Here is a 72089-nt window from a genome sequence, read left to right as displayed (position 1 = left end):
AGCAGTCTATTTGCACGCCCGCTCCCCCTGCAGCAGGTAAGCCTTTTCACCAGCTTTGAAGATAACACGTGCAGCGAGGACGCTGCACCAATGCAAGACTCGCTGTTATCTGGGGCGCAGGTGGCACGATTTGTGTGGTGGATGTATGTGGGGCTGTCCAAGCCCCGGGCAGCAGGTCACGGTCGGAGCTGCTGATCGCACAAAGCAGACAGATGCAACTTGCGGGTCTGAAGCTTCGGGGTTTCTGCAGAGAAGGATGACTGGAGGAGCGATATACAAATAAGGAGTTCCGGTGAGTGCCTACAGACCCACCCGAGCGAAGCGCTATTTGATGGAATAAGGCAAGGGACCGGACGTGCATCCATTGATGAAGACCAGGCTAAGTCTGTTGCAGGAATTAGCGTCACGGTACCGCGAGGGGGGCGCTGCCAGCACTAAGTACACACCCGATTGTGTCGGGACAGCTAGAGGAAGGGCCCAAGCAACGTGGCTAAGCATGGCAGCCATCTTGGGTGAGCCGGCAGAATTTGGCCAAAGCACAGGCAGTGCATGGGGGAACTGAAATAAAGAAAGGACACTGCAACGAGAGGGCTGCGTGGCAGCCATTTTGGTTGCAGACAAAGATGGATGCCCAAAAAACTTGTGTGCCTCAGCTTCAAGCTTCAATACTTGTAAATCATACCTGTCCCCTATTAGTTGTACCATGCTAGCCAGAGACCTAGTGCTATCAAAGATCGACTATTGCAGCACGCTATTCCTACGATCTTCAGAAAAGAACCTTAACAGGCTGCAGGTCCTACAGAACAACTCCTTGAGATCAGCACTAAACATTCCAAGATCCAGCCACATCTCGAATGCCAGACGGGAGGACCACTGGATCCTGGTGCGTGACAGAATAACACTACGTACTCTAGCTATCACCCACAAATGCCTGTCTAACTCCGCCCCTAAGTATTTGTCAGACAAATTCTCCAAACACCAATCAACCCGACCCACCAGATCGTTCCACTCACACTGCCTCACAGTACCTAAGTTCAACCTAAAAACAGCTGGAGGAGCTAGCTTCCCAGTCCAAGCTGGTCAAGTGGCACAGCGAGTACAGCGCTCGCTTTGACATCCGTGCAGAGCTTGCTAACGCAGGGTCGAATCCCGGCAGGGCCAAACTCAGCCTTTCATCCTTCTGCGGTCGATAAATGAGCACCACACACTGTGGGTAATAATAAGCAGCGCTTAGATACCTGAGGGTTCGTAGCGCTATATAAATGCGAAATTACTATTATTATTAAGCAGCCAAATGTTGGAACTCCCTGCCTCCTGCCATTAGAATGGAACCTTCCTTCTACTCTTTCAGAACCAAGTTGGCTCACTGATGAGCCCTAGTCTACATTACAACTATAGCTGCTATCAACTTACCTTTAGCCACACATTCTATCACTCAGGTACATGTGCTCTTATTGTATTGTACTGTATTGTCACTCATCTGTTACCCATGCTCTTATCTGTATTTATTGGCTACTAGACCTACCTGTAACCTTTGGTCGACCCGCTTGTTGCCATCCAATGTATGCCTGTAACGTTCTTAAGTCTATTGCATGCCTGTAACGTCCTTAAGTCTCCAGCGCCCAGTTACATCAGGGTTAGGTGCACGATACAAATAATAAACAAATACAAATACAAAAATACAGAGGGCACTCTGCTTCCTCAGTGCAGTACTTTCAAAAGAGGATACATTTAAAGTAACAAAGCAAATAAAAGGAATACTTCCTTCCTCGTCACCCATCTTCCTCGTCACAGTACTCTAAAAAAAGTTTTTTAAAAACACTTGAACAGATAAACACACACCTGCTGGCCTGGGAAGCCTGCAGGCTGATGCCATAGCAAGGAGAAGGGCGAATAGAATGTCCAGAAGAACAGGCCAATCTACTGAAGAGAATCTGAATAGCCACAAGAGTCATAGCACAGGAAACAGAAAAGAAAGAGAAAGAGCAAGAGTGAGTGGTAATGCTGGAAGATATCGAGGGTGAGGAATATGTGCCCGACACTCCCCCGGAGAGTGGGCAGGCAGGGCCCAGGAAGAAGGAGAGTGAGACATTGGGGGAATACTCCAAAGCGCGAGAGAGAATGGACGCATCTCTAAAAAGGAAAAGCATGGAAGAGGAGAGTGTGCCACCATCAGTCAAGAGATCGCAAAGAACCATGAAGGCGTTGTAGAAAGCGGCAGAGGCTAATATTTATTTATTTACTTATTTATTTATATTTATATAGCGCGCAAGCAGCCCAAGGGCATTGAGGCACTGTTACTTGCATGAGCTTAGTTACAGAGGTACAGACATGGTAGCAGTAAATGGCAAATTGCATACAAACACAGACATAGGTATCATTACAGCTTATTTGATTGGTCAATACAGATTAAGCAGTGGGTCCTATGGTTGGTATTCATGCCGGACGAAGGACCTTAAATAGGGATTACGGAGTCGTAGAAGCAGCAGGCGAGCGCCAGGGTGAAGAAGCTGCTAGGGCCCTTAACAACGGCGGCAGACCAGGACGCATTGGGTAAGAGGAGTGCAAAGATGGTAGAGCTGCATGTACAAAGAGCGCTGAAAGATTTATAGGGGGAAATTACATAGCCATTGTGGGCGGGGGAGCGCAGGCAAGGGGTGCAGCGACACCCAGTCAGATACCGCAGGGGAGGGGCGTAACTCTAGAACCAAGCAGGATAGATCAAGGAGGAAAGGAGGGAGCCGGTCCCCTACCAGAGGGCTTTCGAGGTGAAGCATGGAGGATCAAAAAGAGGGGCATCCAAGGGGCTGAAAGGACAGTAGACATGCTCGCTTCAGCGTTGGGGGTCAGGAGGGGCCCAGGATGCACACCCTTCATCACAAGGACTGCAGGCCTAGTGTGGCACGTGCCCTTGGAAATCATGGAGAAAATATGCATCAAGGTGTCCATCAACATTTTTACTTTACTTGAGCTGGAGCAGGTGGGGTTGGACATATTAAAGTAGGCCAAGAAGGAGGACAACAGGAGGGATAGCAGGAACAGAGTGAGGAAGGAAAGGAACATCATGAATCGGCTATATGCCTTCAGGAGGTACACCTCCATCATGCTGAAGAGGTACCCGGGTGACGCAGCTGCACTCAATACGAGCAGCACATCCACGAGGCCCATGAGGAGTATGGGGGCGGGGGGTGGTTGGCTCAGATACGATGAGAGTTTCAGGTTGAAGATGCAAATGTTTCCCAGCATGAACTGTGACGACGAGGATGTGTCAGGATACATCCATAAGATGATATCTAGCAAGGGGCACAAGAGCATGCCGGTGGGGGAGCAGCAGCCAGGAGGAGTTAATATCCGGATTGGGGGGACAGGAGTTATCAGAATGGCGAGAGGGGAAGGTGCCCCCTCCAGGGCCGGGGTGGTGCCTGCCCTAGGGACAACCAATCAGGGAGCGACACCTCCTGCTGGAAATTCGAAAATAGGGAACTGCATGTGGTGAGCCAAGTGCAACTTCAGGCACGCGTGCGGCATATGCAGCGGAGACCACATGGCTGCCCAGTGTAGAGGTAAGGAGCAACACATCCCCAAGCAGTGGGAGCAAGCGAAAGAGAAGGGAGGTGGCTCTTAGGGCGAGGGAATCAGCCTCAACTGTCGTCATGCTCGGGACATGGCGCCCTCTACTGAACTCTTGGCACACAGGGGAGCATTTGAGATAGTCTTGAGGGGCGGCCTTAGGGAGGATGACTTAGAGCGGCAGGGGAAGGTGGAGACCATCTTGCTAAGGGGCAAAGACAGATCAGGGAGAAAAGGGGCAAGGGGTCAGGGGGAGTGGGTGGAAGAGGGCCTTGGCTAAGACCAACACCCTTTTGTTTGGTAAGGAAGGAATGAGATGGGAGGAACTGAAGAAAACAGGGCTGAATTGATCAAAGAAGAGGCCCCCCCGAAATAGTAAGAATTCGACTAGGGGGTTGTCCCGGCCCGACTGGGCAGAAGGCAACTGCTGCGTGATATGTGCGTCACGAAGTGGGTGGGCATTGAGCAAGGCATTTGGGGGCTTGCGAGTTGATGTGGTCAGAAATTATTCTTAGGGTCACAGGGCAGGAGGCCAATTCTGGCTAAGGTCCCTAGGAGTGCCTGGGTAGTACGAGAAGGAGGGGTTCCCTGTCTGGCATGGGTTGGTACCTTTGCTTGATGAAGTTGGAGGACGACCTGACAGGGCGAGGGTGTGAATAGTGGGCTCATTTTCTGCAGGATTGGGAGCGGCAAAGGGGCGGAAACCCCTTTTTGCTGTGACGGTAACTCAGGCCATCCAGCAGTGCCTAAACTCACCTCTTCCCCGGTAGCCTAGCATGGCGGGGGGACGCACGGTATAAAGAGGAGGGGCACCCCCTGTGGCTGTCAACTTCCAGCATGGACTGGTGGAAAAGAAAAACATAGCGGCACTCCATGCAGCCCATCAGCGGCGGCCGCCAATGCGTTTTGCCCAGACCGAGAGGCTCTGGGAGGCTCTGGGAGTGGTGGCCTAAGTATGCTGGAAATGAATGGATAAGTCAAAGAGAGCTGACTGTAAGTAAGTAAATAAGTAAGATGAAAGGGGGATGCCTAGGAATGTGTAAACAGAAAGGTACTGCCGATCGTCTGGGGTTGTGATAATGGATTAAAGATGGTAATATCTGGTTTGCAGTGACGGTGTGAAATGTGCGATAATAAAACTGCGGCCTTGTTATGCCACAAATGGGAGAAGTTGGTCTGGCCTCAGTAATGTGGACTACAACGGGATGGTGTGTACCTTACCGGTTGGGCGGGGGGTAGTACCCGGCGACTGGCTATGTTTATGCTTTTGGTGATATTGGCGTTAATGCGTTTGGCAACAGTCCAACTGATCAATTGGACCATAGCATTACAAACAAAATTATGCGACCTATTGACCATATTAACGGCCTGAGGTGGGAGAGGCCACAGGGTTCTAGAGGGGCTCTCACCATAGTAGGGAAATGGTATAACTAGTGAAGGAAGCTAAGATATATTTAAGTCTAAAGAGCAGGCGTATCACATACGTTCCAGAGGAGCGTTACGATTTTGGGGATATGTGCAATTTAACTCACTACCACCAGGTGGCAGAACAGGATTAGCATTGTGGACTGTGGCAGAGGTATGTGAAGTCGTCGGAGTAAGTTTGGTTGTGTTATGGTGACCAGACGTTGGCCCTCTGGCCCTCCACCCCGAGAGTTAATTTTTTTCAAAAACCACATCCGTGTCGCCAACAATTATGAACTAAATATACATCATAATATGTTCACAGTTTTGCCATGTGACGATGGGCTTAAACCGCCAACTTTCCAGGTACTGTATCCACATGCGTTCTTTTACTGCCTGTGTCGCAGAAACTAGAAACGAGTGCGTATAGAAAGAAACGGGGCAACAGCTCCTTCTGCTAATAACGTTCTTGCATCCACAGACAAAACCTCCCAATTTATATGCCGATACTTTGGAAGGTGGGGTTGGGGGTGACAAGTTAAAGGGAGGGGTGAGGAGGGACTCGGAGTGGGGTAGTCCCTCTTTTACGCTGTTGGCTGCCCTGGTTTTTTTTATCTTGAAAACTGGTCACCCTAGTTGTGTCCAACAGATGCCATGTCCTGGTGGCTGTTACTCCCACTGCCCCTTCCTACATTAAGGTTTATGTTGTGGTTGTTTGTATTAAAAGATCTAAGGTAACATAGGATAGGCTGCCATCGCTGGGCATGTGACTTATCAGACTGACTATTGCAATCAACCAACCCTTCCTAAACGTGCGCATGCCACGTGACTGATTGCCACACAGCCCTTCTGGCCTCAGGGAAGGCCGCCTGAAACGTGAATGACTCTGACGCAGCTCTTTGACTGTCCCAGCTTTAGTGGTGTGTCAGGGGCCCTGGTCTGGAATACACTGATTATTTACAAGTAATCTTCATTACTCCCAGCAGTAGTTTTCTTTTTTTTTATTAAGTGTGACTGCGTTCAAACAATAACTTTCCACACATTTATAAAATCATACAACATGCAAGACAACAATAAAATCATACTAGCAAATGAAAAATACAGCAAGTCAAGTAGAATTGATACGACCGTCCAAAGTCGCATAAGTACTAATGTCAACGACAGCAGCCTACCGGATGTGTCACGTGACCAGAACGGATCAGTTCAGAGCATCATCTGGCCTCAATCCTAAGCATTGCGTTGAAAGATTCCGAGTACTCGCTAGGATAGATGGGCAACACCATGTTTTGCCTGGGGATACTTTATCTTGCCAAGTATCTGTGGGATTAGCTTGTGCAGCAAATGAAAACATTCCGGACAACCAGGGGGCGCGGACGGCAATGGCCGCCTGATCCACAGCTCCCGACCCGACGGGATTAAGAGAGATGAAAGAGAGCATTTTCAGATTCCACACCGTGGAGAAAATGGCACGATTGGTGTGTTGAATGGCTGAAGCAAACGATTAACCATCAAGAAGCAGCCCAGGGGGGAGCTTTAAGGTGAAACGCACGGCAAGTCGGAAAGTGCGCCCCTCCCCCAACCAGCCCGAAAAGTAGAGGCCTGGAGCGGAGGATCGCCTGTGGGTCAGCAACGAGAGAACAGCGGACACAGCCGGTGGGGGTGAAGACATGGTGAGTAGAGTGATCGCCCCCCCGTAGCAAAAGAACTTGCCACAAAGCCAGTGGCGCGACCCGCGACAAGGGATCCAAAGTATCAGCGACCGCCCCGCAAATGACCGCAGCAGTGGGGCAACCCGCGAGTGCAGTGGGAAGCTGAATAAAGCAGATCAGCCAAAGACGGCATAATGGGGGTCTGTGACCCAAAGCGGATCCCAGGGACTGTCCGCCCCACTAGACCCCCGGGTCAAACCCCCACCATCGCAGCAAGTGCTCCCAATGCCAACCATCAAGGGCGGAAAGGGCGGAGGGCCCCAACCCAGCCCGCCCCCCCCCACCGTAGCAAAAGGATGGCCGAGAAGAACACAGCAAACGGGACAGCACCGAACACATCCCCATGCCCAGGCCCTGTACCCTTGCCTGTCAGGGTCAGCGTAACAGGCGGGGAGCGAGAGGGAGACCTGCGCAGCCATCGCGCGACACAGATTGAGGGCTACGAAGGTACCTCCAATCATCCCGCCAAGGAGGAGGAAGAGGAGAAAAGAGCACCGCCACTGCATGCATGGGTAATGAGGCACGAGCCCTGTCTAGGACTATCACCAGAGACGCAACACGATCGGGCTACCCCACACAGCAACGGACCTCCAGTTAAAGCCGGGGGAGTGGCAGCATCACACGGCCCTGGATGTGCCATAGTGAGTCAGAGCACGAATAGGCCCTATCACTGCGCCACCAACAAAGTGAGTGAAGGTAAGGTGATGCATTCGCGCGCTGGTCCCACACCCCAGACTGTAATAGTACCTGCACAGCCCCGGAGGAGAACAAAGTGCATACGTCCCCCCAGGCCGGACCAGATTTGGTGGTAGAGTGCCCCCACCCATAGCGGAAGGGCTCCCCCACCGAGGAAAAGCGCCTCCCAATGCAGCGCAGGACCCGAGGGGGGCACACCGATTCAGGGTACAACTAGCAGCAAAGTAAGGAAGTGGCACCTGTCCCCAGATACAAAAGACTGAAAAGCTCAAGAATCGAGGTGCCAATCCCAAAATAGACCACTAGCAATCCCCCTCAAAAAGTAAAACAGACACCAGAAGAGTAAAAACAGAATAGACACCCACGCCGGAACTGAGGAGGCCCAGTCAGATGGGGGCACCGACACACAAGCCCACCTCAGTAGAAGGAAGAGCACAAACATATTAGGTGCGCCGCAAAGGCCCAATAGAGCTCACTTCTCGTGAAAAAAACCCAGACCTAGCAAGAGAGCGGCTAAAGAAGCTACCAGATAATGAAGCCAAGAGCCCTACAAAGGCGGAGGGGGGTAAAATAAAAATAAAGAGGGCGGGAAGCTTAAACAAGCTCCAACAATACAGAAGAGTCGAACCCCCGGGGCCCGCTGTCAACAAAATGAGTACAGCCGCCACCAAAGATGTAATTGCAGGCATAATGGCACAAATTTGTGCCTTGAGATCGGACATACAGACCTCTATCTCAGAAATTAGGGGAAAAGTGGATTGAGAACAAGGTAGAAAACTTAGAGCACAACCAAGTCAACATGAACTTAATGGAGATAAAACTCAATGCCAGAATAAAGGAGATAGAAATGAAAGAGGAAGAAATAACTCAAGGTTGAATATATGGAAAACAGGGAACGCATAATGGGCCTCCCAGAGACAGAAAGTGGAACGAGAGCCATGGTCGAGAGGAAAGTTCAGGAAATAATAAATCAGCTATTCGCAACAGATGGGGGCAAGCCGGTACACATTTAAAGGGCCCACAGAGGAGGGCGGGCATTCGCGGGGGGCCCACGATCAATAGTAGTGAAGTTCTTCAGCTACAAAGAAAAAACGGACATCCTCCTGAAAGCAAAACAGATACAAGACATGCAGTTCCAAGGCTCGAAACTATGAGTGTTCTAAGACCTATCGAAACCTCACCCTGAGCAGAAGGAGAGCTTGCAAGCCACTTACGACATGGTTGACTGAGAAGGGTGTGCGATATTGGTGGTGATACCCCTTGACCTTACCTTCGAAATTAAGGGAGAGGAATACTGAATGGTGAACCGGGAGGAAGCGAAGCAGGTGATGAAACACCAAACAGAAAAGGACGACAGAGCCCCAGCTGGGCCAAGTGAAGACTGCGTGCCAAAAACCCAAGTGGCAGACAAACTCCAACAATGGCGTCAACGCCCTAAGACAGGAAGAAAATATGCCAGACTAAGGCCAGAATCACCAAAAAAAACACCATGAAGACACAGACAAGGAATGGCGCGCCAACGACGTCAAACACCCAACCAAAGTAACGAAAGGAAAAGGTTTCACAAAATAAGTTTTCCGTATGGGTTGCGTCCTACCCCTTAGAACCAAGGTCAATTCCCATGACCGCGGCTCACTTACTGGGGAAGTTTCTGTTCACAGTTCAGTTTAGGGGGTTAACGATGTTGAAAGTTCAGGGAGAAGTGGAAAGGGATGGAGACATACAGATAGGCGGGGGAATCACACGAGGCTAGATGGGCGCAGCTGAGGTCTGAAAGCAATGCCGGGCAAGGAAGAAGGGGGAGAGAAGAATATGACCAGATGTAATGATGACCCAACAACCCAAACCTAGACAAGATATAGGGACCCTGAAAATAGGCACACTCAATGTCAAAGGGCTTAATTCACCTGCCAAGAGGTCACTGGTGAGTAGAGAACTCGGTAGGGCAGACCTGGATCTGAAAAAAGGTAGCAGGCGCTCCTCTCCAGAAAGAACATGGCATGATAACCTGTTCTGAGATGAGAGTTTGCAGGACAGGCTTTTTTCTCACTGTACCTTTCACAGATGGGAAATATCCATTTGCATATCAGTCTTTGTCCCGCCCACATGGGCAGTCCAGCACCAAAATGCTATGGCAATTCCTGTCTGAACAAGAGTACCAACAGCAACCCCATATGCATGTTTCAGCCTTGTTGGGCCTCATCAGTGAGGTGAAGCTGTGCCTCTCTGAGCACAGTGAGCAGGGAGTCCACGTCTGGTTGCCCCCAGGTTACTCAGGGTGACCAACCCCAAGTTCCTTGCAAATATTTCAAAAAAGGTAGCAGGCGCTCCTCTCCAGAAAGAACATGGCATGATAACCTGTTCTGAGATGAGAGTTTGCAGCACACGCTTTTTGCTCACTGTACCTTTCACAGATGGGAAATATCCATTTGCATATCAGTCTTTGTCCCGCCCACATGGCCAGTCCAGCACCAAAATGCTATGGCAATTCCTCTCTGAACAAGAGTACCAACAGCAACCCCATATACGTGTGTCAGCCTTGTTGGGCCTCATCAGTGAGGTGAAGCTGTGCCTCTCTGAGCACAGTGAGCAGGGAATCCACGTCTGGTTGCCTCTAGGTAACTCAGGGTGACCAACCCCAAGTTCCTTGCAAATATTTCAAAAAAGGTAGCAGGCGCTCATCTCCAGAAAGAAGATGGCATGGTAACATTTTCTGAGATGAGAGTTTGCAGCACACGCTTTTTGCTCACTGTACCCTTCACAGATGGGAAATAACCATTTGCATATCAGACCTGGATCTGCTCTTTATCCACGAAACCAGACTAAAAAAGGGAGAAGAAAAACCATTGAGAGGTAGAGGAGTGGGGTAAACATACTGCGCTTCAGCGGACTACAAGAGAGGTGGGGTGGGCCTGATAATGAATAGGAGGTTTAAAATAGAAAAACCTGAAACACAATCCCTGATGGGACAGAGACTTCTAATAGTGCAGGGAGAATGGGGGAACTCACCTATAACCCTAGCGGGAGTCTACACCCCAAACCAAGAACAAGCGGAATTCAACGAAGAAGCCCTTGCAGTGATCATGGGCACAGCCAGAGGCCCCGTAGTGGTAGGGGGAGACTTTAACTCATGGGCAGACCCCCAGTTAGATAGACAAACAACACAAACGATAAGCAAAACCCTCCAGAGGGAGGAAGACAGCAGATTTCAAAATTACATTAGTGAGACTGGCTTGGTAGACGTCTGGAGAATGATAAACCTGAATAAAAAGGGGTGCGCGTTCACGTCCACGATATATTCACCTGAATAGATGACTTGATGGTGAGCACGGAAATGAGCCATGCAGTCAGAAATAACAAAATCCGCCCAATAGGCTGGTCGGACCAGGACATGGTCACAGCAACAATAGAAATGACAGGACGAACCAGACGAGAGACCAAATGGAGGTGCAACAAATTCCTCTTAAAAAATAATATATACTCCCAAGAACTAAACGAGGCCATACAAGAATATTTCCAAATCAACGACAATGGGGAGGTCGGGATCACCACAGTGTGGGAAGCAGGAAAAGCGGTCTGCAGGGGGCACCTAATGAAACAAGGTGCCCTTCGAAAAAGAGAAAGAAAGATGCAAGAGGAGAAGCTGGGAAAAGACATAAAACACTTAGAAGAGAAATTGCACACCGTAGGTTCCTACAGTAAAGCTCAGATGGATCTGATAAAACAGAAAAGGGAAGAACTAAAAGCTCTAGCGAAGACCGATGTTATGAGGAAGCTGCTGCTCTTGAAGCAGAAATTCTATGAAAAAGGGGACAAGGCCGATAGAACGCTGGCCATCAGACTACGAGCCCATAGAGCTGAGAGATGGATGGACAGGATTAGAACACAGGAAGGGGACTGGATACACTCCGCATGGAAGGTATAGCCGTCCAATTTGCCAGCTACTATGCAAATCTTTACACCTCAGAGGGAGACATGGACGCGCGAGGTATGGGGGAATACATAAGGAAAGCAAACCTTACTCGCCTAACACACACAGAACGAGACCTCCTTGAATCCAAAATAACTCCGGAAGAAGTAGGAGCAGCAATAAAACGTCTCTTCTCTCTTCTGGGGGGGATGAGGGAGCAGGTGAAGATAGCTATACAATGGGCTTCTATAAGCACTTCATAAAAACCCTGGCCCCACACCTGGCCAAATTATTTAACCACGTACCGGAAACGGGCCAAGCCCCGCCCTCATTCTCGCGGGCACACATAGTAGTGCTTCCCAAGGCTGGTAGAGATCCCACTTCATGCAAGTCATACCAGCCAATCTCACTGCTATAATACCAATGCTAAAGTCTATGCGAGAGTCCGTGCCACACGTGTGGAAGACTTAATGACCAGCCTGATCCACCCAGACCAGATGGGCTTTATTAAGGGGAGGCAAGGATCAGATGGGATGAGGAAAACTCTAGACCTCATGGACCACTCCAAAAGCATAGCCGAGGATATACACACTCTTCAGTGTCGACTCAGAGAAGGCTTTCGACAGGCTAGGGTGGGCGTTCCTCTGTGCTTTTTTAAGAAACTTGGGATTCGGGGATCGTTTCCTAGCAGGTGTGCAAGCCATATACAAAACTCCAAAGGGCAGGGTGGTGGTGAACAACAAGCTATCACAAGAATTCTGCCTGACGAGGGGAACAAGGCAGGGGTGCCCCCTGTCACCACTGCTTTACGCTTCATCAATTGAACCACTTGGTAATGTTATTAGGAGCAACCCTGCTATAAAAGGGATAAAAGTGGGTGACATAGAACACAAACTGGCAATGTTTTTGGATGATATACTGATTTATCTGGCAGACCCCATCGCCTCGACTCTGCATGTACTGCAAACAGTGAAGGAATTTGGTAAATGGGGGGGGGGCTAAAGGTGAATGAAGACAAGTCATCCCTCTTCACATATAAAAACCTGATAAGGTCTGGAGACACTAACCCACCCATAGGCGGAATACCAACAACGCAACAATCCCTGAAGTACCTGGGGATTAAAATCACCAAAGATCTGGGAGACCTCTACAAGGCTAATCTACCCCCTCTACTGATAGAACTGGCAAAGGATATGGGAAAGTGGAACAAACTCACAATCTCATGGCTAGGCCACCTTAATGCCATAAAGATGGTCCTCATGCCCAAACGTTTGTACCAATACCACATGCTCCAGATCAGTATCCCCACTTTGCATTTCACCGAACTGAAAGGCATGTTCACGAGATTCCTCTGGCAGGGCAACAAACAGCGGATAGCCTATGACAAAGTTATCCAACTGAAGGAAAAGGGAGGAGTAAGCCTCCCAGACCCCCACGCGTACTATTGTGCGGCCAAATTCCACGCCCTCATACCACACTTGAGAGGAGATGAGCAGAAGCATTGGGTTACTATTGAGAACCACTCTCTTAGACCATTGACCCTAGGTGAATGGCTATGGGCCCCCAAAGAGACGTTCCCCAAGAGCGCCCCGAACCAAGTGGCAATTTGACGGCTCCTGAAGCTGTGGTGGAGCAAAAAAGAGATGAAAGGCCTCACAACATGGCTCTCCCCGTTGAGCTGCATCTGGGCTCCGCCCATTAGAGACAAAATACAAGAACCAAGTCGCTTCCAGGATTGGAATGAAACAGGCCTGGAAAGAGTGGGCCAAGTCCTAAAAAAAGATGGATGCATATCAATCCAAGATCTGGAAGCGGGGCTACAGATGGGAGGTATCTGTGTCTTTAAATTCCTGCAACTGAAAGGGGTGCTCACGACACCAGCATGGAAGGCAGAACTTCAAAGAGACCTTACCAACTTCGAGCGGATAATCAGTGAAACTCAATCGAGTAAAGGCCTCACATCCCGGCTATACAAAACCCTAATAGTGGAACGGAAAAGCTCCCTTGAGGGCCTCAAAAAGAAATGGGAGAAAGATTTGGGCCCCCAGGTGTCGGAACAGCTATGGTCGAAGATGTGCGGAACAGTGCTAAACATTTCCATTTCAGCGCAATATAATTTACATGGAATAAAACTCCTGCACAGGTGGCAATACGACCCTCTAAGACTTTCCAAAATGTTCCATCAGGCGAGCCCCATGTGCTGGAGGGAATGTGGAAGTCATGCGGACTATTGGCACATGTGGTGGGAAAAAGATTGCTACGTCTATATACCATAAAACGACTGATGTTAATAATTTGCTTCACTATTCCAGCTTCCATCCAAGGGCGATGCTCCAAAGTCTCCAAAATTTTACGCTTGAAAAGAATAATTTCTGACCCAGAAATTCTAGATAAGTAATGCACAAATCTTGTTGGTAAATTTCAGAACAGAGGCTACCCACCGAAAACTTTGGAAATTGCCAAAGAGAGAGCTTCAGAGATCTCTTGTACGGATTTATTGAAACCTAAATCTGATGTTAAAGATACCCCACTTCTATACATATCAAAATTCTCAAGACAGAGTTTTCAGATCACAAAACGTATAAAGAAACATTAGAATATCCTTCACAATGATCAAACTCTATTGGAATTGTTCCCCACACCCCCAATGATGTGTTTTAAAAGGGGTCAAAATATAAGAGACAAGCTGGTGAAAGCTGGTGAGTACCAAAAGAGAAACAACTTTTCCTAGCCACCAAAAAACTAGGCACCTTCCGCTGTTTACGGTGTATACACTGTAATAACACAATCAAAGGTAATGTAGTGACTCACCCCAGGAATGGTCAAATAATCACATTAAGAGACTACTCCACGTGTCTAACATCAGGTGTCATATATATGTTGAAGTGCCCTTGTGGCAAAGTGTATGTAGGACAGACCAAAAGACCTGTCGAATCAAGTCTGTCTGAACACAAGTCGAACATAAGATGTAATAACCAATACTCACCGGTAGCCCGCCACTTCAACATGCAGAAACATTCAATTGCCCAACTAAAATACCAGGTGCTAGAAGTTGCCTGCAAATTCAATGTAAAAATTGTTCTTATTCTTTACTCTTATGTATGTCACTTTTTTTTAAAATTTATCATATTAAATTTGGACCTTTTGTAAATTAAATGCGTTTATCCGACTGAGATTGTCACATTGTGCTATGTCTTCCATGTGAAAAAGAGAGATCTAGGGTTAGTCTCCTCTTCGTGTATAATGTGAATTTATATCTTCCACTTACTATAGACTGAGAGGTTACACGCGGTCATTCAGTAACCTTACTCTGATGATTTGATAATTATATTTATTTTTCCCTCTTAGATCAGAGCGTTCTGTCCAATTTATGACCCCTTTTTTTCATTACTTATTTCAATTCTATTTCACACGGTAAACCCCCCAAACATTTTTTTAGCTTTCCTCTCCCCGTTCTACTAGGATTTGTAATGCCCGATTTATATTTTACACTAGGTATCTGCACCGCATGAATTTTTCGTTTCAATCGATCTTATTTCACACTTTTGCACTTTTCGATTCAAATGACTCCAAGTTATTGTATATCTAGAGGCTCATACTAACTCACAACATATAACCTCGTTTCAAGATGGCCGATCTTTTCGGCCTGATTGCTTATTAGTCCCTCTTCTTTATCGATAACTCTAGTCCTCTATTTATCTCCATGGTCACATGCTGTTTCCATGGTTTGTGAACAACAAACCGCTCGGCTGGACAGACCCTGTTCAGGATTGTCCCCCCATGCTTCAGGTAAGTGCGAATGCTTTAGCATTTATCTATCTAGGGACCAGGGATAAAGTTCCTTAGTCTCATTATTCTTTTTTCCTTACACTTTCTTTAGTTGATACTCTACCTAATCCATTACTGCCGGATTCTTCAGCTGTTGACCGGCTGCACTATCTTGACATCAGCTTCACATCAGCTTCAAGAATTGTGCCATGTGCACATCCTTATCGTGGTAATTTTTAACATTTCAGTTTTCCTTTATTAAACATCACGTTACGTTTTCACTACTCCATATCAGATTGCGGCGTATTTTATACTAATCAGGACACCATTCCTGTTAAGCTTGTTTATTTGCGTGAAAGAACTCCCGCATTCTGAGGCACTGCAGCAGCGACAGCGGGATATTTGAGGTTCACACTTTATGTGGGTTCCTCTTTTGACTATTTACCGTCATCCTCATTTTGGTTAGGTATGTTATCGTTTTTTTTCATACTAATGTCCGTTTCTTTTGAACTTTGAACTTGACACTGATCAGGCTCTGTTATTTACAGATTTCTAGTATCCTTTTGGGAATTGGCCGTGCCTCTACAAACTAACTGTTATATGAAGACAGTCTGTCTACTTATTTTTCCTGCACCGTCGGATTCTTTGTTTCTGGCACTTTCCACTCACAAAGGTAACGACTTTCGCATTACTTCCCCACTAGATTAATTGAGCTTAGGAACTACTAACTTTTTTTCCCTATATATTCACTTTAGCTTACGTTTCACCATCCACTTGACAAGTCCCATTAGAGGGATCATTCCACTGAACTATAATATGTCTATTTTACAGGAAGGGGTGTATCAATTGACCTTCAGTTTCTCTCTCAAACATGGACCACATAATTCACCTTATAATGTTGCATGTATTACAATGCATATTATGACATGTTAAAACAAATGTTACTACATTTTCTAAATTGTAAAATTGAATATGTTATGAATTGTGTCTGCAATATTTTCTTTACTGAATTTGTGTTTTTCCTTTTATGTTAAGAGTCCAAGTTTGGCCTTTTGAAGACGAGGAGAACTTCCTCAAAACGCGTCGTCATTTAATTTGGACTCCATTTTTCCCAATTTGAGCTTCATCTATTGATTCCATTTTGTTTCTATGCACTGTAAATAATCTGTCTCTGAACTATAATTCTTGTTGAAAATAATATAGCTTGGCTATAAATATATATATTTTTTATCTCGCACTTCTGTGTCTGACCATATTTGTTAGAAAAAAAAAATATGTACAATTCGTATAACTCAATTTGAACAACTGTATTGGATTAATCCAAACATTTGAAAGTGTGCAGGGGACGGGAGGGTTCCCTTGTTGAATCCTCTTTCTTTATACTGGGAATGCCCAAAAGCCCAAACATATTGGAGCGAAATACGGGCCTGGATAAAGAACACAGAGGCAATTGCCAGGACCAAAGACCTGATACTAGTACTGTTTGGATTGGAACAACAAGAGGGACGAAGGACAAAAGTCCCACACATGGCTCACTTCCTGCTACTTGCGGCCACGGTCTGTATTACGATAGGCTGGAAGGCTAAGGATCTCCCGACGGAGAAACCATGGACTCGAAAATCTAGAGAACTGTATGAAATGGAGATCATCACAAGGACCATCCACAAAATATCTCCTAGCAGTAACTGGAATGGGTTCCCTTCCTTGAGACTTACAAACAGCCCGACTCGAACCGGCTTGATGCCCCTTGCACTCTTGTCAAGTGACTCACCTAAGACGTGGGAAGCAATATGCACGTCCTAGCCTGTCTCCATGGGGGCTAGAGGGCAGGTGGTGGGTGGGGTGGGAAGGACGTTATGGCTCCGTTTAAAAGTTAAATAACGGATGAGCTGTGTTTCCTTTATAAAGGATGATGTGAGCGGTATCACGTACATGTTTGGTGACATATGCTTTGCAAATGTTCAATAAAAAAAAAAAATTAAAATCCCGGCACTATAAGAGATACTGTGGCCCAATCTCACTTCTTAGCTTGGTTTTTCATTTGCTCTTTTAAAACCCCAAACTCTAAGCTCCAGTCCTCTTCCCAACCAGGGTCTTATTGGTGCATATCCAAGGGGGAGGTTTTTTGATAAAATGTGATGCAAATTGGGCATTTTAAAGAATATTCATTCAGTAACACTGATCAAAGCTACTAGCCACATGGTGAAGTAACTTATCAAACTGGCCCACATAGGCCCACTTTAACCCGAAAAAGGTGGCCCATACTAGCATTTTGCGTTTTTGGTTTGGGAATTGCCCTATTGTCCTATAGGCTACTCTAAGCCCGTTCCCAACCAATTGGAACACAAAATGATTTACACAGGTTGACAAACTCCAATAGAGCACTATTAATGTGACCTCTGATTGTCTTAACATAGATCCCATGATAGAATGGTCATATGTTGAATATATTTTAATGAAAAGTATACTCCTTCATAGTTCCAGCATGGTGGACAATGACATTATGCTCGATTCTAGGTGAAGGCACTGTATTGAAACTCACTGGGGTGCCAGAATTTACCTTCCAGCTTACTTAGCCTTTTAATCTTTGTTTCAAAGCTTGTCTCCAACCTGTAAATTACACCTGGAAAAAAGCTTTGTTTGCAGACGGCCAGTAGTCCTTCAACGTGAAACGTTTAAAAAATTCTAATTTGGAGCCAGCTTTTAAAGAAATACACTCTTGTGTAATTCCGTTGCGTTTCAGTGCTTAATTTGTAAAAAATAAGTGCCAGGGCCCAAATAGTTTCAAGCGCACCTGGGGCACATCGGGTGGGTAACTCCCAGCCCACTTCTGCCGACAACCATGATTGTTTCCCCACAGTGCCTGCATATTAAGGGTTAACGCTGCAACTCTCACTGCCCATTTTGGGCGATGGATGCTCCAGCCATGGCAGATGTGCAATTTAAAGATGCCAAACAACATAAAATAGCATAACATACTAGTTTAAGATAAATGCTTAAGTGCTTCTTTAAACCCATCATCATTGTTAACATTTTACTCAGATTGCATAGGTGGCAATTGGAACATGTTGATTGTCTATCCACAGAAAAAACAGCAAACCTACTTTCCTACTAAGTTGTGCCTAAGTTGAAATTCATGAAAGGAGCTCCTCTTAGGCAGTGGCTTTTTCCCTGGCCTGTCCCGTCTGTTGGTGCTGCTGGCTGGTGACTGTCCTCTTGTTGCCAACACACACTAATGTTGTAGTATTACTGGGTATTGCAGTAGTGGAGGAGCACCAATGTTATGCAGGAGGACTGGAGAAGTGTGTGGGCGTGTCCAGCACAAGCGCCCAGCAGTGTCACCTTCCAACTCATTGTTATCAATGAAAATGGATAACTACCACTCTGCTGTCTGCGTGGGTCATCAAGTTCATGAATAACGATGCATCGACAGAGGGTGAAGAGAATGTGGCCAGTGCACACTGTTGTTGCTTGTTGTGTCAGAACTGCTGAATGAGATTTAAAAATAAAGTTGCCAAAACACAACATCATAAACAGACTGAGTGTGAGAAAATAAGGCCCGGGGCTAACCAAATTAAGCACTGTTTTTACTGCTACAGAATTGAAGACCCAGATACATAAAATGTCTCATTTGTTTCAAAAGTGTTACATCTATCTGCCAACTTTTATCTTGTTTAGTGCCCTTGTGGCTACAATGCATTATTTTCATCTTCTCATAGTTAATTTTGGAAACAAAACCGTATGGCATATTTGATCGAATTTAGGCTGTACGAAATTCTCGTCTAGCCTAACAATTTGAACAAATATGCCATACAAACCATTACAGTGAAGAAGGGTAGCAGGGGCTGTGGGCGTCTCCATAAAGTTTTAAAAAGAAAAGGAAAAGCAGACCCTGCGGCACCAGTTCCAATACACGCATCTGAAGGGAACCAGCATCGTAGAGGGATGCTGGAGACGCCGGCACACAAGGAGGTGTGCCGCCCAAGGGTAAGTAAGGGGGTGGGGAGAAAGGGGATAGTCTGAAATATTTGGGGGAGAGAAAACCGGTAAAAAAACTTTCGGTCTTTTCTCCTTCGAACATTTCAGCTTCGTGAAAATCACAGTAAATCGTACATTTTTAAATGATTTACCTGTGAATATTTAATTATAGTGGCTAATAATCATATCAGACTTACCAGAGTCTGGACCATCATCAAAAAATGGCATCACCATATTCCATCACCATATTTCCTCTGCAGAAGTTTATTCTCGAGTGCAGAATGTTGGAATATAATCCTTAATATCTACATCTGGATATGGAATAGATTAGTCATTGATACTACCTTTTTTTACAAAACACTCAATTCAACTTAGTTTGTTAGAAAGATAAGGGGTTTTGGATTATGCGAGATAATGTGACCACACCAGTAACATTAATGTAAACAATTGCAGGTATTCGTCTAATAATCAGACGCTTGAACCACCACTATTGAAGAGGCAATCCTCAAGTGGTAAGCACCCCTCTTATTATTTCATTTTTTGAGTAGTGCTGATCTATTTCATATTTTGACATATAGAACAACACTAATAGTTGCTGTTTCTGTACTGTGTTTCAGGTGGCTATTTACTCCTTCTCAATAGCATGTTATTAAGAACTTGCTGATCCTTGAAAGAACCTTTTATGAAAGTTATCCTAATAGTAAGAAGTCTGTGCCCTGAAGAAGTTTTACCAATAGTACAATTATATAAGGAAGAAACGAAATATGTTGGGTGCATTCGTACTGTACCCATAGGACAGATGTAGTTATTAGACATTGGTTGTCAGAGACAACTACATTTTAGTAGTTTTATAGTATATTGAAAATCTCAAATGTTTGACACGATTTATCCATTAAGACCTATCCTTAGTTAATTCAGTTATTGTGTGTTGGATAGCAGACACCTTTGAGCTGAAGCCCTTGTTGTTTAACTTTTGACCATAGAATATTGTCTGAACTTGTGAAATGATATTGCACATGTCACTTTCATGGGTTGCATAAGTCACTTTACTGCATTGAAGAATACTGTTGCACTTTGATATAAAATGTACACTTTTTATATTGTATTTATTAATAACATATTTCTATAAAACATTGCTCTCTTGAGGGTCATTATAAATCATTGTATTACACGAGGATGCAGAAATATATGCTAATTCCCTCAATGTGTTTGGTATGAGATGTAAGCCACATACACAGTGCAGAGTAGTTTGGGTCTCATTTGCTAGTCTAGTCTGTATATTCCAGGTTCACCCACTCTAACTCTATTTTCCTGGTGTCTCTTTTAAATTTTGTATCACCATATCCCATCCATGAGATGTGATTGAAGCCAAGTGTAGACAGGAAGATATTTTCTGTTACTTGGAAACTGACATATCCACAATATAGAGATTAAAGAGTAGCACTGCTTTAAAACAGTATTAGTGTTAAATTGATTAGAAAAAAACACCCACATCAGTTGGGTGAATTTTCACAAATGTGTCCTTGTATAATTGTTTATTAAAATTAGGCAGTCCTTCAGGTATCCCCAGTTAGGTAATGTATGGCAGAGGCGTCTGCAGAGACATCAATGAAGGCGGTAGATACTGGCGGGGAATCCCCGGTCTTGGATCTTTGCGTCAACAGCTGCAAAATCAATATATTATCTATACTGGCTGAGCCACTTCGAAATCCAGTTTGAAAAGGATGTGATATTTTTTTATCCGAGGCCCATTTAGTTAATTCCTGAAGTTTAGGTGTCTGTTAAAAACCTATTTATTTTAGTCTCCCCTTTCTCTGTGGCTTCTGTTCTATTGGTTTATTTTAGCACCAAGTTGCCTTCGGTGTTTGTGCACTTTATACATTTATATAACATAACAAGGAACATGTTAGCAAATATTTTACTGCAGATATCTAACAATGCTCAAATTGCTCAAACTGGGTATATTTATAGACCTTGGTAGATTTAGATTCATTCTGCCAAGTGCATCTCTTCACTTGCAGAGTCACTCTTGAATATACCTGGACCACTTTTTTTAAGGAAAGGGGTTTATTAATGTCTTGGTGGCTCCTTTTATATACAAGTTGCCAACATTTTTAGAGACTTTTAATTCCAAAACTCTAAATCTACGATATTTGCCCCATGCCATTGTATGCGATTGGCATCAATGCAGAGCTCAGTACATCCTGCTAGAAGTGGTACCCTATTTCCCACTCTTTCTCGACCCAGTGCTACTGAGTTAAAAACCCCCATGACAAGAACCCAATGTCAACTTCTCTGTGGTCCTTCAGCTTCTCTCTAGAATTATCTATCATAATACTGCAGTTATAATTAACCAAGCAATTAATGGGCATGTCAATCCTTATTCCAGGGAGGGATAAGCGGGTCGTAAGTAGTGTGACACGGGTGAGTGGGACTAGGAGTAATTAAGACTATCAGTAAGTAATCAGGGCATTCCACCAACGTCTCTCTTCTTTGCCCCAGTACCTACTTAAGCAATAACCACCAAGGTGGGGCAGGGTAGCATTAACGTTCAGGTAAGGGCCCAGGGCCAGAGATACAGGCTTGAGCAAAACGAGTGCCTAAACACCGGCCCTGGCACCATTACCTGACCTGTAACGCTTCCCTCTAAAGAAGGGATTTATAGCAATTAGCATATCAGCATAATTTCCAGGGTGCTAATGGCTTTTTATTTAAGTTGAGAATCAGTACAGTCTCCGTTTCCAGATTTGCTCATGGCATCCATCCATGATTTGGGCGGTTTGGAACACGGGCAAACCCATCTCATAAATCCAACTTTCTGAGCTCTGTGATTGGCTGAGAAGTCCAATGATGTCACCTCCCAGGTGCCAATGCTGAGGATTACCAAAGACAGAGATGAATAGGTCTAAGATAACAACACAGGGTCCGAAAAGTATGTAGCCTACACACCCCATCGCCATATCTGCCTATAACATAACAGAATGCACCCTTTCAGTGAATACCCATGATGACAATACGGCACCAAAGCAACTACCCCTCTGGCTATGAATGTACATGCCATATTTGCATTAAGAAACCAGCTTGGCTCAGATCACCACTTGACTCCTCATGAGTTGGAGACTGGACCCTGCATGAGAGTACCCCTTGCTCCTCCCACTCAAATAGAAACTGATGCCCATAGTGTAGCAAAAACATTAGGGGGTGAGATGCATGATTATTTGACAAATATGACAGCTAGTGTTTCTTTTATATCCCAACAGATCAAAAATCAGAAGGACGGATTGAAGAAGACAGCCAAACTATCAGCACCACCGAACCTTTTTAATCAATTAGTTTGTATCCTGGAGAAGAAGTGCTCATCAAAAGCTTTATCAGCACTTGGCATAAGTCCTGTTTTGAAGGACCGTACCTAGGAGAGGAGGTCAACCCCCACTGCCATAAAGATTCAAGGAAGACGCTCTTGGTTGCATCTGAATGATGTACAGCCTTACAAAGGATAGACCCCTAGCCCTCTGGCACCCATTGGAGCAAGGGAAGTTCCAAATATGCAGACCAGATCGGCTGCCAAGAGCCAACAGGAGTCATCAAAATAATATATATATATTTTTTTAGATAATTCCCAAGTTTAAAGGGAAACAAATATCTTTTCAGTCTTCACAGAATTATCCCTGCTAGGTAAAAGAGTCAATGTTTTGAAGAACAGAAGAGCTTATGTTGCCTATAATGTTACACACATTCTTGTTTGCTGTTTTTACATATATACTTCGATCCTATCCTGCTCTAGTGAGATGAAATGTTGATATTGTCACCTTTTTTGGAAATCCTAACACAGCCCCATTAGCCGCAGGATCCTCATTGCAATATTATTACAGTTTCAGTTATAAAAAAGTGTGGTTACTATAAAAAGTAGCAGGAACTAAACATTGATAAAGAGGAATGGGAACCTTTGAAGATAGTGCAAGTAGTGACTGACGAATGTCTTAAGGAATGGGCCAAGTTTTCAAAGTTATTAACATGTGTCGAAGATGAAGCAGGACCCGTACCCATATTGCCAATGAAGAATGCAACACTGTGCTTCTCAAACAGTGGTCGGACCAAAGTTGGAGAAAATAAAGGATGTAGGCGCACAATCAATGTGCCAGGAATGAAAGGAGGAACTGCTATGCTGATGGACCACTTTTGGGCCTGTGGATCCAGAGTTTACACAAAGCTCCCTCTAAACTGGGCAGGAATATGTTCTATGGTGCTAATGTATCTGCATTGGTGGTCCCTCAAAGAGACCTCCACATAGACATCTTTCAGAAAATGGATGCACATCAAAGGAATACTAGGCTGCTTAACCTTACCTGACAGAAGAGAGAAAATTACTTTTCGGCAAAATCAATAGAAGTTTATCACGACATTCCTTTGAGCGCAAATAGTTCAGTAATACGGGAGTGATATTTATAGCCATATTCATGCCAGGAACTGACGCTGCAGTAAACGCCAAGTAGTTAAAAATCGCAAGGTGGGAACTGCTACAAACAATTAATACGACAATAAAAAAATTAATGTGATTAAAGAAGAAATGAGGGCCATTAGACTCATGACCCTCCAAAAGAGGTATGTCCTGGACTTTACAGCAATGGAAGGAGGCATTTGCGCAAAGATCAGGCACTCTAGCTGTAGAAGAAGAAAATGGAACACTGACAGAAGCTATTACTCTGTTATCGACCCTACATATGAAAATGATGGAAGAAGTAGATGAAACCGAAGACAATGAAGATTGGTTTTCATACATGTTCCCATGGGTTCCAACTTGGCTGGCAAATGTATTCAAGATACTGATTGCAGTACTAGTGTTAGTATTGGTGGGATTCTATCTCCTGAGAACGATCATAGGACAATGTAAGAAGACAGCGAAGAAAACTGTTGGAATGAAGATAATGATTGATGTGAATGCTGTGGCTGACGACCACACACAAACCGAGAACACTGCCCATGAGCACATGAAAGGAAGCCCTCTAGCACCCCCAGGAACAACGTTTTATTATCCTAAGGATCATTGGAACTATGTGAGATGTTGGGTGTTCTGTTAACTGACTGGGGAGTGTTGTCATATGACCTAGAGTGTGGATGACCACATAAGGAATTCAGGTGACCTGAGGGGGGCGACAAAGATATGGGTTTTGAAGAAACCACAGTGTGAAGAAAAGGTGAAGAAAATTGAAGAGGTGGTCAAGGGCCCACCACCTCACCTCCGTCATACTGGAAGAACAAGAAAGCACTGCGTTTCACACCTGGTATCATCCCAATACCACATTGAATGTATGAGAGACGTTATGCACTCAGACAACTGTATCAAATGTACCCTCGAACTGATGAGGTAGACATTGCCCTGCAGACATCACTGGACATAGAAGAACCATAAGTAAAGTCTGGCAGATGTAAAGTGACGCCACTAAAGAGAGAAGATATGTGGACGCACTGAACTCGATTTATGGACATCTAAAGAACGGAGATGTGTTTAAAGTGACAAAGTAAACATAATTGCGAATATGAAGAGAAACCATATACACTAAGAAGATAAGTGACAAGAGATGTAACAAATGTATATATGCAGAAACGCAAGGTAGATGACACATAACAAAGCTTGCAAAAGTAAGAAGTAGAATGCGAGTAAAGCAGGCATGCTAAGAAAATGGACGTCGGCATCATGTAATAGTAAGCAAGAAGCATCGAGAATGGAAACCAAGGCTGCAATGCTGACAGGCACTGGAATACAAATTTGTGCGAGAACAAAAGGTATTTGCTTGTCTTAGAATCAAGGATGCTTCAGCAAGAGTAACTACATGGCTCAAAAGGAATCAAAGAGGATAAGCAATGTATGCAGGACATATTTCTCTTAGATTAAGTAAAAGAGTGAACAGTTGTGAGTGCCAAGTATTGTTCACTTAAAGATGCAGAAAGCATATGCAGAATAGAGGAACCAAGTCTCCAGTGGACAAAGAGAGTAGTAGCACCTAATATAATTGAATCAAATAGAACTAAACAAAACGACAAGATGGACAAAATCATGGTCACCTCACAAGTGATTCAGGACTAGAAAACAAGGCCTATTCATAAAGCTCCAGATGAAGCTAGCAATGTAACTTCACTCCCTTTAAAGTTCTGGGGAAGAGAACAGTCAGCAAGGCCGACTACAACGAAGAAGCCTTGGTTTACGGTCTAACTGATGAGAGATGGTAGGCTAATTAGCTATGAATGGCAGTTGTCTGACGTTGTTCCCTTGCACCTGGGTTTTGTTGCTTATGTGCTGCTAACAAGACGACTGTCCAAGGTTGATAAGAGAGTGCCAAGAAGTGGAGGCAAGTGGAGTTGTCAGGAGGGTGGACTGCTGACTGAATACTATGTTCTCTCCTTTATGCCAGCGATTTAGCATGGGAACTTTGCTGTTTTACAGAGCATGGAACTTTGGAAATCGAGTCAAAGACCTTTCTGCCGGTGCGCGGGAGCTGTGAGCTGTTGCTTTAAGATCCAGGGAACCTTGGTGAGCCCGGCGAGCCCCTCCCACCCTTCCAGCAGGAAGTAGACTCTCCTACTTAACCTCCCTTCCTCCGTGAAGCAGAGCGAAGTGGAGGCAAGTGGAGTTGTCAGGAGTTTGCAAGCGGTTGCAGCTTCCACGAAGATGGCGGAAAAAATTAGTTTGCAGCCTGTTGTCAACACGAGAACAAGACCCCAGATAAGGAGAGGTGGGGGGGTTAGAAGTGCCCCCTGAAGATGGGAAATGAGGTGGTTAAAGTAATGGAGCAGGATGAGGCTTTGATGGAAGAACATTGTGCCAACAAAGAAGTCTGGTCCAATAATGGAGTGGGGCCCCCTCTGGGTGAATCTAACAATCTTGGCCCCCAGGAGCTGACACGTGCCTCTGGTTAACAGTGAAGAGGTCTTAAACGAAGAGGGATAAGACCTGCAAATCCCGATATGGAGGGAGGGCTGAGGGTAGCCGATGGGGAAATGGAGGGGGCTGCTTTGGTGTTAACTGTCAATGAACCACCCCCATTACCAGTTAAAACCAGAGGGAGTGATGGTCAGTCTGAAATCTCTGGGACAAATGAGGAGTTGGCTAATAAACTGGCTAAAGACTTGACGTACCTCATAATGAGGATTGCCAGGCAAAAACGATTAAGTATCTCCAGAGTTAATGACTGTCTGAAATTACTGGACAAATCACTTAAGAAAGCTGATGAAATGGTGGATAGAGAGAGGGAGACTTAACCCTGGAACCAAGTATAGCAGATAAAGGAGGGAGGGTGGGAGCACCGGTGTTGAAACTCAGGAGGTGGCAATTGCGGGGCCTGGAATATAGGCGCCAATGTACAAAGTGGGGGACTTCTTTAGTATAACCCTGAGGGGTGGCTGCCAACTTGATGAAGAGGTGTCTGATATTGGAGATTCATTAACTTCCTCTACTCCCCCTTCTTCCACAAATTCCCCAACATCGTCCCCTCGGGAGGGGGGGGGCGTTAAAAAAAAGGAGGTATGCGAATCAGGAGGTGGTGGGAAATTAGGCACATCTACAACAACTGGTAATGGCATCACTATCAACCTCCCTAGTGCCCTTTACTAAACTTTATGAGAGCCTAAACGACTCCCTGCGAAGTCAATCAGCGCTGATTGTGGGGATGTCAGTAAAAATTGTACATCTAGAGTCGTTGGCAATCAGAGTGGATAACAGACTGGATAAAGAGGCAGAAACCTCCTCCACCTGGCAAAATAGACTGTGTGACTTGGCCAGCCGTGAATCCATGGATAAGACTCTAATGATGGAGGCCCTCTTGCAGGATTGCAAATGGATGAGGCAAAATTTCAAAGGTGAGCCTTGGAATAATATACATCTGAAGGAAAGAAAGAGTGAAAATCCAGCTAGCCCAAATTTAGAGTCGGTGGGCCCGGAGGCAAATGTGGACCTGACTAGAGGTGGGGATCTGACAACTGTCCACCCCTCGGGTCCGAACATTTTCTCCCTATTTAATGTTAAGAAAGGCCTCAAACCTACCCCCCCCCCCCCAGTAGCATTGGAGCCCCCTAGTCTACTCATGAAAGATCTAAAAAAAGGGCACAGAGGCGGGAGCAGGGAAAGTGACAAACCAATGCTGGGGAAACAATCTACAATATGCCAGCAAATACAAGGAGGAAAGCTAAAGGATCTCGGCCCTTCTTGCGGAATATCAGATCCCCACTGGTGATGAAAGATCTACTGGCATTTAAAAAACCTAGAAAGGAACTTCCTCCTCTGCAAGAATTGGAGGAGGAATCAGTAGGTGAGAGTGATATTAGTCAAAGAGCAAGAGCGAGTCTTCTATCCACTGGTGATTTGAGTAGAAGAGATAGAGAGAGCGGATGAGGATGCAAAGTGGAAAGATGTGAGCAATTCAGAGTGGGAAAACATGGAAGGTTTGATGGGCCAGGATGCAACTTGGCCCAGAAGAAGAATGCTACCAGAAAGGAAAAAACTCAGAGGGGAATACTGAGAGATTTCGAAGTGGCACACAAGCAATTGAATAGAGGTAGGGACATATTGGCCCTGGAAGCACCCTCTGCCTGAAAGACCGTAAAGGAGAAACTGTCAAAAGAGGATGATTGCTCTAAGGTATTGATGGAACAAAGAGCAACAAGTCTGTCTTGAAAAATAGTAGTCAGCAGGACCCATCGTTTGAAAGCAAGCAGAATAATGCAAAAAAAAGGTTGGTTCGAGTTTTAGGACCCTGGAGTAAAGAAGACTGGGTGGGGGAAGTGCTCAAATTAAGCAACGAGATCTTGATGGTCGAAGTAATGAAAAGGCTAGCAAGGAATATCGAAGGGGTAGTGATGTGAGGCTGGCAAAGCTTAAAGAGTTCCACCCAAAAGAAATGGAAGAGAGGAGCCCCAAGGTATGTTTGGAACAAATAAAGAAGGATTCCCCAATGTTGATGTTAAATAGAGGCAATGTCATGCGACTGTTGAATTGTATAATTCCGGCCCACAAATTTACATCAAACGACATTAAGGTCCTGAGGCCCGCGGGCATGTTGGCGCATTACAAACATTTAAATAAATAAAAATAAAAAAATAAAAAATAAGGTAGTTGAATTTGTGGAGGGAACAAAAAACGACTGGCTGGTGTTACATCTGCTTTCGCAATCTAAAAAGGATGTACTAGTTGCGCTGCATGAGAAATTCCGATCCTTGGGGTATGAATTATCTGATTATCACATGCAATTGGAAAGAAATTGGTGAGAGGTAACATCTTTAAGGGCGTTGGGTAAGTTTAGCCTTACTTTTACAGCCCCAAGGGTGACTGATGAAGTAAAGAAATTGGCGAGGCCAGTGAGGAGCGAGAATGAGGTGGGAGGTGTTAATAAAGATCTGCACTCCCAGAAGTTTATAGTTGCAAACCAAACAATTCCAAAGGAGGGTGTAGAAGCAAAGTCAAGTCTCATGGCTGCTAGCATAACATCTTGGTCTTGGTTAGCAGGGGCACCAAGCTGCTGAAAAGGATGTTCGACTTTAAAGAAGGAGGAACCGGCTCTATTGAGGATTGGCTGCTGGAACACTAAGGGTCATCGAACTCTGTTTTGTGAAATTGTTCAAGATCTGGATTTGTTTGACATGTTATTATTCCAGGAGAACGGTTAAGAAAAACTCTGCTGTGTGATGGCTACTATACCTTCTGAAACCTGGCGCCTGAGGGGTTGATGGGTCGACCCTATGCAGGACTTTTGATGATGATTAAAATTGGTCAGGGATGTATGGTGATCAAGACCCATTGCCCTAATCCCTACATTCAGGCATTATTCTTGAAACATGACCAATATACCATTGACTTTTCTTTGGTAGTGATAAATATCTATTGGCGTGTGAATATGGGGAAAGAAGTTCACTTCATGAGATCGATTACTAATGTGATGGATGAGGCAATGTGTGAAGTGGATGGGGTTAAGATCGTGATTGCGGGGGACCTCAATATTAGGCTATTCGATAAAAACGATATCAAAAAGAAAAGTAGTGTTGCGCATGGGGTTGGTGCAACTAGGTTAAATCATTTGGAAACTCTTTAGACCAGCCCTTCATTACGCCTAAGGTGTTACACAAATCATTTATACATATGTCAGAAAAAACACCAAAGAACCAAAACGTTTCAAAATATATATATATTCTTTCTGAGACAGACAATGTAAATGTGCACATATATCAAGTGTGAACAATCCAACATGTACAAAACCAGGTGAAAATAAAACCAAAAAAAGGGGTTGGAATCATTTACATAGACATATGTAATGGAGGAGTTAAGAGAAGAAAGCGGGATAGAAAAAGGAAAAGACAAAGAAAAAATCATGAATATCAAAAGCAATTACCATTACAGGTGAAGCCTTGAATGAAAAGGGAACCAAAGGGAGGCAACCTCTGTGGCTTCTTCACAAGGGTATAACCTTAGTGTACATCTAGGTCATAACCTTTAGTCCTTCTAATATTGTACAAACAGTTCTGTACACAAAGGAGTTGAAATCCTTCTAAGAAACATTAGTTGTGTAAAGATCCAACTCATCCATGTGCCTCGGCGTAAAACTTATCTTCCGAGGTAGGATAAAAACAGGCAATTGTGTGAAAAGAGTCAATGGAATGAAAGAGAGAGGGAATGGATGTTGGGCATGGATACAAGACAGATGAATATGACTAATGGTTAAACGGAGGGAGATATCACGGCTTGTTCCACCTGGCAAAGTGGAAATATGAAGTTGTGTATTGATTACGGCTTCATCTCAGAAAACTTGAGGGAAAAGATTGAGAGTTTTTCTATCAGGCCTCAGATTTTTAGTGACCATGATCGGTTATCCATTTGTCTGCGATGGGAAGGTGTGAGTGAGGTGAGAAATGGTATGGGGGATGTGATCCTGGGTAATTGTAGGATTCGACTATGACTAAAAGCACAGGAGGTTAAGGAAATTAATTAGGAATATCGAGGGCAGCTATGTGAGGATCCTGTGAATATTGAGTATGTGGGTCTATTGAGAGATTTCTATAGACCAGATGTCATGGGACGAAATGTGGTGTGGTCTCAAAGACACTCGTACTACCCAGAGCTGGTAAGTAGGTGAAAAAATGTGAGGAAGGCAGTGAAATAGATCAGGGGGGACCCTAAGCCCCTAAAATTGGAAAAGATAAGGATACTCCGATAGGAATACAAAAATTGGTGTAGAAGCTTTCGGACTTTACGCGCTCAAAAAGATGCAGAGTGCATGCTACGAGCAGTCTGTGATAAAAACTCAAAAAACAACTGGGAGCTGATTAACAACGGAGGTGTGTTCAGACAGGCTAATACATTGGCCATGGTAGCTGAAAATGACTGGGTCAAACATTATAAAGCATTGTTTGCGGATCCAGGTAGTGAAAAGATAGTGGCCAAAGTTGTGAATTCGGCAAGGTGGATCTTTGGGTTTGATGAACATGATGCCAATCTAATGATCGGTAAATTGAGCGCTTCGCACACCGCGGGCCCGGCTGGCCTATCAAACTATGAGTTGAAAAGAAATAAAGATCATTGGAGTAAAATCTTGGTGGTCATGTTCGATCAAATCATGCCAAAAAGAGTGATCCCGGCATCACGGAGAGAGGCGCTGCTGGTACCGATCTTCAATATGGTGGATGGGGTGGATCCCAAAAACGACAGCCCTATTGCCCTCTTGGATTCGACTGGGAAGCTCTTTGCAACTGTCCTCCTCCGTGAGTTGAGAAATTGGGCTGAAGCCAATGACATCTTGGACCCTAGACAAAGTGGGTTTGTAAAGGGTGTGGGTACTTCCCTGAACCTCTTTATAATAAACCTCCTAAAGGAAAAAGGATTGGAGAAGGGATCTACTCTGTTTTTGGCCTTCATGGACCTTGAGCAGGCCTTTGATGGTGTCATCAGGGAGCGTCTTTGGGCAAGATTGCAGGGGTGGGAATGCCCCTGGGACCTTATAGAGGCTATGGAAGCACTATATAAGAACACCTCGGTCAGAATTAGACTATCTTCGAAAGGAACCTTGTCCTATAAGATCTTCACTTTTAGAGGCTTGAAACAGGGGTGTGCTCTTGCACCCCTATTGTTCTGCTTATATATAGCGGATTTAGGATTGTCACAGTTGGAGGTCCGTGCCTTTCCTCCGAAAATTAATGTAGTAGAGATTCCTTGGATCCTCTTTGCGGATGACCTAGTCTCCTTAGATCTGACTCCTATTGGCCTGCAACGTCGGCTGAGGTCTTTCGAATCCTACCTAATAGCAACGGTATGAAGATTAATGTGAAAAAATCTAAAATTCTTCCCATGAAGAAGGCAGGAATTTCTAAACAAGAAAAAATTAACTGGAGGGTGGAAGGTATTCCTCTAGAGACGGTAGAATCTATGGTCTACCTCAGAGTTACGCTCAATAAGAATTGTAGTGAGGTAGCTTAACTAGCCTATCTGTTGTCGAGATTGATCCCATTAGTAAATCAGGGCAGAGTGTTCCATCGCAGATATGGGAAATGTACTTTGGTGCCCATAACAACCAATTGCTGCTACTGTAAGGATACTAGGTCATCGTAAACTGCATAGCATCTGGTAATGCATTGTGAGGCACTATCAGGGACCATATCCTTCTATCTGGATGAGTTTAAATCCATGGGGGTTACCCTCACTAAGAGCGATTGGTGGTATTGGGCCTTGATTGGGGACCAGACCAGGTTGATTATTGCCATTATGAAAATGTTGAATGTTGTTTTGATGATATCTGAGGAAAGGGAGCGAGTGGAGGGGTAGGGGTAAAACATTGTATCTGTGGATTTCCTCTGAAGGGTTAAGTAACCAAAAAGGATATTGAGAGATTTTGCTTTTGGTAGAGATGGCCATGAAAGAGATGAATATGTAAGTAACTGTTAAAGGTTTATTTTAAGTGGATAAATGTCTGTCACAATTGACTTGTGACCAATAAAACATTTTAATAAAATCGTTTGAAAAATAAGAGCGTGCCAACCAATCATGGTGGACCATACATTGTTGCACAGGACTATCCGCTGCTCGTGTTATTTGGGCCTGAGATCATTTATTGTGGTAATCCCATTTGGCACTTGGAACACTGCAGGCGGAATTGCACATTATTAACACATGATATTATTGTAATTATATTACTAGTGCAACCCCAAATTACACCTTAACACAGTGAAATACCACTGCTAATACATCCCTTCAGGAATGTGTGTGAAGGAGTGGGACAATTCACAGAGGGTCCCTTCTTTGGTTACCAGGTGCCCCAAGGAGTCAATTAGGTCCACTTGGCATCTGCTTTGGAAGTACTTCCCTTGTTTGGCCAGGTGACAATCATAATGCCCATTTGGGACTGACTTCCAACATCACATGGGCAGTAGGCATGGCTGGTAAATTCTGTGACTGATTATATCTATGAAGGGTACCACCTTGAGGCATAATGCTCTCACAAACTCCTGAGCCCCAGCTGCCTTATCTTGGTGGCATTCCTCTTCCTCTACAGGTGAACCCTTTCCATTTTCACGCCTGTCCTTCATTTGATTGCTTCAGTGATTCTTTAACTCTTGCGGCAGAATGTTTATGTTATACACTACACCTTCTCTCATTTACTCCCCTTTTTAGTTTTGACTGTTAAGTGCTGCTGTAAGCACTGTCTATAAGCCAAAACTATTGTCATGGGAAGTGAAGACAGAAGAGAGATGGGATGTCATGATGGACAAATATGTGGGTGTGGTTTGGTTTTTAACCACCCATTGATCACCAATGGGCATGATAGACCTCATGGCCATTCCCACGCAAAACACACCCACCTGGAATGTCTTTGAGCTTGCTTTGTGTTTTCTGAAAGTTAATTGTAGCTACAAACCAGCTACTAGTGGAATAAACATGTAGTAATCAAGTGTGCCTTCAGCCACTTGATGTATATACACTATGTTCAGGGGTGTTGCTACGGAATAGATCTGGGGCTATGCTAATGTTGGGACTGTCAGGACCCAGGGCTAGCTAAACTTTTGGTTGTAGTGCCTGAGCTTCTAACCGGGGCTGCAACCAAAAGACACAGGGCTATACTCTCCTCAGGCCCTCCCTAGCAATGCCTCTGACTATGTGTTTCCTTTCATCTGATCCTTGCACTGATTACTTCTCAAAAAAAGCACAGCCAACTGTATTGCCTGTTTTACAGGCATTAAAAAGGCCATATGCTAGGCACTGCCACAATATGCCAAGGTACTAACACCATTTGCCAGCTACTGCCATTTTATGGCTAGTTAGTACCTGTGAGGAATTCGACCATCTGCACAGAGCTTTTTGATTTTTTGATAAATGAAAATGAATGATGGGAGACCAACCTTCGAGAAATGTGTGAGGCTATTCCGCACACATTTCATCTGCTTCCCGCACGAAATGCATAGTCACGTCTACTCCAGGAAGACACAGCCTACAGGCACTGTCTTCCCCTGTTATATTGAGCTGGAATGTGACAGCCACAGGTACATCAAAGCATCTCAAGAAGGGGGAAGACACACCTTCCTCCAGCCATGGACAGCCTAATTAAAATATCAAAGGCCCCATGAATCTGCTTTCCCTTTGCCTAATCCGGCTGGTTGCAGTGCATATTAAGCAGGAATAATTAAGGCATGTGTGAAAATATATTTAGTTTAGTGTCCAATAGAGTATGCATACTGGCCTAAGCACATTCACATCACACTACAAATCTATTGCTGCAATAATGATGGTCACATTGCCATTTTGTTTTATTCACCATCTTGAATGCAATGTTCAGGTACTTGCTCATTCTGCGTTTTCACTCTGAATGCGGTAGAAAACAGTGGCATGAACTTTCTGACACTTACGAGACAGGAATGCACATTCTGCTGAGCGTGTTGTTTGTCTTCCACTGTAGAACCTTGAAGTCCTTGCAGAAGCATAGCTAATCTAAAGGTTAGGTGCCCTCCTGTCTCACCATGTTTTTCCAGCTGAACCATTAATTGTAATAATGTGCAATTGAGCCGTGCTCCTCTAGAGAAAACCATATTCCCAAGCTTAAGAGCAGACTGACCTTAGGCTCCAGGAGCAACATAGATAAGCTGCACAGCAAATATTACCTTGTACCAGAGAACACAATATGCCCCCACGCACTGCTTTGCCCTGCTCCCAGACAGTAAATTGTCAGTAGGAGGATGGGGAAAAATGTAAGAACGTTGTCTTGGCAATACCATCTCCGTTGAAACGTCATGAACCCTGTGGTCCCTATCACATGAGGGGGCTGAACATGTATAACGTATGTTATTTCTAAATGTATATATGAGTGTGTCTTTGGTGACTTAGGGCTCTCTCTCCCGCCACAGTGTTTGCACGCATGCATCGTGGGGTGCTGAGACACAGTCATGACTGTGATAAACATTGTTCTTTGACCTTGTGACTGGCTATTTCCATTTCTTTGTAGTAAGCCTCATTTTTTGGTCTTTCACATGCCTGGAGAAGATTCTTGGTTTCCGGAAGAGACAACAGGAAGGCAAGACTAACACCCCTTTGGTATGCACTGTGTCAGCATGAAGCTAGTTCCCACCTCTCTGTATGAAAGGCAGTGAATGGCCTGTCTGGTTCCAGCAGCTACTGCAGGTGTCCCTGCAGAGCAGACCCCTTTCAGAGGGACAAAGGTTGTGATTTGGGGAAGACAGGAAGTCTGCTCCCATCACAAACCTCAAGGGAGACCTGCACTTTAATCAAGAGTCAGAGGGCTCAGTTAACCAGAGAGAAACTTTGATCTACAACAGACAGGAAGATGGGTGGGACTTAGGTATGTGTTGTCACCCCTTGTCTGTCCTGTTGCAGAGCACTCTGGTCCTGACCTCAAGTATAACAGAAGATTGTTGGTGGGGACCCAGGATTGGTTTATTAAGATGGGCTTAGCCTGCACCAATCACTGGGGCCCATTTGGCTTTAAGAGGGGGCTGAACCCTTCACTTGACAGATCATCCAACGACTTTGAAAGGAGTAGGAAGGACTAATTTGGACCCGAGCTGAAGGTACAGTCTACCTTACATCTTCTGCCAGTGAAGGAAGGCCAGGTGTTCCAAGAGGGAAGCAAGATCCTTCCCCTAAACATCTCCCAGGAAACAGAGGAAGATACCAGACTTAGGGGACCCCATCCAGCAGCTCCAGAACCGGTACTCAGCCAGCACACAGCGTGCCCTGCTAGGTTCTGCCAGCAAGCTTCCTAGATGGGAAGTGCTGGAGCGTATCTGAACTAAGGACAAGGCAGTTGCCTGCATTCATTCTTCTGAGCTTTGGGCTGTCCGCCTTGAAAGGACGACACAAGCCCTGTGAAGAAGCTAGGATGAGTGGCACACAAGAATGATCCAGCGTCCATCTTTTAAAGACATTTTCGAGACAGTCGAGCCCTCCAATTGCATCCGGCTGCACCGATGACAGTCACCAGAGCCGTCCGAGCCCCCTCGACCAGCATTCCAGGTCCGCCAACCAGCACAGAGACGCCCAAGCTGCTGTGCCGCACAGCCTGCAGACGTCCGTCCAGCCTCGCTTGCCGAACTGCCTGCAACCTGCTACCCCCAGCTGTCTCCCACCACTAACTGTCTCAAGGGCTGCAAAGTGCCCTGGAACCACCTCGACGCTGTCGAGCACCAAGAACTTCTTCAGCACCAGGTATATTATGGTTCTGCCCCCTGGTCCTTCTCCGAAGGCCCCTAGAGACAGTTACGACCCTTTGCCCTCTTGGTGCTGGAACCGAATAACCTTGAACAGTAAGACTGATTACTTTACCAACTACCCTCCTATCAGTACCCAGAGTGCGTACCTTTCCTTCGTGAAACTGTCTTTCCTCTGTGTTCCTTTACAGGGTGGGTCGTATTTGAAGTGTACTAGAACTATCTACTGTAGTAATAATAAAGTAGATATTTTTATACAACCTTGACTGGCCAGTCCCTTTTATGATTGAGTAATAATTTTATTTTCACTGTGTTACAACCAAGCAACGATCCACAACCTTGAAGAGATAAACCTGCCGTTCTGTCTACATTACCAATATTGGACAAGGAGGTCTTATAATTCCCTTGTATTCCAATCTGTTCGGATCCCTTCTGTTGCACTAGAGGTGTGGGGTTGATTGATGGTTTAGAAACCAATATTCATCCCTGGACCACTGGGGCCCCGGAACTTGATTTGTCACAATAACCCTATGGCAGTGCCCAGTGGTCGAAGTGTACGAAAAGAAGTAGTGGAACTATGTTCCCTGCTGACCTGCACCCACTCCCAACAAACCCCATCACCACGCCCCCTCCCACACACAATACAAACACGCAAAAACATACACCAGGTGTTTAAAGGAACGTTCAGTGTAGTGCACTGAAAGTGCAGTTTCAACTACTTCCTACACTTTTTTATTTTAAAATGCAGCTATTCCGGAACAGTTTCTTTTTAAAATAAAAGTATATGAACAGTAAAACTCAATTTAAAAAAGTATAAGAGCACCGCTACCAACCGCTCCCGCTCACTTCGACCACTGGCAGTGTCTGGAAAATTCTGATCTCATGTCTACACAAAAGATAAAACGGTTGCCTTGGCCAATGCTCGTTTGGTTCCCTTCCTCCCTGTTCCTGACGCTTCTCCTCTTCACAACCGCCCTCCCCTTCTCCATTGTTGTTCCCAGTCCTTTGAGCTTTCTTCCTTCCTTTGCTTTTCCTTTCACATCCATCGTCCCTCCTGTCTCCCCTCCCACCCCATGCGTCTCTACTCTCTGCAACATCAACTTGAAGAGCGTTACTGAACCCTTCTTCCTTGTCTTCCAGTCCTTCACCTTTTGCACAGGTTCTTTTTTTGCGCGTATGACCACTATCATTACCCTGGGTGGCAGGGTGCTACTCCTTCCCTAGGCATGAACGTACTGTTGCACTCCGACATGGATACTAAAGCCTAATCGTCCATTTCACCTTGTATCCCATCTCCCCCACTTCCCTCTTCCATATTCTAGTGCTTTCTCCTTTCCCTCCCGCCTTTTCATGCTGTTCCGATTGTTTCTTTTTGCAGTTTCTGCAGCTGCTCTCTTTGCCCAAAGCCTTTCCTTTCCTCCTCTATAGAGAGTTATTTTCCAGGTACACTCTTTTAATGTTTCCCCCAACACTCCCTTCTCCCTCTCTCACCTCCTCCTCTCCTCCTCTCTATTGTTACAAACCATCTCTTTTTCTCTCTGCTTCTCTATCTCTTCTCTCTTTCAGCCTCTACCATTATTTCTGCCTCTCCAACTCACCCTTCTGTAAGACCCCCCACCGCACCGCTGTGTCCCTCGCTTTCTCCATGTAGTCATAAACGTGTCCTTTTTTTTCTCGCAGTCCTCTTCCCGCTCTCTCTCATATCAGCAAAGACGAAACGTTCTCGCGAGGGCCCTTTCCGCTTTCCTCGCACCGTTTTGCACGCGCCCACACACTTCCGGGCCAGAGCTGGCTTCGACCCCATGCCATGCCCCATATCTATTGCAGCCCGACTCGCTCTCCATATTTATCTCCAACCGCACACTGCCCTCCCTCGCGCCTTCCGGCTGTGACCTCTGGTCCCGAGCCACCTCTCGCCGCCTTTCTGCTTTGCCAGCTCCTCGTCGCTTTTTTATTCAACTTTGGCTGCCCTGTCGTCCTCGGCCTTGTCTGTACCCTGGCCCTAACTCTGTAACCGCAGTCAGTCTGTTAAGGGCCGCCTCCTCTTTGCTAACTTCGGCATCTGTTGCCCTTTGTGTTGGCCACCCCTTATTGTTCAGTAACTGGGTTCACTTTTTAAAAAAGACAACATAGAGTGCTTTGCAAAAACAAAGCGACTGGGAGAGGGAACTTGATGCGTCCATGTCAAATAATAAACGGGGGAGCACCCTTCTGTAAGCCAGTAGCAGAGTTTATGGGCAACAGAGAATTCCCATGAGGGCAGACTGGTTGCCTGCCACAAAAGATGCACTCCCTCCACTTCAGTCAAGGCAGCATTTGATGGAGAATCGGAGAACGGACCAGACCCACAGGTTAGCAGTAACCTGTATAAAGTTGGAGAGCGGTAGAAATCCAGGCGCGCACCTGGGTTACTATAAACACTGAAATGGCTTTACAAAAGGATATGAAAGACAGCAAAACTTAGCAACTTGAGGAAACACATGGAATTATGGGTCAAGAAAGGTTAAATGAAAGGTTAAATAATATTGCAAAATTTGAAAGACAAGACCCGCCTGAAAATTGAGCAGTGGATGACAGAAATATCAAACCTAGCAAGCCTAGAGAGCGGGACATACTGGATTTGAAGATAGGAACACTTGTTCCATCTTATTTGAAGGCATTTCTAGAACCCAAAGACTGAATTCAAAGGGTCTCCTGAAACACTGACCACTTCTAGGCGATTATACACCCGGTTGTATGAAAACAATTCTGTATTGTATGTACAGAATCAATCAATCAACATAACTTTATACGGCTCAAAGCCTTGAAAGTATATACATCAACAAACATGTAATACAACACAATCCCAGCATTTTACGGTTGTCCGTATGAATGGGGCTGTGACGTGGTAAGCTCAGTAATCGCATCTCCAGCAATGTCCGCTAGCAAAATGGGCAACGTTCAGGGCATGACACATAAGGTTCACTGATGGACTTGGAGCATCCTGCTAGACCTTGCTCCCCACAAGGGAGTAACAATGGCGCCTGTCAAGGGGGTTGCATTTGCACCTGTGGAGACGGAGCCCCTTGGCCTGGGACCCCCCCATACATGGGCACAGTTCGACCACGCTGTTTGCCGGGAAAATGCCTGATCCATAGGCTTTCAGAATATCCCTTACCACTCCAGTATCACAACATTTTAGTTCAATAGAGTCTGAGGTATCCCCCATCTTTGTACTTCTCGTGCACTCAACAATATGATTCCTATTCACAAAGGGGAACCCCCCTGTAGTTCGTAACCAATGCAGGCTTTTGTTATGGAGTGCTTCCCTTGGATCTGGCGATTTGGGGGTGAGGAGGTTGGCATAGCTCTCAACCATTTGTGTCACAAAAGCGGGTGAAAACACCCGATTTTGTTTTTGGCGGGTGAGAGGCCCATTGAAATGAATGGGTGTGCTGGAGGCTTGGCGGGTGAGTCTGCTGTTTACAAGGCGGGTGACACGCGCCAAAAGCGTGTGAGTTGAGAGCTATGGGTTGGGGGCTCCATGAAAACAAATTGACCTTGTTGCCAAAAAACTTTTATATTTGGCCAGTGGGTATCGTAGGTCCTGAGGAACCTTCCTAGTGGGGACTTCACAGTGCAGGGGCCCCTTTGGAGCAGAGTCCAATAGCAGTTGGTTACGGGGAGGCCCCCCCATGGGCTATCTCCTGGTTGTTTATCTGTGTGATGTTCAATGCAATGGGAAGAGGATCCTTGATAGGGTCTGGGTGAAAGGGGGGAGATTCGGATCAGAGCCATTAAGCTTACCACATTCATCTTTTCCCTTTGCAGCCGATACTTCCCCACTTAAGACTTCAGTGAAAGACAGAAGCAATTTCTTTATCTGAGAAAGTTTGGCCAAAACAAAGCTGCAGTTACAACAGCAAGCCCTGGTACCCGAGTCCCCCTCCATTAGCCGCTCTGCTGTAGGGATAGCCACTGGAGTTACAGTTGGCCTGACCAGGCCAGTCGTTCAGGAGGCATTATTGGACCATGGGTCAGATAACAGGACACCCTTTTTCTCTATAAACATTTGGGCATAGCGTGGCATTGTTAGCTCATCCAATTCCGCATTTTATGTTGTGGCATGGGCCTTATCCCCAGTTTAACATCGATGCAGAGATTTCAAGATCTTCAGTCAGCCCAGATCCAATGGTTGGGCAAACGACCGGTAGGGCTAAAGGGGGGGGGGCTGGGGATACAAGGGGGCCTCATCAAAGGGGTCCATTGGTGCTGTGTGAACTAAGCATTAGAATAAATGGAAACAGGCCTCACCTCCTATGTGGAGCCCAAGCAGTCTGCACCTGACTGGGTGGCTAAGGTGCACAATTGGGGCTCGGGAGCTGGAACAGCCGTTGTCAGGACAGATCAATTGAGACCCCCTTCCCGGGCCTCCTAGGAACTGTCGTATTTCGCTGATCAACTTGGTGTTGCCAAAGGTGTTTGAGGCTTCAGCGATATTAGAGGTACTGGAGATGCCTACAGTGCATGTGGAGGCCAAAGCAACTGTAGATGCTATTTGTTTAAACCTCTTTACTGTCTGTGGTTTCCATTTTGAGCCTACTTCTGGACCCGTCCAAACTCGGGCCCATAAAACAGTAGTGGAGCAGGTACATCGGTCTCCCCGTTTATGGTAGGCATAATAGAATTCCTTTGTCCCCGTCGGGCTTCGGCCCTGCCGGGGAAGTCAGCTGAGTTTGTAGAGGTGGGGCGTGGCCAAACACAGAGGCAGCAGCAGTGGTCCTGGGTAGCGCGGGACGCCAACACCCACTACCCTTGCTCCCCGTCGAGTCGGACTGCGCGTCAGATCACTGTGTTGGTGAGATATTGGAGCCCCTGGCGCTTGAGGAGTTGGTGAGCTAATGGTGGCATCAGCTCCCTGTTGGAAGCTCTTCTTGGGTGCAGCAGCTCAAGAGGTGAGATCTGGCCACAGTGTGGAAGAGAACGCATGCTGAGTGGCACAGGAGTCAACATTGCAATTTCTTGTGCTCATGGAGCAGTTGAGTCCCTCGCCCGCCATTTACTAGTGTGAGGGTGCCTTGAGGCCTTCTCGGGGAATTGTACAGAATCATTTGTAATGGGCAAACACATCAACTGTGGTAATATTATGTGGAATTTATTTCCAAAAAGTAGTAAACAATCAGTACACAAATTAAAGTAGCTCTATTACTTCCAGCTACTAGCCATGAACATTACACTGCATTGCGTGCCCATAGAGATTACTAGTTGACATGTGTTTCGACCCCTAGGCCTTTCTGAAGACTGATCTACTCTTAATGGCACATTCTCTTAACATATCCTTTAACTTCATAAAGATACATGTCCAATATTCTGTACAATTAGAGGCAGTTTCCTGCGTTAAGGTGTCCAATTCTAGTGGTCCTTTGTCATGCTGAAATAGATTTAGCTTCTGTCAGGACAGTCCCATAATCAAATGTCCATTCATTCAGGTTCACACATGTTCTTTCGTGGACTACCCTGCTTAGGGTGCAGTCTCCTCTGAAAATGGTGTGTACTGATTGTTTACTACTTTTTGGAAATAAATTCCACATAATGTGATTGTCCATTTCATTGTTACAATATGTGTAGGGTAACACCTATATCAACTGGGGTTGCAGCCATCCAAACAACGTATTAGAAGGTACCAGAGCGCACGTGCACACTGTTTGTACCCTAAAGGTGTTTGAGCAGAATGCGTACTACGTGTTGTCTTTGGAAATCTATGCAGAAACTTAAGTGCCTCTTTTGGGAGTGTAGACTGGGATTGTGCACATCTCCCAAATGTTCGCCTGACTGGCCCTCAAACGTTAGGTGACCTGTGGGTGCTGGCGATCCCGAATTTCAGTTTTTTAAAATAAGCCCTGTGGGGGATAGGCCTAGGATGGCCAGGGAATTCATGGGTAGGGTTGAGCCAGGACTGAGCCTGTGTCTCTGGCCTGGCTCTAGGAGTCAGCGGTATCAGGTATTAATATCGCCACATATATGGTAGCCGTAAATAATATCACCGGGAAAATGTCGTGGCGATATTATTTGGGTGACCATATATGTGGCGATAGGGGCAAAAAAGAAAAAAAAATATTTGGGGGTTGCGGGGGTGTCCCCCGCATGTTGCATGCAATAATGTCGCCACAAAAAACAACAATTTTTCGGAGATATTTTTGTATGGCGATATTTTTGTGGCGACTTTATTACATGGAACCGAGTCAGTCGGGGACCGCGCCAAGGGCGTGCCCAAATACATCCTGGAATGGACTATCTGAAAACGAATTATCCAACGTTATCAGAATTGCACTAAAAGGATGTAAAGGAAGAACACGCAATACATGGTATGCCAGACTACCATGTGGTAGCACTCCCAGGATCCAAAAACCATGCTGGGAAGGGATCATTGTAAAAATATACTTTATTAGATTCAAGGCATCATAAGAATGTGAACGTATATGTACACACACCTCTATTTGCCACCCTTTACCCCAGGGGTCAAGTCCTAAAAATTAAAGTGGGGGACTCCTCAACAAACGCAATGGGATGTGATGTCGCCAGAAATTGACATATCAAGGTGAAATATGCACATTTCATTAAATTGGCTTTGCATAACCGCCCAAATTGCACAGGACGAATGGCATTTAACTTTCATAAAATCAAAACACACAAAAAAACCAAGAGAGGATATTTTCTTCTAATAGTGTTTTTGAAGACCCACTGTGCCCCTGGTCTACGTCGGAAAGCGCAGGCATGTTGCACAGGGAGTGTTTCAGGGCACGAGGCCTCTGGCACAAGATAGAACACGCGTGTAGAAGGGCTGGGATGACGAGACATAAGTGGGCACCGAATGAATGTTTGCTGGGTGCTTATCCGAGAATTAGCAAATTTAGGCATCTCATCAAATTCATGGACATGGCATGTGTGCTGGCCAAGAGGGCCATTGCAATGGCGTGGAAAAAACCTGGGGGCCCACAATACGCCAGGTGGTATGGTGAGCTAGAGCACTGAATGGGGGCTGAAACCAGAGTGTGGGGTGAAGATGTGACTAAGGGAGGGGGGAAGCGAGCCCTGCATATGAGGCCTGGAAGGCACTGGTTTGGGACATGTTGCACCCGTCTGATGACAAACTCCCATGAGGGAGATGGGCCTGAGCAAGGCATGGACAATATAAAGACGACTCAGCCTGCTGCAATGAGGAACACTAAACTGAGGCCCTCTGGCCCCTTGGCCCCTAATACATCCTGCACACTGGGTCCCTCACAAACACAGAAAGGCTAACCTCATAGATATGTTTGAAAATTGAAGACCACTTGTTGTTACAATGTTTTGGTTGTTAATATTCTATATTATAAATGCCAATGAAAACATTTTAAAATAAATAAATAATGTTTTTGAAAATGTTGAAAGGGGTGCATGTTTTAAACTCCAAAAACCAATACAAATGTTTTCCCTAGGACTTGTAGTACCGAAATGGAACATTTCACCTTTAGCTGTTTTGTTATTTTTCATCAGGTTATATAAAGCAGTGGTGAAGTGTCCGTCATACAAACCTGCCGACTGTGATTTGATCCCTGTGGTCGGCTTTAATGCATACATTCAAAGAGGACATTCAATGTTTCTCATTTTAGCTGAGGGGGACTGAGTCCGACCTCGGAAATTAGTGGGTGGAATCGCCCCCCCCTCACGTGTACCCTTGACTTGAGCCCTGCTTTACCCACCCCACGCCAGCCTCGGGTGGCACCTCCCCTACCTGTAGCTCGTTGATCACCTTGGCTTGTGACCTGTTAAAAAGGGGTAGAAAGATCAGGATGAAGAAAGGCAGGTAGGGAGGGAAGGGCCCCAAACCCCTAAAGCAATTAAGACACTAGGTTATGATACTTGTAACACTTACCAAAACAAGAGCCAGCACAAGGATTCCCTGTTGAAGGTCACACTGAAAAAAGGCTGCTTTCCCTCACATGCCCCCACGTTTTCAATGTGAGGTGTCACCCCCAAACTCTCTTCCGCTGTCCTACCTCCTCCCATCTCTGCCACAAACATTGTCTCCCCGCCCCCCCCCAATCTCCCATCCTCTCCCCACAGAAACACACACAAACATGCATACTTACCTTCTCTCCACTTTGGTATCTTCCCTCTCCGGCCGCTCTAAGGACGGGCCTGTCAGCACCTGCGGGCCCTTGTGTGTGGAGTGGGGCGAGGTTCGCCCTGGCCTGCGCAATTGCGGGCAAAAGACTACATACCATACAAATTCTATGAAGTGCATTTTATATAAAAATATGTACAAAAGGGTGCTTTTTTGTGGCAGGCAGACTGTTCAGGGCTGCCTGAATAACATACCATGCAGGTTTGGCTCCTCAAGAATCATTATGAACCTGGTCCACGTGTGCTGGTTGGCCCAAGGCAACAACAGCAGAAGCAGGGGTCCCACAGCGGATTCTAAACTGGGCCGACTATACCACAGGCAGCCATAAATATGAGCAGCACTTGGGGAACCCTCATGTTGTGACCGGCTTGGCCTCTCTTCACTGGAGCCCCACTAGCCTGGACCCTGCACACCACTCACATAAGCACACGGAGACAAGGAGCACTTCAACCATCCTTTATTTCCCTCTCCAGCTTTCTGTTCCGGGGCTCTACTAGGCCCTCCTCTTCCTTCCTCCTCCCCTTGTCCTTCGCTTGCCTCATCTTCCCTTAAGGTGCTTCTCTCCTTAAAGTGGGCTTGCCATGTTTCATGTCACAACACCTGCCCCAACCCCCTTGCTTATCATCTTTGTTAGGGTTGAACTTTCTTCTCCTGCGTTCTGGAGGCCGTGGTGGTATTTACCTTGGTCTTGTTCTCTTTCACTGTTTTTCCTCTCTGCAATCACGCCAGAAACTGTGTGCCATCCTAGCAAAGTGCCCAAGGTTAGATCTTCCTCCCACAGCATTCGTGCTCGTTGTCCACTCTGTTGTATCTCCTCAGTGCAGTCCTTCGTTACCTTGGAAGCATTGACACCTTCCGGTATCTAGTCAATTCATCTAAACCCATTCCATCTAATCCCATTCCATCAAATTCTTTCCATCTAATGCATGTTTTTGGGGGGTAAAGGGTTAACTTTGTTCAGGTGTATTTTAAAAGGTAAAAAACAGGGGCTTGAGGGGGAACCCCCCAAAAAAAATATTTATAAAAAGAAATGCATTAGATGGACATTTTTTAGATGGAAAGATTTCGATGGAATGGCATTAGATGCAATGGTTTTAGATGAAATTACCATAAACCACACCTTCCACACCCTCTGTCACTCGCTCCTGTTGCCCATCCTTCTTCCCCATTGGCATTGTCCTCTCTGGCATCATTAGCTGCCTTTCCGCCTGAGGGCCGTTTCCCTCAACCCAGACGACGCTGGCATTTGCTGTTGCCGAGCCCCTTCTCTCTTCGTCTTTGGAGGGCAATATCTGAAAGCTGTTCTTCAGATCTTCTTTCTGTTCATTCAGACTCTTAGCCTAGTACTCCCTCTCTTTGGCATCCCGCTGAGCAGCCCTACTCTTGTGTTTCTCTTTTCCATTTTTCTCGTCCTTTGTGCTGGCGGCCGTGCCATTCGGTTGCCGCTGTTGTGGTCCATTTTTTGAAGCCAGGAGATAGGTTTGTTCCCCACACCCCAGTGCACGTGCTGTGCAGTCAGTGAGTTGTCGTCATACTGAAGGTTGGTGTTATAGTATAGTGCCGTGTTCTGGTCATGGTGACAATCCAGGTATTCATCGTAGTCGTAAATTGAGGTATCTGGGACTTCCTTTTTGTCACCTGGAAACATAGCGGTTGGAGAGCAGGCAGGCTGTGTAGCAGGACTTGTGCTGGTCGCCTCAGTGGGGGCCCGGGGTCTCTGCAGTGCTAGTACAGGCCTGAGGCATGTTGCTTGGCTGGTTGTATAGGCGAGGCCTCTGACAGCCCACTATCACCGTTGTGGCTGTTGATGACTAGAGCCCGGTAGGTTTGCTAACACCCCCTTCGTTGATACACCTGCCCATGCTGCACATGGTCGTCTTGGTAACTAGAGTCTGCTCTGGCCTCTTGCTGCTGCTTGAGGGACCGCTGATCAGCGGCAGCAGCTGTGCTGTCTACGGTGGAAGCTGTGGCCCGGTTTCCCACCAGGAGGACCCGGTGTTTGCATGCACTTTCCCCACAGTCAGCTGCACTTATTGTGTCTGTTGTCTCGAGCAGTGGGTTGTCGCATCCTCCCGCCTGCAGTTCTTGAGGGGCTCCAGCGTTGAAGCATGCTGTCTCCATGCCAGTCCTCTATTCTGTTATGGTTGCTTGTCCTTGGTAAGTAGTATGTTGCCCCTGGATGGGGGCGCATGTGGAGAAACTGCGGTTGTGATGTGTTCCACTGTTGTGTGAAGTGCTATGTTCCGAAGTGTGATAGTCCCATTGTGACATTCCCTTGACAGCATCGTTTTTTGCACTCCCGAGGAGTAGGCTTGGTCACAGTCGGATTTAGGAGCGCAACCTCTACAGTCCTGCCTTCTCCGAAGGTGTATGGCAGACACTTGTTGTCCGGCCCCTCTTCCCCCTTTGGTTTGGGCTTGCTTTGGTGTATAGTGAGGTGCTTCTCTTGACTCACAAGTTTATTCTGATGGGCTTCCATTCTTGTCTTGACCCTTGTCTTGCTGGTCTTGATGGCTTGATCGTGGGGACCTCTGTGGGTGACTGCTTCGTGCCCCGTCTCCAGTTGACTTTTATGGGCAGGCCTGGTTGTGTCCTCCTATATAGTGTTCCTGGCCTGTGCTCTTGTTCCTTAGGAGTGACTCTTTTCGTTCATTAGACCCTCTTTTGTTTTATAATCCACCCTGGCGGCATAGTGTGGTGGCCACGTGTGTCCTTGCTTGTCCCTTTCTTCTCCTGTCCCTGCAGTTGTTGCTTTTGTAGTGGTTGCCGCTCTGCTCTTCTCTATGCAGCTGCATGTGATATGGCGGCGCCCTTGGTGAGGTTTTCCCTGGTGGCGTAGTGTGAATGCCACGTGCTTTATGCGTGCTGTTATTGTCCATGTAGCCGTGAGGCGTCGGCTCATATGTTGGCTCCCTCGGCGGGATGTAACCTGGTGGCGTAGAGTGGATGCCATGTGCTTTGTGCATGCTGCTCCTCTCCCTGCAGCCTCGTAGTCGGCTCCCCTTGGTGGGCGCATAATGCGCACTAACGTTCACCTCCTACCGCTGGTGAGTGTGGCTTACCGTCAGTGGTGTGGGTGCTTCTCACCCTCCTGACTTTCTGGCTAATGCTGGGTGTTGCTTCTCTGCTTACACTATGTTGGGTCTTCCTCACCCTGGTGTGTCTTCCTGGCAGCTCTCCTTCCCTCCTATGGCATCCTGTGGGGTCCTCCTTACCCTTAGTTACACTTGCCTCCAGCGGTCCTTGTTCTGCATCCGGGCACACGGCAGTGCCGTCTCACAGCCTGGAACGTCTCTTTGTCGCCTGTGGCAGGAGCTCCTACCTTCTCCTATATTTGGTACATCTTCAGGCCCTCGCCTTGGCCATTCTTTTCCATTGCCCCCTCCTTGTGCAGTCTCTCCTGTGGCCCTCTCCTTGGGCAGTCTCTCCTGTGGCCCCCTCCTTGAGCAGTCTCTCTCGTTGCTGTCCTGTTTGCCTTCTCCAGTGTTCTTTTCACCTCAGGGTCATTAGGATCTCCCCTTCGCGCACAGATCACGTTTCTGCTTCTCTGTCGTCTATTGGTCTTACTTCCAATCTCTTTGCTTCTTGCCATGCCGTTTTGGAGTGTGGGTGCACGCAAATCAAATGTGGCAGCAGGAGCCTCCCAGTCGGCACATACCAGATGCATGTCGGGGCTTCTGGTTCAAGCAGTAGGGAGCCAGCAAAGTCTGTAATTCGAGTTCCGTGCATGGAGCAACCTGGGAATGGAGAGTGGGCACTCCAGTGTGAGGAAGTGGCCCTAGCTGCAGTTGCCCAAATGGCATTCCCTCTCCTGGCAGCCTATATGGTGCCCCTACTGTCAACGGGATGCTGTATTGCAGAAGAATTCCCAGGGCCGAGACAGTGATAATTGTGTGGCACCCCTCCTGGCAATGCGGTGGCGCTTGAAGGAAGGATCACGCAGGTATTTCGAAAGAGGCATCGGAGCAAGGAGCCAGCTTGGCCCTCTGAAGTGAGGTTATGATGTGATGGGTCTCTAGCCCGGCACATGTGTGGAGAGACCCTTCACTTAGATGCAGCCCGGGGGTCCCAGGCTGTAGTAGGTCGTTTTGTAAAAATCATGTGCCTCACATGGCTATCCCCCTTTAAAAGGGTTAGGGGGGAAGAGGGTTTACCTAATGGCACAAGTGTCCCCGGGACCAATGGTTTGTTCAATGATAGCTTCAGAAAGGCCTGAGGAGCACCAAGGAACCTTTCATTGCCAGATTAGTTTATATCACGAGAGCAGAAATCAAGTTTGTGGGCCACACTAGAATTCCACCATAGTATTCAAATGAAAAATTGTATTCAAATTCACTACAGTAAAAAAAAACATCTTATGGGTACAACAGTCTTCGAAACTTCAGCTGTCTCCATAATAGTAAAGAAAATGGATGAATCACACAGCACAGTTATGTGAGCAATGTTGCACTCTCCTTGAAGTTGAATCGCCAAATTGGTAACAGACAGGACTTTGACATAGAACCTACTATGTGAGCACAAACAACAAAGGTTTGTTCAATGCCAGCCTGCACAATATCCTGGGAGCACCCCACAATAAAGGCCTGGTCAATGCTAGCCGTATCAACAATGCAGTAGCACCAAGCACCAAAAGACTTGCTAGGGAGAATGTTCAGTTTAGTGCTAAATTCCCCCACCTTAGAGACCCTCAGCTCTTTTGCTGAACTTTAGAACTTTGTACTTTTAATTCTATGTGTTTTCTGTGTTTCTATTGGTTGTGGAGTCTGACAAACTCCATAGGCATCATCTTTTACATGGTGTTACACAGCACCTTCAGTGCAGTGACACAGGGAAGTCTTTCAGATTTCCCAAAGGTTTAAATACTTTCTCTAGGTAAACTACTGGTTCCAAGAGCAGTGAAGTGAAATTGACTTTACTTACACTTGTAACTTTCTAGACCCAGCACACACTATCTTACAATAGGGTGCTGGAGGGGTTACTTAATATCCCCTTTGTCTAGCTTCTAATGTAGCATTTTTATGTTACCCTTTCCTCGATGAATGGCTGGTGGCTGTGGTTTACTTTTAACTACCGTGGTGTGCATTTACTGCGGGCTGCGTTCGCAGTGCAGTAAAGCACCCAAGGGTGCCATTTTTGTCAAAATGGCCCCATCTTCTTTTTTTGCTATTTCTTTGTGGAAAGGTCCTTCTTGAGATTTAATCTGTGTGCCAATCAAGGTTTGGTCCCTTTGTTCATTTTATCTTTGGCGCGATTCACGATTGAAACCTGCCTCTGGCTCCAGGGTGTCTGGTGGGGGCAGGAAGCGAGGGAGGTGCCTGAAACTCCCTGTGCTTAGTTTCCTAGGAGACAGGAATGCACTCGTAGGTGATTGGCCAGCTGGCTGTCTGGCAAGGACAGCCACCTTGCTGGGTGACTGACTGCTAGGCTGGAATGAATGAGAGCAAGCTGCATAAAAGGCAAGGCTTTTTGGCGTTGAAGGCAGAGTCAACCACTGGACGAAGAAATCTGAAGAAGAACTTGAAGAGGGCGCCGGATGCAATTCCTGGACCAATGGTTTGCCCAGTGAAGCCCTGCTGATGTGCTGAAACTTCAAATCTGTATTGACAGAGAAGTTCCGCAAGGACGACTTCTCCCTTTGAGTTGGTGGGACCATTCAACTCCAAAGTAAGTCACCTGGACATCCTCTCAATGGTGGTCGAGTATCCACTGCAGTCGCTGCTGGAACCGGATAGCCAGGGAGAGGTACACCAGTTTGTGTGTGTTGCTTTTAAGCTGGCCAAGAGCACCAGGAAGATCCTCTGGACTCCCAGGAAGCAGGACTGACCGAGCCTGAGTCCACTCAATAGAGTGCGGGACCCCAGAAGTAAGGAAAGCCCATCTCGATAGCCAGGAACCGCTGTGTTGCTATTTGTGGTAGACACGAGGAGCTGAAACACTGAACAGCCACATTATTGAAGTTTTCCGGTTGCGAGCAGTGACCGTCCCATTGCAGTGCAGGAGTCTCCAGAAGTCCTACCTCTTGTCCCCACAACTGATGTCCAGGAAGAGCGAGATCTGCAGAGGAACAAAAGGCATCTGCTGTACTTTTTCTTCAACCAAAAGGTACTGTAAAGTCTAAGAGAACTTACCTCTTGTTGTGTAGCCACGTGTCCTCGTCGAGAGACTTGCTTGGTTGCATGTGCAGAGTTGCTGCCAACTTCTTTACTTCACAAGCCTAATCAGCTTGTGGCCCTACTTTGATTGCTTCTATTCTACAAAGACCTTTTAGACATTGGAAAATACTTTCTACTTACCTGCAAGAAGTGCTTCAGTTCACCTTGACTTTTGCTAATTTAACATTCCCTGGCCTAGGCTCCCTGGATGACTCTTCTCTCTTCTGCTTATGTGTTTTGCCTTCCATCCAGGAACGGGTTAACTGACTTTCGCATTGAGGGGTTGTATTGAAGGTACTTACCTGCTTGAGAATAACTGTGTGAATACTTGTTTTATTCTGGACTCTCTTCTCTTTAACACTTCTCCCAAGAATATTCTAAATGCAACAGTAATATATGAACGCCAACAGCTTGTGTGACATCCCAAATGGGTATTTGCTGATTTAGATAACTAAGAGTGTGTATTTTTGAAGTGTATTTGTCTGGGGTTTTATATTGTTCCCTTCTCCCTTGAAATCTCTGCCTGTGCATCCTCATGGTGGAGTAATGGATAAGGGCGACCCTGAACATTCATGTGTGGGAAGCAACAGCATTCCTCTTAGCTGCACAACGCAGGCACCTTTTATAACAAATGAAGTGGTACATACTGTTTACATCATTGCTGTTTGGGCAGTTGTTCAAAATACCCAATACTCCAAGAGTAGAGTTGAACAAAGGTTCGGGTGTTCCAGTACAATATTACTTTTTTTTGGGTGTGGTTTAGGGTATGGGTCTTGCCAGCTTGCATTTAAGGCCATTTAAAAATGTTTGTTAACTCCATAGAGTTAGTTGGACTGCACAATACATAGGAATATTTTGAGATGTTTGGGTGTAGATATAGATGGGCTGCTGTCCTTTGAGCTGGTACTGTTTCACAGTAAAAGTCCTAACTTGTATTTAAAATATAATGAATGTAAAGATTACATATGAACATCACAGATGTGTGACATACTTTGCAGTTGGTTCTCCTACTAGTACTGAGAATGCAGTAGAATGCAATCAAAGACACACGATAATCCCAGCAAGGATGTCATTTGCCTGCTTAGCACCGAGAAGCTTCTGTAAAGATGGCTGAATGAATAACTTTACGGGACACCTTTACAGCTGTGCAACAGTGTCTACCTTGGCCACACAGTTTGTTCTCACCCTTCTATGGCTTTGAGTATCCTTTCACAGCTTTCTTGATGCACTTGCGCATTTAGATTTACTCTTCTCCATTTTAACTTCTCTATGATCTATTTCATGCCTGCACCTTTTGGGCAGCCACAGACCTCTGAAATGTGGGTCCGGGGATGGAAATTAGTACTTGCATCTGACCATCATTTTAGTGCCACCTGTGGGAACTATGTGCTTGACTTAAGCACAGGCATGTGTTTAATTATGTAAAATGATGCATCATTTTCAACCTTCACTTTTCTGAAGGAAAACCCCTCATTTTAGCAATGGTTTAAAATATGCATGATGTGTGTTTGAATATAAAAGGGATTGCGTAACACAGTGTATGTGTGTATTGATTAGAAAGAACTCCAAAGATAATGTGAAGTGACACCAATAAAACCAATGAGGATTTGGCTGTTTTGCATATTAAAGAGCATTTTGGGAAGATGAGAATGACCAAAGAGCTTTATATCGTGTCATATATGTCTGTGAGAGTTGCATGACTGAATCACTAAATACCTAAAGAACGCTGGGTTTAGTATACATTTCAGTTTTTTTTTTAAACAAAAGTCACCCAAACAATAAAGCTATAGCAAATATCAAACATATATAAAAGTTTGGCCAACAAAGGCTTTAGATTTCAGAGTGGAATTGCTGATAACAGCTCAAAATTATTCACAGTGCTGTGGATTAGAGGAACAAACTTGGCTTTATATTTTTTTAAATGGCAACCACTAAATTGAAAATAAACTGCAATAAAATGCTGCTCCTGAGGAAATCTGCCGTCCTAGTCCTGGGCCTAGTCGGCCTTGTAAATTCTGTCTATGGGCACTGGAGGATGACTGCGGCAAGCAGCACAGTGGTGAGGAGCCTAACCGTGGCGGGCTGTTTTGCTGCTGTGGGCTGCGGGTTGCGACAACTGCCAAGTTGCATCTGGAGATGGTGGGAGAGTGGAGGCTGGTAATGCTGGACATTAGGACCTCCGAGACTCCCGTGGGGCGTTGGTGGTGGTCTGGTGTTGCCAGTGGCTGTCCTGAGAGTGGTTCCAAGGTCCTGGATTCCATCTGCGGACTCCGTTTGTTTGCCAGTATGGACTACTTTTCAGGTCATATAAGTTGTTACCAGCGCTTGTTATTCTGAAATTGGCACGGAACTATTGTATGTATTTTAGATTTGACCTGCGCCCTTGGTTCTGGTGGAGGACGGTCAGGTTTCTTCTTTGTTTGTTTGTTTGTTTATTTATTTATAGTGCGCACCGGACCCGTAGGTATCTGGGCGCGCAACTCCTAATAGTGTGGCCCGACTTTCACCTTCCTGATGTCTGCTCTGCCTAATTCGTTCCTGTCTTTTTAGGTGATTTCTTGTCTCCTTTTCTTCTTCTATTACTTACTGATTATCATTTAATTTATTGTGCCAATGCATTCATCTTGTAAAGCGCCTTGGCGAAGGCACTCTAGAAACCAAATAAATAATAATAACAAATGACGCGCTCGAGTAGAATGAGCTCCTTTGTTTTCATTAATGGGGACTCGAGTACCTGAAGGCAGGAGTCTTCTGTGTGCAGCTGCAGCCTCCCATTAGTTAGTAAGAGAGTTGCACGAGCCACGCCAATATCACACTCGTATCTTACAAAGCACGAGTAAAGCCAGGCATGCAGTGTTTTACGCTCGCACAAGCATCCATGCTTTTACAGATGTGCAGAGTGTCACGCCTTCGACCCAAACACCTTGTGTGTACGTGTTGAAGTCTCTCGCTTCTGCGTGAATAACATCCAGGCTTTGCTGCGCGTGCAGTCCCTGGGGCTGCCAGCAACACCGTTTTGCGGTTTCAGTTGCACACATGGGAACACATTCAGCCGATTGGTCTCGGTGAATTGGCTCCAGGTGGCTAAACCTAATCATTTAAATCCTTGCACATTTTACACCGTGCCCTTCATGTCAAGAGCATCAGCAGTGCTACAGTCTAGCGTTTCAGGCATTCAGGGGCTCTGAACTTCACAGCAAGGAGCTTAGTTCTGGACTCTGTCTGGATGTTTGTTACATGCACAGTTTGTTCACTATTTACAGCAATAGTCTGTGCTATCTCCAGTATATGGGGGTCATTACGAGTTTGGAGGTAGCCATGGTGCTATTACACCATGGCTGCCACCAAACCCGGGTCCGGTGTCTCTGAATGGGGACTTACCGGGTCATTCCAACCTTGTCTTGCTGCCATGTCTTGCTGCTTCTGCTCCCCATTGACTCTGTAAATCCTTTTCTGCCTATCTACCGCTTCTACCCCTTGTAAAGCAGGTTTCTTAGGGAATGGTTGACTTCCTGTTTTTGTTACCCGGTGCAGAGTTTCTGACCAAAGCACTCATCTTCCTGTTGAATGGCTACAAACCAAATCATTAGATAAAAATACAAAGGGTTTTGACAACTAGTTAGGTTAGTGATAGGACGCCTCTCAGGGGTCTGCAACTTTGGCTCTCCAGATGTGTTGGACTGTAACTCTGATCTGCACTGAGCGGCTTTGTCAATATAGAGGAATCATGGGAGCTGTAGTCCTAAACATCTGGGGAGGTGCAGGTTGCAGAATCCTGCCTTAGGTACTCACTCCCTTAAGGAGTTCCATAACTTGTCTAGACTGCTCTCCCTAAGCCTTGGGGGAGGCATGCTACCAGACTACAGACACTAGCAGGGGCCTCCCCACCTGGTGCTAGGAGCTACAGAGAGTGGAGAAATGTGAACAGAATGCCTTTGCTTTTGCAGGCTCTGCAACTATCCTAGTTTAAGTCATGCTGCTGTCAGCGGGCAAAGGCCCCCTCCTATACATCACTATCGGCATATACTTAACATTATTGGTTGCAACTAGCCTAAATTGTCATTTTTGATAGTTACCATCCTATAGTGTATACTTGTGGTCACAACCAGCCTATTTGTAATGTTTTTGTCACTACCTGGCTATACCATAGTTGTTTGGCTGCTACTGGATTACATTGTATATTTTTGGTTGATGCCAGTCTATACTGAAAATGGTTTTGGTTTTGAGTGCCTGTATTAAAATGTTTTGCTTGCTATCGGCCCACATTGTACATTTTGTGGTTTATTTTTTTTTATTGCTACTGTCCTATACTGTAATATATTGGTAGATACTGGGCTATATAGAAACTACTTTGATCCCTACAAACCTATATTGTAATTGTCTTGGCCACCTGTCAGTTAAGGTTGAAATGTATGATGTATTGGTTCCTACCAACCCATAGGGTATTTTTAGCTCCTAGGTGCTTATTTTGTATTTGTTATTAATTACCCATCTATATTGTAGATTTGTTGGTTGCTGCCAGCCTATATTGTAATATTTGGGCCCCACTGACCTCTACTGTACCTTGTTTTTGTACCTACTGTACCCCACATCTCTCTACCTTGCACCTGATCATCTTCTCCCTACTCTTGTCCCCACTTTCTCAATTCTCTCTCAGAAAGCACTCTCACCCCATGTATCCTCCAACCTAATTTACATCCCATTAAACTCTCTTGGAAAAATCTTCACCTATCCCACCACGCCATGTCCTCCACTGAGTTCACCCCTGGGCATCAGAATGCTGAATCTGTTTGTAACCAAACATCCTTTCTGACTGCTAATTTTGATTCCCAAATCTGACATCTTTCCATATTGGCTATCACTGAAACTTTCAATAATCCACTACGTAAAGCCACTCCTGTAGCTCTCCATTTAGAATGTGTAGCTTTCTCTCACTCTTCTCGCCGACTAAGAGAGGTGATGATATGAGTTTTTTAGGTTCATGATCAACAAAACGACATTATCCACCCCACTTACCCGCTCCGACATGACCAGACAACTACTGTGACCTACCACTGTTACTATTGCTCCCCTCGCATCCCCGTTAACAATGAACTCCTTTCTTTCTGATCTAAGACTTCTACTTTATTCAATACCCTCTGATGTCCTGATGGTGCTCATGGGTGACGTAGCCTTTCTAACATGCCCAATGACTATCTCATCCAACTTAACTATACACTATCTGACCACCCCCAGTCTTTGTGCACAACCTCTCAACTCACTGATTGGACCTCCCTCAATCGCGTCTTCCCCTCTTCCTCCCTCACCTACTCTGTCCCTTCCGTTAAGACATCTACCTCCAGCCACTTTCTCCTCCACTCTGTCCCCCACAGTCCTCCCCTCTCTCGATCTCCAAACACAAATTCAAACCTGACTCTCTTGCTCCCTGCCCTGATGATACCTGCTCTTCTCTTCAAAATCTTGCTACAACCTTTGACACCTCCATCAAGAATGGCAATGCAGAGTTTAGCTTGGATCCATCCACTTTCTTTCTTTACCCCTTCCCGACTCTTATCCTTCTCTCGATCTTGCCCTAGCCCCAACTCTGAATCATCTGACTGACCCATCAGCTGTGGACCACTGTGCAACCTCTCAGCCATTGGTGGAAGCCGTGCTGTCTCTCTCTTCTCACCACTTATAAGGAAGCTCTCTTCTCTCTCTCTCCTCTGTAAAATCCATCTACTGCCTCAACCTTATCTCATCCCTACCACTCCCAGCCCAAAAACCTATCCTTCAACCGCAAAACCATGATTACCCCCCCCCCATGTCCTTATTCTATCTCTGCTCTTTCTGCTGATGTTGTTCCTTCGATTTGTCATCTAAAATCACCAAATTCAGATGCACCCATACTGCCTTATCCCTTCCACCAACCAGTCCCCTTCTCCTCCTTTTGCTCCTTCCCTTACAAACCCCCAGCAGAAGGGGCACCTCCGCTCTAAGCTGCTAATTCACCATGTGCTTCTATCTACCCGTTTGCCCCACAGGTGATCAAAGTACTTACATCCATAACCTTCTTCAGCTCTCTCGCTCCAGTCTTTCCCTGGCCCCTGGGACTGCACCAGCCTGCTTTGAAATAGCAAACATCTCACCCATTGTGAAATAACGTTCTGCTGACCCCAAATGCCCGGCTAACATTTGGCCTGTCTCCCTCCTATCCCACAACTTCACAATTCTAGAATGTGTGGTATTCAACCATATCACGTCCTACCTGGAGAATTACAAATTGTAATTTCCCCTCCAATCTGTATTGCGTTGCGAACACGCCACTTTGACAGAACTCACCCATGTCTTTAACACCTTTATCATGTCTCATCACTCCAAACTCTCTTCCATCCTAATTTCCCTGGATCTCTCCGCCACCATTGACACTGTCGACCATCTTTCTCTACTTCATGTATTCTGACTCGTCTGCCTCTACGATTCTGCACTAGAATAGATTTCCTCCTACCTGTCTGACTTCTTCTTCTCCACCCCACCTTTTAATGGCATCACCTCGGCTACCGACCACCTGGTTGGAGTTCACGAATGATCCAACCTTGGTCCCCTCTTCTTCGCACTCTATTCCTTCTCCTTCGGCAAACTAATCTCCTCCTTAACTTCTCTTGCCAACTCTTTGCCGTGATAGCTAAAGCCTTTTCTCCTTCTCCACCTTCACCCCCGAAGTAGCCTCTAGTATTTCCAACTGTCGCTCTGCCATCACTGACCGGATAACACTCAGATTCCTAATGCTCACCTCTTTCAAAACCAAAGCTATCTTCCATGCAGCTCCTAACGTCCCGCTCCTTCTTCCCTCCTCTATTTCATTTCCACCTGACACTCGCTCCCCAGTCTCCAAGTCTACCAGAGGGTTTTCTTTAAAGGTGACCTTAAATTTAAACAGTGTATCCCCATGCCAGATAAGGTATTACCCAAATTGACCTTTTACAATTGACCTTTTGCACAATCGACCTAATTATAGTGGTCCTAATTGACTTTCTGCACAATTGACCTTTATATTATTTTAGTTATTTAATATATGTATTGGGTTGGTTTTGGATTATAAATAATATAAGGGGGTTGGGTGGGGGATTGCAAGGGGTTTTGGATTGGATGGGGGTGCGCATGGGGGTTTCCCCCGCATATATGTCCTAATTGACATTCTAAATTAGATCAATTCTCCCAAGGTCAATTCTCCCGAGGTCAATTGTGAAAAAGTCAATTAGTATACAACCGTCAGATAATGTAGCCAGGCTTAACCTGCTAATGATACACAAAATCCGTCCCTATTTCACCTTTCACCCTGCTCAAACCCTGATCTCTATGGTGGTCGTTAGCAGGCTCCAGCACTGCTCCAGACTCCTAGTGGGTCGTGTCGTCTACTTGTGCACCTCCTTACAAAGCATTTAACTTTGCCACCCCTGCTTTCTTCGACCTGTCTCACTGCTCCCCAAACTTCGCAGCACCGGTTATCTTACTATGCCACACTGGTCCCTCTTTAGGTTCCGTCTTTTACTCATTAGAACTGTTGGCAGGAAGGCCCTTCTCCAAAGCCAGTTGTATATCCTACTAAACCCCTACTTGAACCCTGTGATCTCAAACCCTCCTTAACCTCTCTGTTGCCCACCTGCCCTGCACAGCATCCTGCTCCTTCGCCTGTCCGGGCACCATAGGAATGGACTACCTCAGAAGTTAAAAACAATGCCAAAGTCCAGGAATTCAAGATTGTCCTAATTGATTGTCCTAATCAAGATTGTCCTAAAAAAAGCACCCTCTATTGCTTGAAAGCACTTCCGGGCCTGCACTGGCATCACCCCATGCCTGTAATCATCTGCTCTGTTTCCAACTGTGTCATTTTAATAAATGTATACATTCTATATGTTAGCACAACATATCTGCATGGTTAGTACACCATTGAATAAATATACTGAGGGAACCCCTTGCCCCTCCCCCACAAGTTGGATTGTCAGTGGTGAGGGCGGGACTGGTGTCAGATTGTCAGTGGTTTGGGTGGGACTGGAGGGGCGTCGCTAACTTTCAAATGATACGCTGCCCTGAATATAGGGTGCTGGCTGATTTGCATAAAAACAAAGTGCATTTTGGGAATATTAGAATGACCACCAATTTATTAGACATGTCTGTGCTAGTAATGCAAACGTTCGATCCTTCTGAGCATGCACTGCACACTTGGTATGGTGCTCCTTTCCTCTGTCGGAATAGTCACCCTGACAGTAAAATGTGTACCAAGCATGAGACATAGGATCAGCTTTGGACGGTTTTAATGTTTGCACTTGGGCTGTTGGGCAAAGGACAACCATCAACTACAAGCATAAAAACACGGTGGGCCTTATTCATGGAATTTCTTACACGGTTCTAAGTGACTTTGCACTGCCGACACAAACCCTGACTCATGGAACTTTACAAACTGTATTTTTTCAGTGGAAAATAACTTTGTAATGCAAAAATAAATTGGTAGTGACTTTGCACAGTTCCATGAATCAGTGTTTGTGTCGGCAGTGCAAAGTCATTTTTCAGAAGTGCAAAGTCACTCTGAACGCTGCAAAAAAAATCCTTGAATCGGGCCCTGCGCCTGGCACTGTGTTTTTATGTGAGCAGCAAGGGCTGTAAACACCACCAAGGTGAGGAAGGAAGGTCTTTGCCCCTGATTACTGCTTGCTGTGTCTATGACATGGCAGGACTCGCTGCAGTTCCCACAGACACAGCCTTCTGGAGATTCGCGGCAGTCATGGGCAAAGAGCTTCCTCAAATTGGGGGGTTCAGGGGTTTGGGGCTCGTGTCTACACGGAACGGGGCTCCAGCAAGACAGTTTTTTTTATTGTTCCAGCCAAATTCCTCCCCGGATGACCTCACTTCCCCTTCACCTGCTGAATTATGTTCCATCCATATACTATTAAACAACACTCATACAGCGCCTAGAAACAGGACTGCTCTGCTTACTATAGTATGTCTCCTCAAAGCATTATTAGCCACAATCTAATACATAAAAACACACATCCAGATTCTCAAAAAGTAACACAAATGAAAAGAGAGCAGAGGATGCGCTCATTTTATTTGCTTTACTTTTAGAAATGCGCAGGCCACCTTATTCTCAAAGGTGACCTGCGCATTTCTGGATCGCTATCCAGCAGCTATGAAAGATGCACTGGCCAGCGCCCTCTCCTACATTACTACCCAGAGTGCCTAGAGGTGGGAGCGTGCTCTCGACACTAATGTGTGACTGGCTTAGTGGCTTCTATCACCCAAATGGGTGCTGGGAGCGCATTTCACAGTGAAATGTAAACCCCCAAAAAAACATTTCCATCCCTGTTTTGGGGGATTGAAATGCAAGTGTGACAGTAGGTCACACTTCGAGAAAAATGCATGACATGGGCAGAAATTACCCTGCCATGAACTGTGCACCTCCCAACTCCCCCCCCCCCTGCCTGTTCCCAGGGGATTGCGTGCATCATTTATGAGCATTTAAAAGCACATCCCGTTTGTGAGTTCCGGATGCACTTTTAAATGAACAGAAATGCCCCCTGATTTGCGCATTTGTGCTCATTTGGACGCCCTTTGTGAATTGGGCTTCTCCATAACTTGGTGCATCTCTTCACTTCCGACAAAAATGTTTTGAGAATCTGGCCCACTCTAGACCAACCTAGATTGAAAACACTGTACTATTGCTATTTTGTGCTTAGGGCAGCTGGACCAACCTACATTGAAAACACTGTACTATTTGTATCCTGTGCTTAGTGCAGCTGGACCAACATAGATTGAAAACACTGTACTATTTGTATCCTGTGCTTAGTGCAGCTGGACCAACCTAGATTGAAAACACTGTACTATTGCTATTTTGTGCTTAGTGCAGCTGGACCAACCTACATTGAAAACACTGTACTATTTGTATCCTGTGCTTAGTGCAGCTGGACCAACATAGATTGAAAACACTGTACTATTTGTATCCTGTGCTTAGTGCAGCTGGACCAGCCTAGATTGAAAACACTGTACTATTACTATTGTGTGCTTAGTACAGCTAGACCAACCTAGATTGAAAACACTGTACTGTTTCTATTTTGTGCTTAGTGCAGCTGGACCAACCTAGATTGGAAACACTGTACTATTTGTATCCTGTGCTTAGTGCAGCTGGACCAACCTAGATTGAAAACACTGTACTATTTGTATCGTGTGCTTAGTGCAGCTGGACCAACCTAGTGCAGCTGGACCAACCTAGATTGGAAACACTGTACTATTTGTATCCTGTGCTTAGTGCAGCTAGACCAACCTAGATTGAAAACAGTGTACTATTGCTATTTTGTGCTTAGTACAGCTAGACCAACCTAGATTGAAAATACTGTACTGTTTCTATTTTGTGCTTAGTGCAGCTGGACCAACCTAGATTGAAAACACTGTACTATTTGAATCCTGTGCTTAGTGCAGCTGGGGCAACTTAGATTGAAAACACTGTACTGTGTGTATCCTTACTTGGTGCAGATGGACCAACCTAGATTGGAAACACTGTACTATGGGCATCCTTGCTTAGTGCAGATGGACCAACCTAGATTGGAAACACTGTACTATGTGTATCCTGTGCTTAGTGCGGCTGGACCAATCTACATTGAAAACACTGTACTATTTGTATCCTGTGCTTAGTGCAGCTGGACCAACATAGATTGAACACACTGTACTATTTGTATCCTGTGCTTAGTGCACCTGGAACAACCTAGATTGAAAACACTGTACTATTGCTATTGTGTGCTTAGTACATCTGGACCAACCTAGATTGAAAACACTGTACTGTTTCTAGTTTGTGTTTAGTGCAGCTGGGCCAACCTAGATTGGAAAAACTGTACTATTTTTATCCTGTGCTTAGTGCAGCTGGACTAACCTAGATTGAAAACACTGTACTATTTGTATCGTGTGCTTAGTACAGCTGGACCAACCTAGTGCAGCTGGACCGACCTAGATTGGAAACACTGTACTATTTGTATCCTGTGCTTAGTGCAGCTAGACCAACCTAGATTGAAAACAGTGTACTATTGCTATTTTGTGCTTAGTACAGCTAGACCAACCTAGATTGAAAATACTGTACTGTTTCTATTTTGTGCTTAGTGCAGCTGGACCAACCTAGATTGAAAACACTGTACTATTTGTATCCTGTGCTTAGTGCAGCTGAACCAAATTAGATTGAAAACACTGTACTATGTGTATCCTTGCTTAGTGCAGATGGACCAACCTAGATTGGAAACACTGTACTATTTGTATCCTGTGCTTGGTGCAGCTCGACCAACCTACATCGAAAACACTGTACTATTTGTATCCTGTGCTTAGTGCAGCTGGACCAACATAGATTGAAAACACTGTACTATTTGTATCCTGTGATTAGAGCAGCTGGACCAACCTAGATTGAAAACACTGTACTATTTGTATCCTGAGATTTGTGCAGCTGGACCAACCTAGATTGAAAACACTGTACTATTGCTATTGTGTGCTTAGTACATCTGGAGCAACCTAGATTGAAAACACTGTACTATTGCTATTGTGTGCTTAGTACAGCTAGACCAACCTAGATTGAAAACACTGTACTATTTGTATCCTGTGCTTAGTACAGCGGGACCAACCTAGTGCAGCTGGACCAACCTAGATTGGAAACACTGTACTATTTGTATCCTGTGCTTAGTGCAGCTAGACCAACCTAGATTGAAAACGGTGTACTATTGCTATTTTGTGCTTAGTACAGCTAGACCAACCTAGATTGAAAATACTGTACTGTTTCTATTTTGTGCTTAGTGCAGCTGGGCCAACCTGGATTGAAAACACTGTACTATATCCTTTGCTTAGTGCAGCTGAACCAACCTAGATTGAAAACACTGTACTATGTGTATCCTTGCTTAGTGCAGATGGACCAACCTAGATTGAAAACACTGTACTATTTGTATCCTGTGCTTAGTGCAGCTCGACCAACCTACATTGAAAACACTGTACTATTTGTATCCTGTGCTTAGTCCAGCTGGACCAACATAGATTGAAAACACTGTACTATTTGTATCCTGAGCTTTGTGCAGCTGGACCAACCTAGATTGAAAACACTGTACTATTGCTATTGTGTGCTTAGTACATCTGGAGCAACCTAGATTGAAAACAATGTACTATTGCTATTGTGTGCTTAGTACAGCTAGACCAACCTAGATTGAAAACACTGTACTATTTGTATCCTGTGCTTAGTGCAGCGGGACCAACCTAGATTAGAAACACTGTACTATTTGTATCCTGTGCTTAGTGCAGCTGGACCAACCTAGATTGAAAGCACTGTACTATTTGGATTGTGTGCTTAGTACAGCTGGACCAACCTAGTGCAGCTGAACCAACCTAGATTGAAGATACTGTACTATTTGTATCCTGTGCTTAGTGCAGCTAGACCAACCTAGATTGAAAACAGTGTACTATTGCTATTTTGTGCTTAGTACAGCTAGACCAACCTAGATTCAAAATACTGTACTGTTTCTATTTTGTGCTTAGTGCAGCTGGACCAACCTAGATTGAAAACACTGTACTATTTGTATCCTGTGCTTAGTGCAGCTGGGCCAACTTAGATTGAAAACACTGTACTATGTGTATCCTGTGCTTAGTGCAGCTGGACCAACCTAGATTGAAAACACTGTACTATTGCTATTTTGTGCTTAGTGCAGCTGGACCAACCTAGATTGAAAACACTATACTATTTGTATCCTGTGCTTAGTGCAGCTGGACCAACCTAGATTTAAAACACTGTACTATTGCTATCTTGTACTTAGTACAGCTAGACCAACCTAGATTGAAAACACTGTACTATTGGTATCTTGTGCTTAGTACAGCTAGACCAACCTAGATTGAAAACACAGTACTATTTGTATCCTGTGCTTAGTGCAGCTGGACCAACCTAGATTGAAAACACTGTACTATTTGTATCCTGTGCTTAGTGCAGCTAGACCCTGAGACTGCACTATTTGTATCATATATGTAGTGAAGCCAGACCAAATTGTAGGTTTTAGCATTACAGTGCAGTGAGGATAGCACAGGGGAAACGCACTGGTCTTGGAAGCAAGACCACGCATTGCAATAGAGATTCGAATCCCGGATGTGGGCTTAGAAACCGAGCTCAAGTACAGTATAAGGCACCTTATAAAAAAAACAATATATTGTATTGTGTGCTTATTGCACCCTCACACAGCACTGCACTATTTGTATTGATTTCTTTAAAGGTAATTTATAAAGGGCATTATGCTGCTAGAAGCTGCCTCTAGGCGTGTATGGGGTACCCAGTGCAGCCAGTTAATTACTCACAAACACTGCATTATTTTGTTTTGAGCTGAGGGGCGCCAGACCCAGTAAACCCTGCATGTATTATGTATTTCATCATTTGACTTCCGTGCTTGACGTAGATGGCGTTTGATAGGCACGAAGGGGGAAGAAGGTCACTTTAAATTAAGTGTAAATTGTACAGACCGGACCGTCTACTTTTAACCTGGCATGCACCAGAGTCCCCCCTGTGCAATTTTCATTGTTTGCACGACAAAGTGAACACCATGCATGGAAACCCGGGTGGTCTGTTTCCCTGCATTATTTGCACTTAATAGTGCACACAAGTATAAATACATTGGTTTTTGGCAGGCAGAGAAGATAGAGGAGGCAGAAAAAGTAATTTCCTTCTGTGTCCCTGCTCCTTTAAAATCCCCCAGTGTGAAATCATGTGTAAAACCATGCGCTCACTTTTTACTTCCAAAATTACCCCCATTTTCTGCCAAGATTGCGCTATTTGTTTCTTGCGACTAGTGCATCCAGACCCATTAAATCCTGCACAAATCGCGCTGTTGTCTGTGCTTGAAATATACACACACACACACCCCCATCCCCCCACATACACTATGGGGCTCTTGTTCACGGAGGTGTGGCGTGAAATGCATGCATAAACATTTTACACTTGCATTTCACGCCACACCATATTTTCATGTATAGCTACGAGGGGAGCAGGTCATAATGTATGATTCTGCCGTGGCCCCCCAGCCCCCCTTTCTCTCCGCCATACAAATGCTTCAGCATTCATAGCAGTGAGACATGTCCATGCAGAATTCCTATGCAACCGCCTGCTTTTTACACCAGCAAAAAGCAGGCAGATTTCCTCGGAATCCATTGTTAACGTTGCTTGCCATGCAACGATGGCAGGGGGCGTTCGCTCAGTTTGCACAGTGGAGTGCAAAAGGGAGGCGTAAATGCGAGTGCAGTGATGAAATGCACACGGTGGCAAGTGGGATATGTTTGCAATAAAGGGAAAACATAACAGGTCTCCCTCGAAAATGAGCGCCTGTGTGTGGCACGGCCATATAGCAGGGAAAGGTTGAACTGGTTGCACTCTATGGCCACCCGATCGATGTTACAACTTCCAAGTCAAGGTCAGGTCCAAGCCTCTAGCATCACACCCAAGAAGTCCCAGGTCACGACCAGCCAATCTCCACTTCAGGTGAGTGGCCTGCACCTGTGCCCATCCTGATTCTGCCTCCCAGCTGAGGCCCTGTGTAATGTACACTTCTGATTGTGTAACACTACTTCCAGCAGAAGGGCCCTGCATTACTATGCCCTGATCTGCCTCCCAGTCCAGGCCTACAGCCAGCCAAAGGGCCTTGAACCTTTACAATTCCAGATGATCCGACAGCTGACAGGCCCACCACCCCCTCCCAGTGTCGCTCTTCCAGCTGGGAGTCCTTGGAACACTTTCCATGATAACCCTGCTTCCAGCTGAGAGTCCCTGTCAGTGCCCATTCTGTCTGGGCCTCCTGATTCCGCCATCGGGCGAGTCATGAGATGCTGCACTCCCACATCCTGTAGGGACGGGGCCTGCTGGGAGAGGCTTTCCGTGCCCCGTCATGCGGCTCTCGGTGGATGGCAGCAGCAGGCTGCGCACGTGCCCCCCGCCGTGCGTGGCAGGTGTTTGTTTGTATCCGCAGTGTCCTCGCTTGATCTCTGCCATGTGTCGAAGGAGGGGCAGGGAGTGACTGGCGGCACACACTGGCACCGCCGCGTTGCCAACCCGCCGCCTCCTGCGCTGGCCTTGGCCCAGCGTTGCCATTACCGAGGCGCCTCGTAACCCACGCAGGACTGGGGGGTGGCAGGGGGAGGAATGCATCTTTATTGACTGCGGCATTCCTGTTGGCGAGGTTAGCGTCTTGGGCGGGTGTTTGAAGGAGTTAAGAGAGATGCGTTGAGGAGAGTGTACAAAGTGGCGCAGGGCTGGGGGATGCCAACGTGACGTTTCTGCAAATGCGTAAATAGTCGAAGAGGGTTGGTTGGTGGAGTGTCTGGCCCATCCTCAGACAAAGGGCGAGATGGTGCAGATTTAGCTACATTAGCTCACTGCTCCCGCCAAATCCCTCCCAGTGAACCCAGAATAAAGAGCAAGCAGTGGCTCCCTGCACTGGCAGGTGGCAGACAGAGGAACGCCCTTCTATATGAGTGACGGCCAAGAACAACCACACAGGCACTGCGATTCAAGGCCTGCAGTAAATGCAATGTAATGCCCAGACCACTGACTTCAATACAACTCAGGCTAATAGCAACAAGTGGTAACACAAGGAGGAGTCCAGGGGAACAACGTCGGGATTGGCCAAGGCGCGAAGGGCCTGCACGTATGGCTACTGTGGTCCACCCTTGTGGGGCAGTATGGGCCAGATCGATGAGCTCATCCGTGTGCAATGTTACTGAAAATAATTTGTATTAAAATACACTATTACTACAAATATTAACCACAATCTTCCCGATGTACTACTCTGCATTGATTGATTGATTGATTGATTGATTTATAGAGCGCTTTACACCAAGGCGCTGTACAATGGAACAACAAAATACAGAGTAATTACAACAAATAACATTGTGAGCAAAGTGGCAACTTGAATCATTCAACAACAAAACAGTGCAAAGAGTAATTGACTGAGAGGGGGAAGAAGTGGAGTGGGAACAGGAGAGGAGGGGTGGGTGAAGGATTGAGTGAGTGTAGAAGGAAGGGAGAGAGAGTGTAAAATAGCGAGGGAAGGTGGTAACGGAGGGGAGGGATTAGAAGAGAGGAAAGACGGGGGGTAGAGAGGGCAGGGGGGCTTCAAGGTGGGGATTGGAGGAGGAGGGATTTAAGGGAAGTGCGAAATGAGGTGAGGGTAGTAGAAGAGCGGATTGAGAGGGGGAGAGAGTTCCAATGCAGAGGAGCAAGAAGTTGGAAGGAGCGGAACCGGGAGGAAGCGCAGGGGGAAGGAGGTACAGAGAGAAGGAAGTGGTCAGCGGAACGAAGGGAGCGAGAGGGGGAGTAGGAGAGAAGGGAGGAGCAATAAGGAGGGGCAAGACCATGAAGGGATTTGAAAATAAGGCTGAGAAAGTGGAATTTTAGTTGTAGGTGGAAACTACGGGTTGCATCCCGCCAATGTTGCGGTGGCACAGGGGGGGGGGTAGGGGCCCGGCTCAGCCCCACTTTTTGGAGCCCCGGCACACTTAAAGCACTGACTACTCAAAGCAGTTTGTGGCAAAAACGTCCTCGCAATACTGGGATTCTTGTTTTATTAGTGCTCGGTTTTGTTTGTGGTCCGAGTTCCATCCTTATGAAAAGCTAACCGACCCTGCAAAGAAAATCCATTCCATCCGCCTGCAATGAAGGAAGAGGAACATTCCACCGATAGAGTCTGGGGGGGGGTCACTCACGGATGGACTGGTCGGAACGTATACAGCAGAATGGGATAAACTGTGAGCACTGAATTAGCGGATGCGGTCCGGGGTCAGATTGATGAGGCAGCCACTTCCCACAAAGGCCCACCTGGCCACATTCCGGATCCACCAAAAGGTGAAGACACATTTCCTGGGCGAGGAAATCGATGTACCAGTGGCTGTTTTACCAATACTTGGAGCATAAAAAGTGCTTCAAGCTGGCGTAAAGTTGTTACACCTGTCGTAACTACTTTCTCATGCTCCGGGCAGTGGTGTAACACAAAATGTGGGGGCCTCCTGTGAGCAATGCTGAGGGTCCCCACCCAACTCGGCAACAAATCACGGGTCGCGCCACGCCCAGGGCCAGCCTTGATTATCACACTTGCGCAATACGCACACACGTGCTGCTGAAGGGATATGCTGCACACTGCACTCCGAGAAAGATATAAATATGTATTTTAATGCAATACAGAGCACACTTTCTGAGAAAAATTGGCTAAAAAGCAAGAGTGTTTGCAATTGTTTTGCAGGGTAACACCCATCCAATACATGCAAGTCACCAACAGTGCACAGGAACATTAATGCTTTGCTATTAAAAATGCCATGCCACAATGACATGTCCAACTGGCTGCACAATGTAGACCAGTGTAGACACTTGATGACATTACAGTAAAGCATGCCAGGTCACATTTAGACATACCTAGACTGGTTGCACCAAAATGCCAGTAGGAACCATAAGACTCATCAAGAAGAGAACACACATTCAAGATCGCGTCTCTGTGGCCTCTAACAACACTGCCAAACTCTTTAAAATCTGCAAGGAACTGGTCAATCCTGTCGCAGTCTTTAGCTCTCCTGTTCTCTCCAAGGCCCTCTGTATAGTTCTGTTCTCTCACTTCTCTGATAAAACTCAGGGCATCCTGTCCTCCATCACCTCTTCCTCTCCCTCTTCCTCTCTTGGCACCCCTTTGGCCATCTCTACCTCTCTTCCTCCTTTCTCCTCTTTCTCTCTGACAACTCCTGACGAGGTTACTAGACAAGTCCGATCTAAGTGTTGTTCAAACAGGTGCTCCCCTGCTCCTCCAGGACCATCAAGGACCATATTGACACCCTCACTTTAGCCTTGGCCGATTTCTGTAATCACTCTTTCACCACTGGAACGTTCCCCTCTCTACTTAAGTACTACCTCGTGCACGCACTCCTCAAGAAGCCGTCTGTCGATTCTCCCTGCCCTGCAAACTATTGCCCAATCTCCGTCACCCCTTTCTTGGGCAAACTGTTGGAAAAGATGGCCATTTCCCAGCTTACACTACCCACTGAATCTGTTGGTTGTCTCCATGACCATCAATCTGGCTTCAGAGCTGCCATGGGCATGGAAACGGCTCTCCTGAACACCTGTGAAGATTTGCTCTCTAACCCTGATTGCAGCATTCCTTCTGTCTTCATCCTCCTTGATCTTTCCTCGGCTTTTGACATGGTCAACCACTCCAACCTGATCAATCGACTCCATGAGAACCTGGGCATCACGGATCAGGCTCCTTCCTCTAAGACCGCCCTTCCCTGGTGGTCCAACTTGTTCCCTTTCTCCCGCCACATCTCTCTATACCTGTGGCGTTCCTCAGGGCTCCATCCTCTCGCCCTGGTTTTTCAACCTCTACTTGGCCCGCTTGGCCCACCTGAGCTCTACCTTCTCCTCTAACCTTCAGTGTTATGCAGATGACACTCGGCTTTCCTTCAGGCTTCCCTCAGACTCCTCTCCTCTCTCGCTCATTCCTGTCTATCCACAATTCAGGATTAGTGCGCCTCCAACAATCTCTGCCTTAATACCAGTAAGATGGAGATCCTTCTCATTGGGACCCCTGCCCCTCCTTTCCCTCTCTCACTCTGGCTGCCCGCCTTGGGTCTTCTTCCTTTGCCTTCCTGCAAGGCAAAAAACCTTGGTGTCATCTTTGACTCTACTCTCTTTCTCTCCTCACATCTCGGACATCGCCAAGAAGACCCACTACCAGCTGCTCCTCCTCAAAGGGACTCTTCTTTTTTCACTTTCCCCAGAAGCTCACTGTCTCCAGAGCCTTGGTTCTCTCTAGGCTGGACTACTGCAACAACCTCTTTCTCAATCTGCCTTCCTCTCTCTACCCTCCGCCCTCTGCAACTAATCCAGAACAGCACTTCAAGACTTATCCTTGGCCTCAAGCCCAGGTATCGTATCACTCCAGCCCTGAAATCTCTCCAATGGCTCCCGGTTGCTACAAGGATCAAGTTCAAGACCCTTTGCATTGTCCACAAGGCTTTCTGGGGCAGGGGCCCTCACTATATCCAATGCTCTCTTCCAAAATACCTTCCTTCTAGAGCCCTTCATTCAACAACCTCAAACTCTCTAAGTGTTAGACACTTCTCCAGGCAGAGAGTGGGGGGTAGATCTCTCTCCTCTGCAGGTGCCTCCCTCTGAAATGGTCTCCCTACCCCTCTCAAACTTGAGCCGGACCACCTGAAGTTCTGGAGGCAGCTCAACACTTTCCTCTTTTCCTCTGCTTTCTCTCTCTCCCCTGCTGGCCTACTGGACCTACCTGACTGCTGTACCAACTGGTTGCTTGGCTACCCTCAGAGTCTCACTTACTCCAGACTCTTTCTTGATCAGTCACCCTTGCACTGCCTCTGGGCCTAACACGCACTTAGGGGCTGTAACTGTAACCCTACAGTCTCTTGTCCTCCTTGCACTAACCTGAGCTGTGCTGCCCTGGCTGCACTTACTCAGAGCATTGCTGCCATGTTATTCCCTCCCCTCTCCCTTGCACTTCCTCCCCTCTCTTTCCCCTTGCACTTCTCGTTCTCGCACTTGCACGATCTCAATGACACAAGGCCTAATAAGATTGTTTGTCTTGTCCTCCTCTATCTTCCCTCCCTTGTCTTGTCACGCCTAGAAACACTTGTGTACAGGCGCATTATAAATGACTTATATCATATAATTTTTATCACAGATGCCCAGAAAAATATACAATCCCACAGTAAGAAACGGCTAGACGGCAGTACCCAAATGCCAGTCTAGCCAGGTAATAACACTAAGCAGTACTGCTTTATCAGAAATGCCCAGTTAATAAAACTCATACCAAACTGAGGAATGACTAGACTGGCTGCACCAAAATGCCTCTCTAGCCACTAATACCACTTATCATGCCTGCTTAGTCTGGACATGTACAACCATTATGATTTGGCGCACAATCCCATCCCACACACATCCCCTCTCCCTCCCACCCCTACCCCAATCTCCAGAATCAGCTCCTTGGCCCAGAATTACCTCCATGCCCCTCTTCCTTGTCCTAGAGCGTACGTATGAGGCTCCTTGCCTCATAGGTAATTACTGGGATGAGGAACAGTGGGACTAGGAGTAATGAAGATTGCAGGTAGCTAAGTCAGGCACTACCTCCATGTACTTCTACCTCATCCCAGTACTTGTGTATGAGGCAAATAGCCTCATACACAAGTACTGCCTAATACACAAGTACTGGGACAAGGAAGACTAGGGCTAGGAGTAATGAAGATTACCAATGTATAATCAAGGCATTAACCACAAGTATTGGTGCGACACCATTGAGTTGGATGGGATTCATCATTCCCACCCCCCATTCGGAAATTTTGGGCTATGTTGACTCGACTTGGCTGACCTTCAGAGCAGTTGCAGGACAGAACCGGACACAGATGTTAAGCAGCAAGTGAGTTTCGCTGTTAACAAGAGCCCAGCAATTACTAACGTAAAGCATTTCACTGTTAGTACCTGCATTCAAAGGCCACATTTTGTAGGCAATTGAAATCGTGTTGTGGGTTTAGTAGTACTTGCATGACAAGGGAGTGATTGGAAAAATATTTTTCTTTTTTTTCCTCCAAGTAGGGCCCCTTCCCAGGACATGTGCTGGCGGGGCCCCCGTTACGCCAGTGGCTCCGGGGCAGGGTTAAGATTTTTGGAGGTGAGGGCAGCATGAAATGGGAGTTACGTTTCTGCCTCCCTTCACCCATCTGCCTTCAAAAACCACTCGGTTTTACGCCAACACTATTTTCATTCTGGTTTAACACCAATGGATACCTATGGAATCCGCCTGCTTTTTACACCAACACAGGGCAGGTGGATTCCATAGGAATCCATTGTAAATACTTCTCGCCATACGTAAGTGACAGACAGAATCGCCTCAATCTGCACTGCAAAGTGCAAAAAGAAGGAGCTAAGCCAATTTTGCCTGCTTTTCACATCTATGTTTTGAACTCCCTAGAAGGCACCTGTTTTTAAATGGTCCCCACCATGCAGTTTACACAAAAAATGAAATTGAGCTTGCCTGCGCTTTCAGAACTTGTGCATTGATGCTTGTTTCGGGTTGCGATCTGGATCAGGGGATAGCGACACCCAGACAACTGCTCATGCAGGTAAGTACAAGTTTGTGAGGTTAGAGTCAAAGCCCTTTGCCTGGATGCGATCACTTCTAGATTGGAATTGTTCCGAAAAAACATTTGTATGACAACAAAGGTGTCTATGGTTATGCAACAAACCAAGATTTACACGTATTGCAACTGTGTGGAAGCACAGGTGGCCACCACCCAAGAAGAACTTGAAATCCCACCAACATATTACTGTCCAAAGAAACCGAGACCCGGGCACCATGGTTTGCTTTGTTACATTTGCGAAACATGTGTCCGCAAATTGCTCAATTGAGACTATACCATTGGTAAAAAAGACACCACTAGACTTGTCAAGTTTCTCGGCACAATAATTCCAATCTAGCAGCAATCCCATTAACCAGTCGCTCAGAGCGCAAAGGATTTTGGTTTCAACATCATGAACGTTGCCTTTGCACTTGTGTTTTTCTTTTTTGCGAGGAAATTCACCTCTGCACTGCTGTGGTGATGCAGAGATGTGTGTCTGAAGGAAACATTTTCCGGACTCAACGCTCAACGCAGATGGTGAAGGCAAAAAATACACTGTACACCCCCTAGACTCAGGTTGCATAGTTCATCGAAGTAGTGAGAAAGCGTCAATGAGCCCCCCCCTAATGTAAACATGCATAGCCATCACAGGAAGTGACAATACCAAAAATGACATCATAGGGAGTGGCGTCAGTCTTTGGTAGTCCATTGTTCCATGAGATGTTACATTACAAGAGACAACTTTGTTTTTTTATTTTTTATATTTACATATTTATTATTTTTATATTTAATAAAAACCAAAAAAAATGGAAAACCCACAAACACATATATACAAACCTATATCACAATTCATCACAGCTGGAGTACATAGCATAAGTCAAACAATGTTTAGGAAACGATCAAACATTAGTATCAAATTCACATGT

Source organism: Ambystoma mexicanum, chromosome 10, assembly GCF_040938575.1.
Source record: "Ambystoma mexicanum isolate Mex_15411 chromosome 10, UKY_AmexF1_1, whole genome shotgun sequence".
Lineage (NCBI taxonomy): Eukaryota > Metazoa > Chordata > Amphibia > Caudata > Ambystomatidae > Ambystoma > Ambystoma mexicanum.
The sequence above is the reverse complement of the archived record's forward strand: the minus strand, read 5'-3'. Positions refer to the sequence as shown.